This window comes from Oryctolagus cuniculus, chromosome 6 (assembly GCF_051225735.1).
Source record: "Oryctolagus cuniculus isolate XC-2025 breed Fujian yellow rabbit chromosome 6, ASM5122573v1, whole genome shotgun sequence".
Classification (NCBI taxonomy): Eukaryota; Metazoa; Chordata; class Mammalia; order Lagomorpha; family Leporidae; genus Oryctolagus; species Oryctolagus cuniculus.
Window position 1 is genome coordinate 130,943,953 of NC_142872.1, and position 72,089 is coordinate 131,016,041.

Consider the following 72,089-nt stretch of genomic DNA (forward strand, 5'->3'; position numbering starts at 1 on the left):
GGTGAGGGCTGATCAAGTAACTGTTTCTCATAGTGTTCATTTCACTTTAACAGGTTTCCTTTTTGGTGCTCAGTTAGTTGTCACCTATCAAGGAGAACAAGTGGTATTTGTCCCTTTGGGATTGGCTTATTTCACTCAGCATAATGTTTTCCAAATTCCTACAGGGATCACTTTTCAGTTAAAATTTAAACACCTAAGAATAATTGTGTGTTAATTACAGAGATCAACCAATGGTACTAGAACAACAACAACAAAAAAACTAAAATGGATAAAGTATTACATTGTACATCAACCGTCAGGACAAGAGCTGATCAAGTCACTGTTTCTCATAGTGTCCATTTCACTTCAACAAGTTTCCCCTTTGGTGCTCAGTTAGTTGTCGCCGACAAGGGAGAATATATGATATTTGTCCCTTTGGGACTGGCTTGATTCGCTCAGCATGATGTTTTCCAAATTCCTCCATCTTGTTGCAAATGACTGGGTTTCGTTGTTTTTGACTGCTGTATAGTATTCTATAGAGTACATGTCCCATAATTTCTTTATCCAGTCTACCGTTGATGGGCATTTGGGTTGGTTCCAGGTCTTAGCTATTGTGAATTGAGCTGCAATAAACATTAATGTGCAGACTGCTTTTTTGTTTGCCAATTTAATTTCCTTTGGGTAAATTCCAAGGAGTGGGATGGCTGGGTTGAATGGTAGGGTTATATTCAGGTTTCTGAGGAATCTCCAGACTGACTTCCATAGTGGCTTAACCAGTTTGCATTCCCACTTTATTTAATGAATATAAATTTCCAAAGTACAGCTTATGGATTGCAATGGCTTCCCCCCCATAACATCCCTCCCACCCGCAACCCTACCCTTTCCTGCTCCGTCTCCCCTTCCATTAACATCAAGATTCATTTTTTTTTACTTTTATTTAATGAATATAAATTTCCAAAGTACAGCTTATGGATTACAATGGCTTCCCCCCCATACCGTCCCTCCCACCCACAACCCTCCCCTTTCCCACTCCCTCTCCCCTTCCATTCACATCAAGATTCATTTTCGATTATCTTAATATACAGAAGATCAGCTTAGTATACATTAAATAAGGATTTCAACAGTTTGCTCCCACACAGAAACATAAAGTGAAAAATAATAGATGATTTTTTAAATGATGATGAAATCAGATCAGACCTATTGTCATGTTTAATCCCAGTGAGAGTCAAGTTGGGAGTTGATAATTTCTTCTTTTTTTTTTTTTTACAGAAGATCAGTTTAGTATACATTAAGTAAAGCTTTCAACAGTTTGCACCCCCATAGAAACACAAAGTGAAATATACTGTTTGAGTACTCGTTATAGCATTAAATCTCAATGCACAGCACATTAAGGACAGAGATCCTACATGAGGAGTAAGTGCACCGTGACTCCTGTTGTTGACTTTACAAATTGACACTCCTGTTTATGGCATCAGTAATCTCCCTATGCGCCAGTCATGAGTTTCCAAGGCTATGGAAGCCCCTTGAGTTCTCCGACTCTTATCTTGTTTAGACAAGGTCATAATCAAAGTGGAGGTTCTCTCCTCCATTCAGAGAAAGATACCTCCTTCTTTGAAGACCTGTTCTTTCCACTGGGATCTCACTCACAGAGATCTTTTGCCAGAGTGTCTTGGCTTTCCATGCCTGAAATACTCTCATGGGCTTTTCAGCCAGATCCGAATGCCTTTAGGGCTGATTCTGAGGCCAGAGTGCTATTTAGGACATCTGCCATTCTATGAGTCTGCTGAGTATCTCACTTCCCATATTGGATCACCCTCCCCTTTATTTATTCTATCGGTTAGTGTTAGCAGGTACTAGACTTGTTTATGTGCTCCCTTTGACTCTTAGTCCTTTCATTATGATCAATTGTGAACTGAAATGGATCACTTGGAATAGTGAGATGGCATTGGTACATGCCACCTTGATGGGATTGAATTTGAATCCCCTGGTATGTTTCTAACTCTACCATTTGGGGCAAGTCAGCTTGAGCATGTCCCAAATTATACATCTCTTCCCTCTCTTATTCCCACTCTTATGTTTAACAGGGATCACATTTCAGTTAATTTTCAACACTTAAGAATAACTGTGTGATAATTACAGAATTAAACCAGTCATATTAAGTAGAACAGACAAAAAAAATACTAAGAGGGATAATGTATTAAGTTGTTCATTAACAGTCAGGGCTATGCTGATCAAGTCACCGTTTCTCATAGTGTCCATTTCACTTCAGGAGGTTTCCTTTTTGGTGTTCAGTCAGTTGTCACCAATCAGGGAGAACATATGGTATTTGTCCCTTTGGGACTGGCTTACTTCACTCAGCATGATGTGTTCCAGATTCCTCCATTTTGTTGCAAATGACTGGATTTCGTTGTTTCTTACTGCGGTATAGTATTCTAAAGAGTACATATCCCATAATTTCTTTATCCAGTCTACCGTTGATGGGCATTTAGGTTGGTTCCAGGTCTTGGCTATTGTGAATTGTGCTGCAATAAACATTAGGGTGCAGACCGCTTTTTTGTTTGTCAATTTAAACTCCTTTGGGTAAATTCCAAGGAGTGGGATGGCTGGGTCAAATGGTAGGGTTATCTTCAGGTTTCTGAGGAATCTCCAGACTGACTTCCATAGTGGCTTGACCAGTTTGCATTCCCACCAACAGTGGGTTAGTGTCCCTTTTTCCCCACATCCTCACCAGCATCTGTTGTTGGTAGATTTCTGTATGTGAGCCATTCTAACAGGGGTGAGGTGAAACCTCATTGTGGTTTTGATTTGCATTTCCCTGATTGCTAGCGACCTTGAACAATTTTTCATGTGCCTGTTGGCCATTTGGATTTCCTCTTTTGAAAAATGTCTATTGAGGTCCTTGGCCCATCTCTTAAGTGGGTTGTTGGTTTTGTTTTTGTGGAGTTTCTTGATCTCTTTGTAGATTCTGGTTATTAACCCTTTATCTGTTGCATAGTTTGCAAATATTTTTTCCCATTCTGTCTGTTGTCTCTTCACTCTCCTGACTGTTTCTTTTGCAGTACAGAAACTTCTCAATTTGATGCAATCCCAATAGTTGATTTTGGCTTTGACTGCCTGTGCCTCCCGGGTCTTTTCCAGAAATTCTTTGCCTGTGCCAATATCTTGAAGGGTTTCTCCAATGTTCTCTAATAACTTAATGGTGTCAGGACATATATTTAGGTCTTTAATCCACGTTGAGTGGATTTTTGTGTAAGGTGTAAGGTAGGGGTCTTGCTTCATGCTTCTGCACGTGCAAATCCAGTTTTCCCAGCACCATTTATTGAATAGACTGTCCTTGCTCCAGGAATTGGTTTTAGATCCTTGGTCAAATATAAGTTGGCTGTAGATGTTTGGGTTGATTTCTGGTGTTTCAATTCTGTTCCATTGGTCTATCCATCTGTTTCTGTACCAGTACCATGCTGTTTTGATTACAACTGCCCTGTAGTATGTCCAGAAATCTGGTATTGTGATGCCTCCAGCTTTGTTTTTGTTGTACAAGATTGCTTTAGCTATTCGAGGTCTCTTGTGCCTCCATATGAATTTCAGCATCATTTTTTCCAGATCTGAGAAGAAGGTCTTTGGTATCTTGATTGGGATTGCATTGAATCTATAAATTGCTTTTGCAAGAATGGACATTTTGATGATGTTGATTCTTCCAATCCATGAGCATGGAAGATTTTTCCATTTTTTGGTATCCTCGTCTATTTCTTTCTTTAAGATTTTGTAATTCTCATCATAGAGATCTTTTACGTCCTTGGTTAAGTTTATTCCAAGGTATTTGATTGTTTTTGTAGCTATTGTGAATGGGATTGTACTTAGCAGTTCTTTCTCAGTCATGGCATTGTCTGTGTATACAAAGGCTGTTGATTTTTGTGCATTGATTTTATATTCTGCCACTTTGCCAAACTCCTCTATGAGTTCCAATAGTCTCTTAGTAGAGTTCTTTGGATCCTCTAAGTACAGAATCATATGATCTGCAAAGAGGGATAGTTTGACTTCTTCCTTCTCGATTTGTATTCCTTTGATTTCTTTTTCTTGTCTGATGGCTCTGGCTAAAACTTCCAGAACTATGTTAAATAGCAGTGGTGAGAGTGGGCATCCCTGCCTGGTGCCAGATCTCAGTGGAAATGCTTCCAACTTTCCCCCATTCAATGGGATGCTGGCTGTGGGTTTTTTATAAATGGCTTTGATTATATTGAGGAATGTTTCTTCCAAACCCAGTTTGCTTAGAGTTTTCATCATGAAAGGGTGTTGAATTTTATCAAATGCTTTCTCTGCATCAATTGAGATAATCATATGGTTTTTCTTTTGCAGTCTGTTAATGTGGTGAATCACATTGATTGATTTGCGAATGTTGAACCATCCCTGCATACCAGGGATGAATCCCACTTGGTGTGGGTGGATGATTTTCCTGATGTGTTGTTGTACTCTATTGGCCAGAATTTTATTGAGGATTTTTGAGTCTATGTTCATCAGGGATATTGGTCTGTAATTTTCTTTCAGTGCTGCATCTTTCTCTGGCTTAGGGATTAATGTGATGCTGGCTTCATAGAAAGAATTTGGGAGGATTCCCTCTTCTTTGATTGTTCTGAATAGTTTGAGAAGAAATGGGATTAGTTCTTCTTTAAATGTCTGGTAGAATTCAGCAGTGAATCCATCTGGTCCTGGGCTTTTCTTTGTTGGAAGGGCCTTAAGTACTGTTTCAATTTCTGTTTCAGTTATGGGTCTATTTAGGTTTTCTATGTCTCCATGGTTCAATTTTGGTAGATTGCATGTGTCCAGGAATCTATCCATTTCTGATAGATTTTCTTGTTTGCTGGCATACAGGTCCTTGTAGTAATTTCTGATGATTCTTTTTATTTCTGTGGTGTCTGTTGTTACTGTTCCTTTTTCATCTCTGATTTTATTGATTTGGGTCTTTTCTCTTCTTTTTTTAGTTAGTTGGGCCAATGGGGTGTCAATTTTGTTTATTTTTTCAAAAAACCAACTTCTCGCTTGGCTGATTTTTTGTAGTGTTTTTTTTGGATTCAATCCTGTTAATTTCTTCTCTGATTTTAATGATTTCTCTTCTCCTACTAGATTTGGGTTTGGTTTGCTGCAGTTTTTCTAGGTCCTTGAGATGCGCTGAAATCTCATTTACTTGGTACCTTTCCAATTTCTTGATATAGGCACTTATTGCTATAAATTTGCCTCTCAATACTGCTTTTGCTGTATCCCATAAGTTCTGATATGTTGTGTTGTTGTCTTCATTTACTTCCAGAAAGTTTTTGATTTCTCTTTTGATTTCTTGAATGACCCAGTGTTCATTCAGGAGCATGTTGTTCAGTCTCCATGTGTTTGCATACTTTCTGGGGTTTCCTGAGTTGCTAATTTCCAGCTTCATTCCGCTGTGGTCTGAGAAGCTGCATGGTATGATTCTAATTCTTTTAAATTTGCTGAGACTTGCTTTATGGCCTAGTATGTGATCAATCCTAGAGAAGGTTCCATGCACTGCTGAGAAGAATGTGAAGTCTGTAGATGTAGGGTTGAAAGTTCTGTAGATATCTGTTAGATCCATTTGGGCAATAGTGTCAATTAAATCTGCTGTTTCCTTGTTGATCTTCTGTCCGGATGATCTGTCTATTTCTGAGAGTGGAGTATTGAAGGCCCGCAGTACTATTGTATTGGAATCTAAGTTTCCCTTTAAGTCCCTTAACATATCTTTTAAATAGACCGGTTCCCTGTAATTAGGTGCATATACATTTATAATAGTTACATCTTCCTGTTGAATTGAACCCTTAATCATTATATAGTGCCCTCTTTTTCTCTCTTAACAGTTTTTGTATTAAAGTTTATTTTGTCTGATATTAATATGGCTACACCTGCTTTTTTTTGGTTTCTGTTGGCGTGGAATATCTTTTTCCAACCTTTCACTTTCAGTCTGCATGCCTCTTTGTTAGAGAGATGTGCTTCTTGTAGGCAACAAATAGTTGCGTTGTGTTCTTTGAGCCAGTCAGCCAAACGGTGTCTTTTAACTGAAGAATTCAGACCATTAATGTTCAATGTGACTATTGATACGTAGTGACTTTGCCCTGCCATTTTCTCGGAAATATTTTCTAGTATATGCTTTGAGCTTCCCATGCTCTTTTACTGGTAGGTGTTCTTCCTTTCCCTTCTTTCATATTGATGGCCGTGTTTCTGTGTTTCTGAGTGTAGCACATCTTTAAGTATCTTTTGCAGGGCCGGATGAGTGGCCACAAAGTCTTTCAATTTCTGTTTGCTATGAAAGGTCTTTATTTCACCTTCATTCACAAATGAGAGCTTGGCAGGATATAATATTCTGGGCTGGCATTTTTTCTCTCTTAGCACCTGTGCTATGTCTCACCATTCCCTCCTAGCCTGTAGTGTTTCTGATGAGAAGTCTGCTGTGAGTCTGATTGGAGATCCTCTGAGAGTAATCTGACGTTTCTCTCTTGCACATTTTAGGATCTTTTCTTTATGTTTCACTGTGGTAAGTTTAATTACCACGTGTAGTGGTGAGGATCTCTTTTGGTCATGTTTATTGGGGGTTCTATGAGCTTCCTGTACTAAGATGTCTCTGTCCTTCTCCAAACCTGGAAAGTTCTCTGCTCGTATCTCACTAAAAAGGCCTTCTAATCCTTTCTCTCTCTCCATGCCTTCAGGAACTCCTAGAACTCGAATGTTGGTTTTTTTAATAGTATCCTGTAGATTCCCAACAATATTTTTTAGATTTCTAATTTCCTCTTCTTTTCTTTGGTTTGACTGTATGTTTTCCTGTGCTCTATCTTCTAAGTCCGATATTCTCTCTTCTGCTTCACCCATTCTGTTTTTAAGGCTTTCTAATGTGTTTGCCATTTGATCTATTGAGCTCTTCATTTCATTTTGATTTCTCTTCACTATCAAACTTTCCTGTTCTACTAGTTTCTGAGTTTCATTTTGATTCTTCCTTAAAATTTCATTTTCACGAGAGAGATTTTCAATCTTGTCCAATAAGGATTTCTGTAGTTCAAGGATTTGCTTTTGAAAACTTCTAAATGTTCTTATCATAAATTTTTTGAAATCCGTATCTTGCATTTCTTCTATCTCATCATCTTCATAATCTTGGTTTGGGGTGTTTTGTTTATTTGGAGGCATCATAGTGTCATCGTTGATCTTGTTCCCTCGATTTCTGTGTTTGTTACTTGGCATAGTTAATTCTTCTTGCGTCACTGTGCGTTTTTTTTTTTTTTATTATTATTTTATACTATGTCCGTGTTAAGTGGACTGCCTGCTGTTGGAGGAGCCTTGGAGGCTTGAGATGGGTGCGGCCTGAGAGCTCTGCTTGGTTCTTCCTGGTTAAGGGTGTGCAAAGGTGACACCCTCAGGTTATGCGTGGTAAATCTCTCTTTTTATTTATTTATTTATTTTATTTATTTATTCAGGAGGTAAGTAATACCTCACCGCAAGGCTGTGCAGAATTGATGGTATTTAGCTTCCAGTCTCTGGCTTCTACCCACAGAGTTCTTTTAGGCTCCTCTGGACTCCCACTGGGTTGCCTAGGCTACTGAATTGTAGTGACTCAGTTCCTTAGCTCTCCGCTGTTGATATGTAAATCCAGAGAGGAGGCCTGCTCTTTGTCTCTTGTGAATTCTTCAAGCCTTGCAGCCTTGCAACCTTTGCAAGGTTAGGGGGAAGAGAAACCCCTAAGCTTTTTTTTCCTTCTTTCTGGTAGTGAGTTTGCTGCACTTTCCGGCCCCCCTCTAGATTATTACCCCCGTTTCCCCACCAATGTCTCGGGTTATTGAGCTCACCTCCCCTTCCAGCACCGATGTGTGGACTCGGAGCCCTGGACGTCCCAAGTCTCCCTGCTGTTGTCTGTGTGGCATGCACTCCCTTTCAAGCGCTGGCGCGCAGACTCTGTGGCTCCCGCGGCTCGGTCCCGCGGCTCAGCTTCCGCGCGGTGGGCGACCTTGTTCTCCCAGTAGGTCCTCTGATTCACAGCCACTCGATCTAGAAGAGTTTCCTCTGCAATATTTTCCTGGTTCTTTTTTCTGAGGCTACCGTAACTCCCCTTTTATTAAACTGAATTTTCCCGGACTATCGGTGCACGCCCTCACTATTCCGCCATCTTGGCTCCGCCCTCAAGATTCATTTTCAATTCTCTTTATATACAGAAGATCAGTTTAGCATACATTAAGTGAAGATTTCAACAGTTTGCTCCCACACAGAAACATAAAGTGAAAAATACTGTTTGAGTACTAGTTATAGCATTAAATCTCAATGTACAGCACACTAAGGACAAAGATCCTACATGAGGAGTAAGTGCACAGTGACTCCTGTTGTTGACTTAACAATATGACACTCTTGTTTATGGCCTCAGTAATCACCCTAGGCTCTTGTCATGAGCTGTCAAGGCTATGGAAGCCCCCTGAGTTCACTGACTCTGATAATTTTTAGACAAGGCCATGGTCAAAGTGGAAGTTCTTTCCTCCCTTCAGAGAAAGGTACCTCCTTCTTTGATGACCCGTTCTTTCCACTGGGATCTCACTCACGGAGATCTTTCATTGAGGTTTGGTTGTTTTTTTTTTGTTGTTTGTTTTGTTTTGTTTGTTTGTTTGTTTGTTCCAGAGTGTGTTGGCTTTCCATGCCTGAAATACTCTCATGGGCTTTTCAGCCAGATCCGCATGCCTTAAGGGCTGATTCTGAGGCCAGAGTGCTGTTTAGGACATCTGCCATTCTATGGGTCTGCTGTGTATCTCACTTCCCATGTTGGATCATTCTCTCCCTTTTTTACTCTATCAGCTAGTATTTGCAGACACTATTCTTGTTTATGTGATCCCTTTGGTTCTGAGTCCTATCATTATGATCAATTGTAAACAGAAATTGATCACTGGGACTAGTGAGATGGCATTGGTACATGCCACCTTGATGGGATTGAATTCGAATCCTCTGGTATGTTTCTTTTTTTTTTTTTTCACAGTTTTCATAAAGGTCTATTTCATTATTGGTGGGTAGTGCATTTAACAGTTAAATACATTTAAATAATGTGCAGGTGGCTGCACGACTGCAGTGTTGGTAACTAGAGAGAGAACCAATTCAACTAGAAACCAGCAAACAAGTGACTGTCTAAATACTTAAAATACAGCTCTTGTCTAGATCATCCTCTGTTTTGATCACCTTCATGGGGGAGAAGCCTGCTGGTCACAATGGAATATATTAAGGCCAAATCTTCAGATATCCATTCCCTGAGGTTTCTTTCAGCTGGATTAAGCCTCCAACTCCAGGGCAAGCTCAAGTTTGTGGCCTCCAGCATTAATGCTCTTCCCATCTACCAGAGCAGACAGCGTGAGCTTCACTCCAGGCCTCAGAGTCTGAGTGTAGCCCACTCCAATTAAACTAGAGTTGTTGACTTTTGCAGAAATGGAAGCAGTGGGATCCAGCTGATATTTCGCTGCAATGCCAAAACGAGTGCAGTTGGTACCTGATGTCCAAGCAAGATTTACTGAAGTGTCAAGATCTTCACATACTTTCTGATAAATTGATCCTCCAAATTCTGTCCCATCATTGACATTAGTGTGTAGCTGGAAGTCCCCAGTCCTGTAGCCTACTGCAAAGTTATTCCTTGTCAGCTTTGATTTGGCACTGTCAAAGGTCATCTGGTACCCAGCAAGCCAGCCCTCATAACCAAAGACAGCTGAACCATGGATTGCAGGCCCAGCAAAATCAAAGTCAACGTCACAACCAAGGTTTATACACTCCCTCTTGTAAGAGGACTTGATTTTACCACTTTTCTTTCCTGTATTTGGTGAAAAGGTAGTATCAAACATCAGCTTCAAACCTTGACAAATCTGGTCTTCAATTGCAATTTCTGTTCCCAGAGTGTTATCAGTGTTCCATTTTTCTGTGAAAGTCAGACCATACTCACACCATTTATATTTGGTCTCCAAGGTCCCAGTAACTTTACCAGTATCTGTATTAGATGAACCAGATGTTGAGAATTCCACACCACTGCAGGACTTTGTTTTCACATCCAGTTTCACCAACCCAAAACCAAATCCTTTGTTGAAAATATCTCTGGCAGCTTTGCCAAGGTCGGCGTATGATGGAGGAATACACATTGGCCGCGCGCAGGGCTGTCCGTAGGTCGCCATGGTGAGGCCGCGGGGAGAGGTGATCTGGTGGTTTGAGGTGGGCTGCTGCCGCCACTAGGCTCACAGCTGAGGCGACTCGGCTCACTCGGGATCAAGATGCAGCTCCCGCGGCTGGAGGGCGAAGTGAAGGACTCCTCTGGTATGTTTCTAACTCTACCATTTGAGGTACGTCAGCTTGAGCATGTCCCGAATTGCACATCTCTTCCCTCTCTTATTCTCACTCTTATATTTAACAGTGATCACTTTTCAGTTAAGTTCCAGCACTTAAGAAGAATTGTGTATTGATTACAGTATTCAACCAAAACTATTAAGTAGAACAAACAAAGAAAATACTAAGAGGGATAACATATCAAGTTGCTCATCAACTGTCAGGGTGAGGGCTGATCAAGTCACTGTTTCTCATAGTGTTCATTTCACTTTAACAGGTTTCCTTTTTGGTGCTCAGTTAGTTGTCACCTATCAAGGAGAACAAGTGGTATTTGTCCCTTTGGGATTGGCTTATTTCACTCAGCATAATGTTTTCCAAATTCCTACAGGGATCACTTTTCAGTTAAAATTTAAACACCTAAGAATAATTGTGTGTTAATTACAGAGTTCAACCAATGGTACTAGAACAAAAAAAAATACTAAAATGGATAAAGTATTACATTGCACATCAACAGTCAGGACAAGAGCTGATCAAGTCACTGTTAGTGAAATGAAATGGACACTATAAATAAGTAAATCTTTAAAAAAATTTTCCATTGAAACTCAGAAAGTCTCAGATTTGATTTGTAAAAATCCAATAACATATAATTCTGTAATTATATGCTATTGTGCATATGCATTGCTATATGTATTGTAATAACTATGTAATTACAAAAGATACATTGGGTATGTATTGAGAAAAGGGTCAGTGAAAAAGATAGAAAAACATGTACAAGGAAAATAACCAAAATACAGCTAAACTACAATCTTGATAACAAGCACAAAAGGGTTATAGAACTCCACTCTACCTGCTGTTGGAAGGATAACAGCTGACAGAGTCAGGAGACAGGAAGAAGGGAAATAAGGAAGTTCAGAAGCAAACCAGGAAGAAGGAAATGCTGCAACACACTTGGGCAGCAGTAGCCTGGTCAGTGTGTTATCACAGCTGCCACTCTGTCATCACCTCTGGGGCTGCTGCTACTGTGAGAATTCTGACCCTCGAAATTCCTCGATTTCTTGTCTTGCTCACTTGAAGTTGAGAGTCCTGGCCGTATGCATCTTACAGCCTGAGCTTGTGTTTCATGCTTTGCCAGGCTGTTAGAAAAGGCTCATAGGAAGGCTTGGATTTTGTGGTAGAGGCAGAAACTAGAAGTCAGTTTCTGACCAACATGGTTAATAGAGGAGGAATAGATGTTTGCCAAAATTCACTGGGAGAATTCCATTATTTCCATTATTTATGGAAAATAATATATGAGGTTTTTAAAATGTTACAATATAAGCAATTAAAAGCAATTACCAATGAGGAAGAAAATGGATACACTATACAGGTTTTAAACTTTCTATATTCATGTATATTTTGCATATTTTATGATTAAATTGCACTCACACATGGCCCTTATATTTAAAAAATAAATTTCAAATTGTATTTTAAAAAAAGAACTTTTGCCTTTAAGAATGAGAATTATATACTTACAGCACTTTTAAACTTTCATGGGAATAATTGATGAAAATCCTGCTTCAGCAAAACTCAAGGGAGGAGAAATCTTCCTAGGACTGTAGAGATTTCACCGTTGGCTAATCTACTTTTTTTTTTCCTTGAAATGCATTGGATTCATCTACCTTTAGAAGTTTCTTCTGTTGAAAACTCTGGATGATTTTTTCCTCCTTCTGAAGCCTGCCAGATACTTTGTAGTCAAATAAATTGTCATAAAAATTGCTGTATCTAGAGATTTTGCTATGGTAAAATTGTGGCCACTGCCTTCTTGTAGTGTACCATTCGAGGCTATACAGAGAAACTCATGAAAAATAGCAGCTTCATTATATAAGTCTTGAATTAAACATGCATCTTGGGAAGTTTAGTTTTATATATGGGTAGAGGTGTTGTGTGTTTGTGAGAGGCAGAGACAAAGACCCTCACTCAACTCTGTAAGACCAATGTAGCTATTTATATTCCAAGAGAAACAACCTGGAGCATGAAACCCCCTGAAATTTGCACTTGTACTAACAGTGTTTATCTCACACTGCAACTGACAATGTCTAGACCATAACCCAAGAAGGGAACATTAGGTATTTATTCACTGCCATTTGACATCTTCATTTATTCCTTTAGCAAACCTCTACTAGATGATTATTTGTGGCAGTTTTTTTAAAGATTTATTTATTTATTTGAAAGGCAGGGAGAGAGAGAGAGAGAGAGTCCTTCCATCCACAATTTCACTGACAAAATGCCTGCAGTGGCTGGAACTGGACCAGGACAAAGCCAGGACCCTGGAGCTTCATCCAGTTCTCCCACCTGGGTGCAGGGGCCCAAGCGCTTGGGCCATCTTCCGCTGCTTTCTCAGGTGCATCAGCAGGAAGATGGATCCGAAGTGGGGCAGCTGGGATTCAAAACGGTACCTGTATGGGAAGCCATCCAGGTGAGGGAAGCTCTGATATCTCAGAGGGAAGACAATTTTCAGAGTGGCATAAAGATTTGGTAGAGGAGAATTAGGGTCAGCCAAAATATAAACCTGAACTGGGTCTAAATGTTAGAAACTACAGTAGGAGATGAAAAGAGATTTTAGATAAGTAATTGATACAGCAAGAGTTCTTGTAGATTATGGGGTAATAACGTGCAAATTATTGTAAAGACATCATTGTTTGAATGGGGAGAGAAGTTGCCCACCTACAGTATGCATGACTGGATTGACAGGAGGGGATTTATAGTGCACATCAGCTGTTATTACTGCCCAGTTTCTATTCACTTGTTTCTGAGAACTGTAACCTCAGTTCCAGCTATTTTGGGGATATAGATCTTCCTCACTTCCAGTCCATTCGGTTTTTAAGAACCTGACACATAATTCATACAGAAATATAAACCTACATCCACCCACCTCCCCTACACACACACATACACACACACACACACACAGCATTCATGAGGTGGAAGCACAGGACCCTGCACCAGTCACCTGTGCCCATTCCTTCAGCAACAGGAAATGGTCAGGACAGGCATACACATCCATCCAAATGAAAGCAAAATTTAGTTGACAATTTCCAGCAAAGACATGTTCATTTTCGTTCCTGTTAGGACTGAAACCTGAGAGAATGTTGGGGTTGGAGCTCCAGGCAACCTCTTGCTACCATGTGATGCTAAATACCGAAGCCAATATGACAGAAGGCAGAGTAAAGAGATGGAGAGAAACCAACTCCTAATTATATTTTCTGGGCCCTGAATCGAGTCTCGTCATTTTATGGGCGCCAATAAATTCTCTTTTTGCCTAAGTGAATTTGATTGTATTTTCTTTTACTCGCAACCAAGAGACCAATTAAAGCAGTATAAAAGAAGAAACCGTGGAGTGAGGAATGGAAGAATGCAAACTATTACTTATTAAGCAACTATTTTCCTCTTACCATGTAAAGCTAAGCACTGCTTTTGTTGTTGTTGTTTTGAAATAAGGTTCATAATATTCCAGGAAACCAAATGAGTGAAACTGTCAGTCCGGAAGTCTGCCTAATTTCGAATCCAATTTATTTTCCATCATGCTATTTGGGCTTTATTTTACACCAACATTACAGAAATGTGTTTCAAGGAACATTAATGTTCTTTGAGATATTAATAAAGTGTATATTTCTGCTTTACAAATTCTTAGTATTAAAAAAATATTAAGTCCACTTATTGTATTTCCTTGACAAGTGGCTGAGGAATTCTGATAAGAGATCACCCACAGCATGAATTAAGGATTCACGCATTGGTGCATAGGCAATTTTTTTGAGCTACACAATGTATTGATCTACATTGTGATCTACAGTTTTTATCTAAGGATTTAAGATTGTGCACCCAACTTGTTTGGGTAATATTTTTCTATGTATTGCTATTAAAGGTTAATATCACACATGACTAGGTGGCTGACAGAAGGAATAAAAACACACTCTAAGAATTCTCAAAGAAAACAGCACAGAAAATCAGAATGATTCCAAGTGAACATGACTAACAGCAATTGTAGGCTCCCAAACACAATTGTGAGATGAATTATTTTAGACTAAATAATTAAATATTTTGGAAACTGCCATATATGAGAGTTAATAATTTTTATCATTCTATTTCTTTTTAAAAATGAGAATTTTGTAATATCCTAGAGTTAAACAAAATTTTGGAACATATTTGATGATGCTGTGCTTAAAATGAAAACCTGACTCAGAAACATAATTCTTACTTTTTTACAAGTATGAGATAAAAAACACAGACATACTGTTCTCATGCAAAGAATGGATAATTTTGTACCCAATGATACTACAAAAAATCTATAATAAATATGGTTTATTTCAGATATTTTAAGTATTTTTATTCTTAATTTTATAACATGCTCTAATTTCTTTAAAGAAACATGGGCTTTGTTATAAAATTGTTTCTTTTTATTTAGTATTTATTTTTGCTCTTTATTTAAAAAGCAGAAAGACAGAGACAGACAAAGATCCATCTGCTTGTTCACCTCCCAGGTACCCAGGTACTCACAACATTCAGGACTAGATCAGGTCAAATACAGGAACCTGGAATTCAATCCAGATCTCCTACATAGATGGCAGGGGACACATCTACTTGAGCCATCATCTTCTGCCTCTCAGGACACACATTAGCAGGAAGCTGGAGTCAGAAACAGAGCCAGGATTAAACTCTGGCAACCCATTGTGGTATTCAGGTATCCCAAATCAGTGTTTCAACTGCTATACCAAACACCTACTCTGAGTCATAAAAATTTAAAGACATAAATAAATTAAAATTTTCTTACAGAAGTGATTTAATCTAAGACCATTTCTGCTGTCTTCTATAAATCCAAGAAGACTTTTATTTTTTGTTGCTATTAGTTTTGCATGTGTAATGATGAATGCTTTTTTATTTTTATTAATGTAAAGACAACAGATTTTATGCTTTCCCTAGGTACAGCTCCAAGAAGACAGCCACACTTCCCCCATTTCCCTCCTCCCCCCTCTCAATCCACATTTCTCTCTTCCCTCTCTTCATTAGTTTTTGCAAAGACATAATTTTTAAAAATTTATTTGACAGGTAGATTTATAGACAGTGAGAGAGAGGGACAGAGAGAAAAGTCTTCCTTCTGTTGGTTCACTCCCCAAATGGCTGCTACAGCTGGCACTGTGCTGATCCGAAGCCAGGAACCAGGTGCTTCTTCCTGGTCTCCCATGCAGGTACAAGGGCCCAAGGACTTGGGCCATCCTCCACTGCCCTCCCGGGCCACAGCAGAGAGGCTGGACTGGAAGAGGAGCAACTGGGACTAGAATCCGGAGCCCATATGGGATGCCGGTGCCGCAGGTGGAGGATTAACCAAGTGAACCATGGCGCTGGCCCCTGCAAAGACATAATTTTAATTCATTCAATATTCACAGGCATACTTTGCCATTAATGTTAGTATTTCAACAAGCAAAAAGTAGGAAGATCACAGCTCCATAGGAGGATAAGCAAGGGCAAAAAATGACAATCATATCCCAAAATGTCCATTTCATTCCTATGCTTTTTTTGTTTTTTTATATTAACTGTTACACATCATAGAAAACATGATGTTTGTCTTTATGAGACTGGCTTATATCATTAAGCTTAATGATTTCCAGTTGCATCCATTCTACAGGACTTCATTTTTTTATGGCTGAGTAGTATTCCATTATATATACATATATATACACACATATATATCACATTTTCTTTATCTAATCATCAGTTGATGGACATCTGGGTTGACTCCATATCTAGCAATTGTGAATTCAGTTGCTATAAATGTGGGGGTATACATAACTCTTTCATATGACGATTTAATTTCATTTGCTTATATGACCACATTCAGTAGCAATACCAATTGTTCTGTTTTTTAATCATATAAACTTGGAAGCAATGGTAGAGAAGTTATGGATACATGATGTAATATAATTATTGTAGATACAATTTTGCTAGAGGTTAACTTTGCTTATGTTGTGTTATCACTATTCTTGGATTTGATTGTTTAGTAAATCACACAAAGCATGAACTTAGGTTACATTTTAATATTTGTTATGTGAGCTATTTTTATTTTACTATTTGTTATTCAACTTCAAGGAACTAATTTATTGTATACTTGCAAACTAAAAGTGCTAGCAGTGACTCTTGAAGAGGAGTTTAAATACATATTTTAAACATTTCTTATAGCAATTAATTACTAAAAAATTCTTATCCAAGAAACAAGATAAATAGTTTCTTTCAGAGAAGTTTCCATCTCTGGGTAATAAATTCAGTATTCTGTTTGGTTTTTTTTTTTTTTTTTTTTTTTTTTTTTGGACAGGCAGAGTGGACAGTGAGAGAGAGAGACAGAGAGAAAGGTCTTCCTTTGCCATTGGTTCACCCTCCAATGGCCGCCGCGGCCTGTGCGCTGTGGCCAGCGCACCACGCTGATCCGATGGCAGGAGCCAGGTACTTATCCTGGTCTCCCATGGGGTGCAGGGCCCAAGCACTTAGGCCATCCTCCACTGCACTCCCTGGCCACAGGAGAGACCTGGCCTGGAAGAGGGGCAACCGGGACAGAATCCGGCGTCCCAACCGGGACTAGAACCCGGTGTGCCAGCGCCGCAAGGTGGAGGATTAGCCTATTGACCCGCGGCGCTGGCCTTGTTCAGTATTCTTAAATTCAGTATTCTTAAATAAAGGGCTGCAATGACAATCTGAATCACACCATATCAAAGGCACTAAAGAAACTTTATTTTCTTCCCTGTGAATATTTAGTTCATGCTTATTTACATTTGCTAGAACATATATGAAATTATCAATACTGCCTTAGCAGTATAAAAACACAAAGGGGACAAAGAGATAGTTGCATTCCAATGTTTACTGCAGTTAACAATAGCCAAGATGTTGAATGAATGTAAGTGCCACAACAGATTTTTAACAGAAACATATACATAATGAGACATTACTCAACCATAAAATATGACATCTTAGCATTTAGAACAACCTGGAGGACATTATGTTAACTGTATTAAGTCAAGCTCAGAGAGACAAATACTACTTGATGTCATTCATATGTGGTATCTAAAATAGTTGATCTTATAGAAGTAGAGAGTGGAATAAAAGTCACCAGAGGCTGGAGAGGGTACAGGAAAGAGGAAAATGAAGTATACAAAGTTCGGGTGAAAGAGGAGGAGTACAGAAAAATCTCAATTTGATGTAATCCCAATTGTTAATCTTGGATTTGACTGCCTGTGTCTCTGGGGTCTTTTCCAAGAAGTCTTTCCTGTGTCTATATCTTGCAGGGTTTCTCCAGTGTTCTCTAATAGTTTGATGGTGTCCGGTCATAGATTTAGATCTTTAATCCATGTTGAGTGGATTTTTGTGTAAGCTGTAAGGTGGGGTCTTGCTTCATGCATCTGCATGTGGAAATCCAGTTTTCCCAGCACCATTTGTTGTCCTTGCTCCAGAAATTGATTTTAGATCCTTGATCAAATATAAGTTGGCTGTAGATGTTTGGATTGCTAGGAAACTGAAGAGGCAACTGACAGAATGGGAAAAAATATTTGCAAACTATGAAACTGATAAAGGTTTAATAACCAGAATATAAAAAGAGATCAAGAAACTCCACAACAACAAAACAAACAGCCCAATTAAGTGATGGACCAAAGACCTAAATAGACATTTTTAAAAGAGGAAATACAAATAGCCAACAGACACATTTTCAAAAGAGGAAATCCAAATGGCCAACAGACACATGAAAACATGTTCAAGATTACTAGCAATCAGGGAAATGCAAATCAAAACCACAATGAGGTTTCACCTCACCCCAGAAAGAATGGCTCACATACAGAAATCTACCAACAACAGATGCTGGAGAGGATGTGCGGAAAAAGGGACACTAACCCACTGTTGGTGGGAATGCAAACTGGTTAAGCCACTATGGAAGTCAGTCTGGAGATTCCTCAAAAACCTGAATATAACCCTACCATACAACCCAGCCATCCCACTCCTTGGAATTTACCCAAAGGAAATGAAATTGGCAAACAAACAAGCTGTCTGCACATTAATGTTTATTGCAGCTCAATGCACAATAGCTAAGACCTGGAACCAACCCAAATGCCCATCAACAGTAGACTGGATAAAGAAATTATGGGATATGTACTCTTTAGAATACTATACAGCAGTCAAAAACAATGAAATCCAGTCATTTGCAACAAGATGGAGGAATCTGGAAAACATTATGCTGAGTGAATTAAGCCAGTCCCAAAGGGACAAATATCATATATTCTCCCTTGTCGGCAACAACTAACTGAGCAGCAAAGGGGAAACCTGTTGAAGTGAAATGGACACTATGAGAAAAAATGACTTGATCAGCCCTTGTCCTGACTGTCGAGGAACAACTTAATACTTTTTCCCTTTTAGTATTTTTTTTCTTTTGTTCTACTAAATACCATTGGTTGAACTCTGTAATTAACACACAATTATTCTTATGTGTTGAAACTTAACTGAAAAGTAAAAGTGATCCCTGTTAAATATAAAAGTGGGAATAAGAGAGGGAGGAGATGTACATTTCAGCACATGCTCAATCAAACTTGCCCCAAACGATAGAGTTAGAAACTTGCCAGAGGATTCCAATTCAATCCCATCAAGGTGGCATGTACCAATGCCATCTCACTAGTCCAAGTGGTCAGTTTCAGTTCATAATTGATCATAATGATAGGATTAAGAGTAAAAGGGATCACATAAACAAGACTAGTGTCTGCTAATACTAACTGACAGAATTAAAAAGAGAGAACAATCCAACATGGGAAGCGGGATACACAGCAGACTCATAGAATGGTGGATGTTCTAAACAGGACTCTGGCCTCAGAATCAGCCCTTAAGGCATTCAGATCTGGCTAAAAATGCCACAAGAGTTACACAGGCATGGAAAGCCAAGACACTGTGCCAAAAACATGACCTAAATGAAAGATCTCTGTGAGTGAGATCCCAGTGGAAAGAACGGGCCATCAAAGAAGGAGGTACATTTCTCTGAAGGGAGGAGAGAACTTCCACTTTGTGCCCTTTTCTAAATAAAATTGGAGTTTAACTCAGAAGGCTTCCATAGCCTTGGCAGGTCCTGACAAGAGCCTTGGGTGATTACTGATATCATAAATAAGCGTGTCAATTTGTTAAGTCAACGACAGGAGTGACTGCGCACCTACTCCCCATGTATGATTTCTGTACTTAATGTGTTGTACTATGCAAATTAACGGTAATACTACTACTCAAACATTACTCTATACTTTGTGTGTCTTTGTGAGTGCAGTCTGATGCAATCTTTACTTAGTATATACTAAGTTTATCTTCTGTATATAAAGATAATTGAAAATGAAACTTGAGCCCGCACCACAGCTCAATAGGCTAATCCTCTGCCTGTGGCGCTGGCACATCGGGTTCTAGTCCCAGTTGGGGTGCCGGTTTCTGTTCCGGTTGCCCCTCTTCCAGGCCAGCTCTTTACTGTGGCCTCGGAATGCAGTGGAGGATGGCCCAAGTGCTTGGGCCCTGCACCCCATGGGAGACCAGGAGAAGCACCTGGCTCCTGGCTTCAGATCAGCGTGGTGTGCCAGCCACAGCGTGCCGGCCACAGCGGCCATTGGAGGATGAACCAACAGTAAAGGAAGACCGTTCTCTCTGTCTCTCTCACTGTCCACTCTGCCTGTCAAAAAAAAAAAAAAAAGGAAGAAAATGAATCTTGATGAAGAATGGGATGGGGTAAGGAGTGGGAGACGGGATGGTTGCATGTGGGAGGGAGGCTATGGGGGGAAAAGCCACTATAATCCAAAAGTTGTATTTTGGAAATTTATATTTTTTAAATAAAAGTTGAAAAAAAAGAAAGAGGAGGAGTAAGTCCTGGTGTTTTTTTTTTGTTTGTTTGTTTGTTTTGCACAGGAGGATGAGTACAGCCCTAATCACGTACTGTATATTTAAAAATGGCTTAAATTATAAGCTCTTTGATGTTTCATAAAGAAGCAAAAACTGATGGATATAATAATGACTATTACACAATGTAAACACCTATCAAAATGACATTGTAGGGGGCCGGCACCATGGTTCACTAAGTTAATCCTCCACTTGTGGTGCCCACATCTCATATGGGCGCTGGGTTCTAATCCCAGTTGCTCCTCTTCCAGTCTTTGCTGTGGCCCGGGAGGGCAATGGAGGATGGTCCACGTGCTTGGGCCCTGCACCCGCATGGGAAACCAGGAAGAAGCACCTGGCTCCTGGCTTCGGATTGGCACAGCACCAGCCATGGCAGCCATTTGGGGGCTGAACCAACGGAAGGAAGACCTTTCTCTCTGTCTCTCTCTGTCTGTAACTCTACCTCTCAAATAAAAAAAAAATGTAGCCCATAAATTTGCAGAATGTTATGTCAATTAAAAATAGAACAAACTAAAAAAACCCTTTAAAAAAGAAAAACAAAGGAAATGTTCCATAAAATCATAGACAAATATTTAGAAAACATGTACTGTTTAAAATTTTATTTTTCATAAATTTTATTTTTAAGGCTTTTCATGTTAATTTTTTAGGATTTATTTTAGGGATATGGGGAAATACTCTTATTTATCTGAGCTTTACTTTGTTGCAAATATCACTGTATACTTAAAATTGCTTTATAATGATGCTCTTACTAAGCATTTCAGATATCTATTATTGCAGAGAAACTGACCTAAAACTAAGACCACTAAAATTAGAAATACCTTTTACCCACAGTTTCTTTTGGTCAGAAATGTAGTACAGATTAGCAACTTGCCTCTGACTAAGGCTATCTCATAGGCTGGCAATCAAGGTGTCAGATAGGGCTATAGTGTCATCTCAAGGTTTGAATGGAGTTAGATCTGCTTCCAAGCTCAGTCATGCGGTGGATGAAATGATTCATCCTCTGTTGGGTTGTTAGTCTGAGGGACTCAAATCCTCACTGATAGATGGCAAGAAGCGTTCCTTAGTTACTAGTCATATGGACCTCTCCTTTGGGAAGTTCACAACATAGCAGTTGGCTTACATATGAGCTAAGGTTCTGAAAGAGGTAGAGAGAGGAAGAAACAGAGAGAAGGAAACACACAAAGAGAAAGTAAACAGAGTCTTTTTTTAACATGGAAAAGTTAATTTTATTTATTTTTAAGCTTTCACTTAATGAATGCAAATTTCATAGGTACAACTTTAGGAATATAGTAGTTCTTCCCCCCCATCCCCACCCTCCCATCCCCACTTCTGTCCCACCTCCTACTCCCTCTCCCATCCCATTCTTCATTAAGATTCATTTTTAATTTAATTTTATATATAGAAGAAAGACTCTATACTAAAGATTTCAACAGTTTTCACCCACACACACCGACAACATATAAAGTACTGCTTGAGAACAAGCTTTTCTGTTAATTCTCATAGTACAACTCATTACAGACCGAGGTTCTACATGAGGAGTAAGTGCACAGTGACTTCTGTTGTTAATTTAACAATTAGCACTCATATTTATAATGTCAGTGATCACATGAGGCTCTTGCCATGAGCTGTCAAGGATATGGAAGCCTTTTGTAGCTGCAAACTCCATCAGTACTTGGACAAGGCCATAAGCAAAGTGGAAGTTCTCTACCCTCTTTAGAGAAAAGTACATCCTTCTTTGACGGTCCCTTCTTTCCACTGGTGTCTAACTCATAGAGATCCTTCATGTAGGATAATTTTGCTATATTATCTTGGCTTTCCATGCTTGAAATGCTCTCATGGGCTATTCAGCCACATCTGAATGCCTTAAGGGCTGATTCTGAGGTCAGAGTGTTACTTAAAGCTATTGTCACTCTATGAGTCTGCTGTATGGACTGCTTCTCATGGTGGACATTTCCTCCTTTTTAATTCTATTATTGGTACCAAGCACTTAATGCTATATATGATCTTTTAAACACTTTATCCTATCTATATGTTCACTTTAACACTTAATGTGATCACTTTAACATTTAAGATGGAATTTTTACCACAAATTTTAATGGGATTTGGAGTCACATGATACATTTCTAAACTGTACCCTTGGAAGTAAGTCTGTAGGAATGTATGCAGAACTATACAGCTTTACAGTTATAAACTTCCTCCTCCCTCTCAAATTCTCCCTCTTATTTTTTTTTACTGGGATCTATTTTCAATTGACTTTATATACATATGATTAACTCTATGTTAAGTAAAGAGTTCAATATATAGTACTAAGAAGAGAAAAGAAATAAAAATAAAAAACTGTTTCTCAACAGTCAAGAGGAGGGCTGTTCAAATCAGTTTCTCAAAGCGTCAATTTCACTTTTACAGCTTTTGTTCTCACAGATCAGGGAGAACATACAGTGTTTGTCCCTTTAGGACTGGCTTATTTCACTAAGTATGAAGTTTTCCAGATTGATCCATTTTGTTGCAAGCGACTAAGCTTCATTTTTTTCCTGCTATGTAGTATTCCATAGTGTACATGTCCCATAATTTCTTTATTCAGTTTTCGTTGATAGCTGTTTAGGTTGATCCCATGTCTTAGCTAATGTGAATTGAGCTGCAATAAACATGGAGGTACAGATAGCTCTTTTGTTTTACGGATTTCATTTCCCTTGGGTAAATTCCCAGGAGTGGGATAGCTGGGTCATATGGTAGGTGTATATTCAGATTTTTGAGGTATCTCCATACTGTCTTCCATAGTGGCTTTACCAGTTTACATTCCCACCAACAGTGGATTAGGGTACCACTTCCCCAACATCTTCTCCAGCATTTATTCGTTTATTTCTGTAGATGAGAGCCATTATAACAGGTAAGGTGAAATCTCATTGTGATTTTGATTTACATCTCCCTGACAGCTAGTGACCCTGAACATTTTTTTTTTTTTTTGACAGGCAGAGTAGACAGTGAGAGAGAGAGAGACAGAGAGAAAGGGCTTCCTTTGCCGTTGGTTCACCCTCCAATGGCCGCCGCGGCCAGTGCGATGCGGCTGGCGCACCGCACTGATCCGATGGCAGGAGCCAGGAGCCAGGTGCTTTTCCTGGTCTCCCATGGGGTGCAGGGCCCAAGCACCTGGGCCATCCTCCACTGCAATCCCGGGCCACAGCAGAGGGCTGGCCTGGAAGAGGGGCAACCGGGACAGAATCCGGCACCCCGACCGGGACTAGAACCTGGTGTGCCGGCGCCGCTAGGCGGAGGATTAGCCTAGTGAGCCGCGGCGCCGGCCTACCCTGAACATTTTTTTCATGTACCTGAGGCCATTTGGATTTCCTCTTTTGAACAACGTCTGTTTAAGTCTTTGGCCCATCTCTTAAGTGGGCTGTTTGTTTTGTTGTTGTGGAATTTCTTGATCAACAGAGTCTTTTTAAGTAATTTCAGTAGTGGCAAATCATCACTTTTGCTATATTGTATTAATTGGAATGAGTTCACTAGAGAAAAGTGCAAATATTGACAGGCAAGTATCATACATAATCATTTTAGAGGCTGCCTACCACACTAATAATTTTAACAGTCAATTTTGTGGGGGCTTCAATTGAAGTATAAATGAGTGAAAACATATCTGTGGTAGCACAGCTTTGCTGTGGAAGTCAGGAGCCCTGGGTTCTCAAACTAACTTTGTCACCTGTGACCTTCTTTTAAAAAAATCTAATAATAGAGAAGATGATAATATGACTGCATCAGCAGATAAGAGAAGCCAATATCTTTCTATAAGAGAGGAAGGGAGGAATAAAGAACACCGTAATATTTAACATTTTCAACAGCATATTTCACTTTGTGTTTCTATGGGGGTGCAAACTGTTGAAAGCTTTACTTAATGTATACTAAACTGATCCTCTGTAAAAAAAAAAAAAGAAGAAGAAGAAGAAGAAGAAATTATCAACTCCCAACTTGACTCTCACTGGGATTAAACATAACAATAGGTCTGATCTGATTTCATCATCATTTAAAAAATCATCTATTATTTTTCACTTTATGTTTCTGTGTGGGAGCAAACTGTTGAAATCTTTACTTAATGTATGCTAAACTGATCTTCTGTATATAAAGAGAATCGAAAATAAATCTTGATGTGAATGGAAGGGGAGAGGGAGTGGGAGAGGGGAGGGTTGCGGGTGGGAGGGACGTTATGGAGGGGAAGCCATTGTAATCCATAAACTGTACTTTGGAAATTTATATTCATTAAATAAAAGTTAAAAAAAAGGGAGACAATAACAGAATATTAATTATGAAAACAGAAGATTGAAACACACCATATACCTAATGGTCCAAATAAATATATATATAGAATATTCCATCCAATGGGAGTAGAACACATTTTCTTCTCAAGAGCATCAAGAACATTACCGAAAACAGATCACATACTTTTAAAGTCTTGATAACTTTATGAAGAGTGAAATCAAGATGTGTATCTTTTTTGAGAACAGTGGAATGAAATTATAGGTCGGTGCCACGGCTCACTTGGCTAAATCATCCGCCTGCGGCGCCAGCACCCCGGGTTCCTGTCCCATTTGGGGCACCGGATTCTGTCCTGGTTGCTCCTCTTCCAGTCCAGCTCTCTGCTGTGGCCCGGGGAAGACAGTGGAGGATGGCCCAGGTCCTTGGGCCCTGCACCCACATGGGAGACCAGGAGGAAGCACCTGGCTCCTGGTTTCAGATTGGTGCAGCACACCGGCCACAGCAAGCTGGCTGTAGCAGCCATTTGGGGGGTGAACCAACGGAAAAGGAAGACCTTTCTCTCTGTCTCTCTGTCTCTCTCTCACTGTCTAACTCTGCCTGTCAAAAAAAAAAAAAAGAAATTATAAAGAAATGGCAGAAATAAAAAGGTAAATTGCACACATATGTGGAAATTTAACATCCCACTTGTGAACAATAGGTCAAAGAAGAAATAAAGAAGTGACAGGAATTTGGCATGTTGGTTAAGTTACTGATTAAGATGCCCATGTCCCCATAACAGAGTACCTAGATTAGATACTCAGTTCTGGTTCATGATTCCAGATTCCTGCCAATGAAGACAATGGAAGGCAAAAGGTGATGATCTAAATAATTGGGTCCCTGCCCCTATGTGTGAGATATGGTTTGAGTTCCCAGCTTCCAACTTCAGCCCTGTGCAATCTCAACCATTGCAGGCATTTGGGATGTGAACCCACAGGTGGGAATGCACTCTCGCTCTTGCTCTCTCATACAGAAATAAACAAATAGAAATTGTAGAATATCTCAAGATAAATAAAAATTCAAGACACCCAAACTTATTAAATATAATTAAAACAGTCTTTACATGGGTAATTATAGTAACAAATGCCCACATTAAAAATGAAGACACATGCCAAATAAAAACTCCAAATTTAAACCTCAAGGAATTAAAGAAAAGTGAATTAAGGCCAAAGCTAGAAGAAGGGAGAAAATAAGAAAGATTAGAGGAGAAATAAGTATAGACTAGAAAAATGAGAGAAAGATCAACAAAATTAAATTGTATTTTTTAAAGATAAAATTTGGGCCAGCATTGTGATAGACCAGGTTAAGATGTTGCTTGCCGTTGCTGGCATCCAATATTGGAGCCAATATTGGAGTTCAAGTCCCAGATGCTCTGCTTATAATCCACATTTCTGCTAATGTACCTGGAAAATCAGTGAAGATGGCCCAAGTGCTTGGGTCCATGTCACACTTATGGGACATCTGGATCAAATTCATAGTTCTTGTCTTCAGCCTGGCCTGGCCATGGCTATGGTAGCCATTTGCTAAGTGAACCAGTGGATGGAAATATCTTTCTTTGCCTTTCAAAAAAATAAATGAATCTTTTAAAAAAAGATAAAATTGGCACTTTTAGCTAGGCTAAGTAAGAAAAAAGAGAGAAGACTCAAAGTCACAAATGCAACTGGATACATTACAACTTATTAAGAGACTATTTTGAATAGGAGAGGGAGGAGGAAGAAGGGTGGGAGTACATATGGGAGTAGGGGTAGGATGGGAAGAATCATTATGTTCCTAAATTTGTATTTATAAAATGCATGAAGTTTGTATACCTTAAATAAAAGGTTAAGATATAAAAATAGACTATGTTGAGCAATTACACACCAACAAATTGGATAATCCAGAAGGACTGGGCAAATACTTGTAAACATATACTCTATCAAGACCGAATCATGGCCGGCGCCGCGGCTCACTAGGCTAATCCTCCACCTTGCAGCACCGGCACACCGGGTTCTAGTCCCGGTCAGGGCGCCGGATTCTGTCCCAGTTGCCCCTCTTCCAGGCCAGCTCTCTGCTGTGGCCAGGGAGTGCAGTGGAGGATGGCCCAGGTGCTTGGGCCCTGCACCCCATGGGAGACCAGGAGAAGCACCTGGCTCCTGCCATCGGGTCAGCGTGGTGCGCTGGCCGCAGCGCACCAGCTGCTGCGGCCATTGGAGGGTGAACCAATGGCAAAGGAAGACCTTTCTTTCTCTCTCTCTCTCTCTCTCTCACTGTCCACTCTGCCTGGAAAAAAAAAAAAAAAAAACGAATCATGAAAACACAGACATCTAAAAAGACACATGAAAAGCAAAGACATTGGATAAGTAATAAACAAAAATCCTCCCATCAAAGAAAAGCTTAGGGCCAGGTGACTTCAGTGGAGAAATGCACCCAACACTTAAATAATTAATGCTAGTTCTTGTAAATATCTTTTAAAAAACTTGTAGTGGACAGTACACTTCTAATCTCATTTATGATACCAACATCACTCTGATCCTAAAGCAAGAAAAGAAAACTACAGGCCAATATCCCCGAAACAAGATGCAAAAATTCTCAACAATTTACTTGCAAATCAAATTCAATTGCATACTAAAAGGATCATGTGCCATGACTAAGTGGAATTTATCTCTGTATTGAAAGGATGGTTCATCATATGGAAATCAATCAAAATGACAAACTTTATGAATAAAACTAAGGATTAAAGATCACATGATCATTTCAATAGACAGAAAAAAAAACAACTGACAAAGTTCAACACTCAGGATAAAACATTCAATAAACTAGGAATAGAAGGAAACGATCTCAACATAATAAAGGCCACATATTACAATTACACAACTAGAAAGTACTCAATGAATAGTGAGAAAGTGAAATAGTTTCCTCTAAAATCAGGAACAAGGAAAGGATGCCCACTTTCATCACTTCCATTCAACATAGTACTTGAATCCCTACAAAGAGCAAATAAGCAAGAAAACAAAGGACAATTTAATTGGAATCTGTCAGCAGATGATATGTATATATAGAAAAAACTCAAGATTCCACAAAAATATGTGCTAGAATGAATATACAAGTTAAGCAAATTTACATGATACAAAATCACCCTAAAAATTAGTTATGTGTCTATGCAGTCACAAAGACTAACACAAAAAATAATAAAGCAATCCCACTGACTGTAGCGTCAAAAAGAATAAAATACTTAGGGATAATTGCAACTGAGGAGATGGAATATTAGTGCACTTAAAACTACAAAAACATCATTGAAATAAACTAAAGAAAACATGTAAATAAATGGAAGGGCATCCCATGGTCACTCATGGATTAGGAAACAGTATTTTTAAAATGATCATATTATCCCAAAATATCTACAGATTAAATATAATCTCTATCCAAACCTCAATGATAGGTTATTGAAGAAATAGAAAAAGAAATCCTTAAATTGATATGAAACCACAAAACAACCTGAATAGCTAAAACAAGTTTAAAGAAAAATAACAAGGCAGACCTTACACTTCCTGACTTCAAAACGTATTTTAAGACTACAGTAATCAAAAGAACATGGTATTGGCCTAAACAGCTTTATAGACCAAGGCAAAAGAATAGAGAGCCTAGAAATAGGTCCTCATGTATATGGTCAAATGATCTTCCATGAGGATATCAAGACTACTCTATAGGAGAAAGATAGTCCTTTTCAACAAATGATATTGGGAAACATAGATAACCACATGCAAACAATTGAAATCGGTTCCTTATCTCATACCATACACAAAATTCAACTCAAAATTGATTAAAAATTTAAATGTAAGATGCAAAAATATACTCTGAGAAGAAAACACAGCAAGAAATCCTTACAATATGATTATGATTCTTGGCAATATTTTATTGAACATGACTCAAAAATCACAGGCAAAAAAAGCAAAGATATATAAGCAGGAACAAGTATGACTACATGAAACTAAAAAGCTTCTGGTCAGCAGAGATATAGTCAAGAGTGAAAAGATGTCTTATAAAATGAGAGAAAATTTTGCAAATCATATATACATAAAAGGCTAATACCCAAAACATATAAGTCACTCTTAAAATTCAATAGTATGAAGCACAATTAACATATGAATATATGAAAAGACACATAGAATCATTAACCATCAGGAAATGCAACTCAAAAACACAATGAGGTATCATCTCACACTTGTTGAGATGATCATTACTAAACAAGCAAACAAAATAATAAATGTTGGTAAGGATGTGAAACAATGAGCCTTTTCACATCATTGGTCAGATATGAAATGCAAAAGCTGCTATGACAAACAATATGGGGGTTTGACAATCAATTAAAATAGAACTCTCATGCAATCCAGCAACCCCACTTCTAATATTTATTCAAAATAATTGAAAACCAAATCTTGAATAGATATTTGCACTCCCACGTTCAACTGCAGAATTATTCACTATAACCAAGAGGTTAACACTATAAAAATCCATGAAAAAATGAATGCATCGAGAAAGCATAATAAACACATACAATGGAATATTAGTAGCCATTAGAAAACAAATCCTGCCATTTGCTATAAAAGGAAATGTTAGGGACATTAAGTTAAATGACATAGTTAGTCTCAGAAGGATAAATGATGCATGATTTTACAAGGTACTTGAAATAGTCAAACTCACAGAAACCGAGAAAAAAGATAGTTGCCCCATGCTGATGGGCTAGGGAAATGGGTAGTAGCTGTTCAAAAGGTTTAGAATTGAGTCAGGCAAAATGAAAAAGTCCTAGATACCAATAACAGAGCATTGTATTGTAAAATTCAAAATTTTACAAATTTTAATTAGTAATTTTTAAATTTACTAATTTTACTAAATACATCTATTTTAATTAGTACTAATTACTAATGAGAAAATACAGGAATGAAGTAGATTCTAAATAAACTATAAATGGTTAAAATAATTCCTAAATTCTCTTCCAAACAATAACAAGCATAAAAGAAACAGCAAAAAATCCTATATACCAGGGAAAAATAAAAAAGTTTTAAGAATTCATTATTCAAATATCAAGCAAATGCAAATTAAAGTAGTACAAATTTTGAACAACTAGGGCAACTAGAGAGTGTAAGTAATTAAATCCATTTTACCTATACATTATGATCATTCCTTTTTTATTTTCTTGAGAACTTTGCTATTGAATCTATTATAAAGAAAATGAATCAGCACTAGAACATGTATAGTCATGATAATATAATTGTTGTTTTCAACTTATAGATTTCACTTATGGACAAACCCTACATGTTTGTAAAAAAAAAAAAAAGTCAGGGAGCAGAATGTAATATTTTTGAGTTGAATAATGTAAAACGCAAGGTCCAGTTGACACAGATTGGAAAATTGAAAGGGAAACGTGAGGTGGAGAGAGGAGCAGGAGCTTAATTTCTTCCTAATCCCCAATTTGAACAAAAGTGAATAGCTGCAGTTTAAAGTGGGTGAAACAAGGAAGGTTTAAGTGGTGGTGTCAACTGCAAAGTCTACAGAGTCTATTTATATAGAATTTTTTTAACTTTTATTTAATGAATATAAATTTCCAAAGTACAGCTTATGGATTGCAATGGCTTCCCCCACATACCATCCCTCCCACCCACAACCCTCCCCTTTCCCACTCCCTCTCCCCTTCCATTCACATCGATTCATTTTCGATTATCTTAATATACAGAAGATCAGCTTAGTATACATTAAGTAAGGATTTCAACAGTTTGCTCCCACACAGAAACATAAAGTGAAAAATAATAGATGATTTTTTTTAAATGATGATGAAATCAGATCAGACATATTGTCATGTTTAATCCCAGTGAGAGTCAAGTTGGGAGTTGATAATTTCTTTTTCTTTTTCTTTTTTCTTTTTTTTTTTTTTTACAGAGGATCAGTTTAGTATACATTAAGTAAAGATTTCAACAGTTTGCACCCCCATAGAAACACAAAATGAAATATATTGTTTGAGTACTCGTTATAGCATTAAATCTCAATGCACAGCACATTAAGGACAGAGATCCTACATGAGGAGTAAGTGCACAGTGACTCCTGTTATTGACTTTGCCAATTGACACTCCTGTCTATGGCATCAGTAATCTCCCTATGCTCCAGTCATGAGTTTCCAAGGCTATGGAAGCCCTCTGAGTTCTCCGAGTCTTATCTTGTTTAGACAAGGTCATAGTCAAAGTGGAGGTTCTCTCCTCCCTTCAGAGAAAGGTACCTCCTTCTTTGAAGACCTGTTCTTTCCACTGGGATCTCACTCACAGAGATCTTTTGCCAGAGTGTCTTGGCTTTCCATGCCTGAAATACTCTCATGGGCTTTTCAGCCAGATCCGAATGCCTTTAGGGCTGATTCTGAGGCCAGAGTGCTATTTAGGACATCTGCCATTCTATGAGTCTGCTGAGTATCTCACTTCCCATGTTGGATCACTCTCCCCTTTATTTATTCTATCGGTTAGTGTTAGCAGGTACTAGACTTGCTTATGTGCTCCCTTTGACTCTTAGTCCTTTCATTATGATCAATTGTGAACTGAAATGGATCACTTGGAATAGTGAGATGGCATTGGTACATGCCACCTTGATGGGATTGAATTTGAATCCCCTGGTATGTTTCTAACTCTACCATTTGGGGCAAGTCAGCTTGAGCATATCCCAAATTATACATCTCTCCCCTCTCTTATTCCCACTCTTCTGTTTAACAGGGATCACATTTCAGTTAATTTTCAACACTTAAGAATAACTGTGCATTAATTACAGAATTAAACCAGTCATATTAAGTAGAACAGACAAAAAAACTACTAAGAGGGATAATGTATTAAGTTGTTCATTAACAGTCAGGGCTATGCTGATCAAGTCACCATTTCCCATAGTGTCCATTTCACTTCAGGAGGTTTCCTTTTTGGTGTTCAGTCAGTTGTCACCAATCAGGGAGAACATATGGTATTTGTCCCTTTGGGACTGGCTTAGTTCACTCAGCATGATGTGTTCCAGATTCCTCCATTTTGTTGCAAATGACTGGATTTCGTTGTTTCTTACTGCGGTATAGTATTCTAAAGAATACATATCCCATAATTTCTTTATCCAGTCTACCGTTGTTGGGCATTTAGGTCGGTTCCAGGTCTTAGCTATTGTGCATTGAGCTGCAATAAACATTAGGCTGCAGACCGCTTTTTTGTTTGCCAATTTAAATTCCTTTGGGTAAATTCCAAGGAGTGGGATGGCTGGGTCGAACGGTAGGGTTATCTTCAGGTTTCTGAGGAATCTCCAGACTGACTTCCATAGTGGCTTTACTAGTTTACATTCCCACCAACAGTGGGTTAGTGTCCCTTTTTCCCCACATCCTCACCAGCATCTGTTGTTGGTAGATTTCTGCATGTGAGCCATTCTAACCGGGGTGAGGTGAAACCTCATTGTGGTTCTGATTTGCATTTCCCTGATTGCTAGTGATCTTGAACATTTTTTCATGTGCCTGTTGGCCATTCGGATTTCCTCTTTTGAAAAATGTCTATTGAGGTCCTTGGCCCATCTCTTAAGTGGGTTGTTGGTTTTGTTTTTGTGGAGTTTCTTGATCTCTTTGTAGATTCTGGTTATTAACCCTTTATCTGTTGCATAGTTTGCAAATATTTTGTTTGTTTGTTTTTTTGTTTTGTTTTTGAGAAAGTGGATCTGTTGATAGCAATTTTTTTTAAAATTTTTGTAAGTTATACAAATTTCATGTATTCCACTAAGTATAATGGTTTCCAGTTGTATCCATTTTGTTGCAAAATGCAATATCTCAGTTTTTTAACTGCTGAGTAGTATTAAATAGTGTAAATATATTGTAATTTCTTTATTCAGTCATCAATTGATGGACATCTTGATTGACTCCATATTTTAGCTATTATGAATTAAGCTGCAATAATAAATGCAGATCATTCTTTCATATGCTCATTTCATTTTGTCTGGTAAATTCCCAGGAATGGTATGGCTGGGTCATGTGGTAGATCTATATTCAGATTTCTGAGATTTCTCCATACTTTCTTCCATGATGATTGCACCAGTTTACATTCCCACCTATAGTGGATTATGGTACATTTTCCTCCACATCCTTTTTTTTTTTTTTTTTTTTTTACTATTTTTTTTTTTTTTTGACAGGCAGAGTGGACAGTGAGAGAGAGAGAGACAGAGAGAGAAAGGTCTTCCTTTGCCGCTGGTTCACCCTCCAATGGCCGCCGCTGCAGCCGGCGCACTGCGCTGATCCTGGCAGGAGCCAGGAGCCAGGTGCTTTTCCTGGTCTCCCATGGGGTGCAGGGCCCAAGCACCTGGGCCATCCTCCACTGCACTCCCTGGCCATAGCAGAGAGCTGGCCTGGAAGAGGGGCAACCGGGACAGAATCCGGCGCCCCAACCGGGACTAGAACCCGGTGTGCCGGCGCCGCAAGGTGGAGGATTAGCCTATTGAGCCACGGCGCCGGCTTCTCCACATCCTTGAGAGTATTTATGGCTTGTTGATTTCTGTATGACAACAATTCTAACAGGGGTGAGGTGAAACCTCATTTATGATTTTGATTTGCATTTCTCTAATGTTTGGGGATTCTGAGAATTTTCACATGTGTCTGTTGGCCATTTGAAGTTACGCTTTTGAAAAATGCCTGTTCAAGTCCTTTACCCATTTCTTAACTGGATTGTTTGTTTTGTTGTTGTTGAGTTTCTTGAGCTCTTTATAGATTATGGATATTAACTTTTATCAGTTTCAGAATTTGCAAATATTTTCTTATGGTATAGGATGTAGACTTTGACATGCAAATTCTTTTTTGCTTCTCCTTTTCCTCTCTTCCTTCTCCTTTATCCTCTTCCTCCTCCTTTTCCTTCTCTAATTTTCCTTCTCTCCTCTTTTTCTCCTCCTCTGTCTCTCTCTTTCTCCTCTTCCTTCTTCCACACACTTGACTTTCAGGCAAAGTAAACTTTGTCCCTACTCTGGTGGTTTGTATCCCCTGGTTAAAGTATAATGACGCTTTTTGTTTGAATCTGTTTTTATATCAAAGAGGTGCTGGAGTGATTAGCTTTTTCTAATCTATATGTGTAAAAATCAATCCTCTGTTTCTTTTAATATTTCTGTCTTTGAGTTCCAAAACCCATAGCTTTTGCCAGTTAAAAGCTCTAGTTGTATTGGTTATGATGGAACTCAAAGCCAAAAATTTGTCTCTTTTGTTCTCTTTGTGTCCTTCTGTATTTTTCCTTATGGGAAGAATATTCCAGAGACAATGAATTTCCTTGACTCAGTAGCAAGATGGGTGGAGTGTCCAAGAAAAGACTGTGAGAAAAGCACAGTGGATAGCATTTTTAAATATTATGCCACTGTTTATTATAGAAAGATAAACAATAGATAAAAAGTAGCAAAAACAAAAAAGGAAAATAAAGATAGAAAGATAAGTAGGTTTTGTAAACAAATTCATGTCTTTAAAGTTCAACTGCTGATGTATTTAATTAACTGATGATTAGTGTTTAATGTAAAGAAGGTAGTCATTAGAAAATATTTCTTAATGAAATGATGTTTATAAGCTTTTGCTTGATGGACATGAGAGTGAGAAGGGGAGGAGTGATTTATTGCCTTTCATTATAAACTTGTATTATTTTATGTCCTTTTACTATGTACATGTAATACTTGACAAAATTTAAACACTTGGGACAATGGATAAAAGCTACTGGAATTTTGAATAAATTCTTCAAGGGTGATGCAGTCAAATTCTCTTTGGAAAGAACATCATCTCTTTTTGGATAAAAGAGACTAAGAATGTTTTGGTTTTGCAAAAGATAGCAAAGCCAACAAAAGAATAAAGACATGAAAAGAAAGGAAAGTTAAGCTGCTCTGTAAAATCAGGGAACGAATGCTTATTAGGAGGAAAACTTTTTTTATCCCCAGGAGAGTAGATGGGATACAGAGAAGACTCAAAGGGAGAAAAGGATAAAATATGTAAGATTTGTTCTAAATGTAATGGTAGTATGATTGGATCAAGAAAAGAAAAGCCAGTAGGGAATTCTCCAAATTAAAGTGAACTTGATGAAAACTAATAACTGATTTCAAAATTTAAATGTTCCTTTTCATTAGATCATGTTCGCAGTCTGCGGCAAGTCTGTTACATAAGACAGCTTTCTTGTGGTGATGCCTAATGGTGAACAAAGGAATTCATGGGCCAATCTCTGTTCAGAGCCGTGAATAGAATATTGGCTCCCAACGTGCTGCGCTTACTTCTGTGCTTGCCTGGCTCCAGGAAGTGACCAGCCCAAAGTGAATGCAGCCTTGGTGAAGAGGAGAGTTGTAGAAGGATTATCTGAGTATAGTGAATGCATAAGAAGGAAAAATAATAATACTTTCCCCAATACACTGAAGGAAAGACATTCGTGAAGGTAATAGGGTCATGACTTTATTCCCAGGGGGCATTTGCTTACAGAATTAAAACAAGTAACTAAATTATTTTCTTGAGTACACATCAAGACTATCAATTTGAAGCACCACAGAATGCTTCCTTTTTTGGTCCTATATTCATAGAACTCGTAGCTCCTTAAGTTTGGCTTTTCATTCTTTCCTTCTTTGAGTCTTTCATGAATCTGTGGTTTCTCTAAAGATTTGCACGATGACTTTCCACACAATACTCCTTTTGGACTTGTCAGAATCTCAAGATATGTTTTCTTTTTCTGAACTTGGCCACTACCCCGCTACTGAGTTTCCTCCCAGCTTTGATCTGCTTCTGTTCCTTGGCACTTTTGGCTTCTATACGACTCCTTAAGGACACAATTTTCTCTCTCTGATGCAGTACTCAAACATGAGATTCAATTGTCATTTTATAACAGAGGTATACTTTTCTTAACGTCAACCATTTCTTCTGCTTTTATTGTATAAGTTACTATTTTTAATTGATTCAATTTCTTCACTGTATTTTCAGGGTAATCTTCTCATCTGACTAGCATACAGTCCTGTTCTATATCCTATATTATCTTTATTATTCTATGTAATGTGAATCCTATTACTAGCATAGCACTTGCTTTGAGGCAAAACTACTAAAATAATATAACTGTCAACAGAGGATAGTGTTTTGTTTTGATGATAAGGATAATTTTGTAGAAATTGAACACAAAAGATGTTGAATCAAGAGACCTTGGCTTAGGCATGGCATTAATTCTGACATTGTTATATTGAATAAAATCAGTATTACACTGTCTAATAGCTGGAGATCCAATTTCACATCTTTAAAATCTCTGTATTTAGTGAGGAAAGTCATTTTCCTTTTGGTATATTATATTGTACATAGTCTTTATAACATTATATAATTCAACAATTTATGAATCCAATGTATAATTATTTATTTAAATATATATTGGCAATATACTTTTTGCTAGGTTCAAATTTTAGTTCTAGCTCCCAGATCCAGTTTTCTGCTAAAGCAGACCCTGGGAGGCTGTGGTGATTGCTTGAGTAATTGTGTTCATGCCAATTAAATGGGAGACTGGAATTGAGTTCTTGGCTCTCATTTTTGGTCTGCCCAGCCTCAGCCATTTTGGTTTTTGGAGAGTGAAGAAGTAGATGGGAGCTCTCTCTGTCTTTGTGTGTTTGTGTATGTGTGTGTCACTATCTCTCAAATTAAAAAAATAGAATTTGTTTAATTAACATTATTAATATCTCTGCAATTTATTATCTTCATTTCTACACGTGATTTTGGACCATGCAACATAATTCTTTTTTTTGTTTGTTTATTTTTTTTATTTTTCTCTATTTTTTAACTTTTATTTAATGAATATAAATTTCCAAAGTACAGAATATTGATTACAATGGCTTCCCCCCCATAACGTCCCTCCAACCCGCAACCCTCCCCTTATCAACCCCTCTCCCCTTCCATTCATATCAAGATTCATTTTCGATTCTCTTTATATACAGAAGATCAGTTTAGCATACATTAAGTAAAGATTTCAACAGTTTGCTCCCACACAGAAACATAAAGTGAAAAATACTATTTGAGTACTAGTTATAGCATTAAATCTCAATATACAGTACAGTAAGGACAAAGATCCTACATGAGGAGTAAGTGCACAGTGACTCCTGCTGTTGACTTAACAAATTGACACTCTTGTTTATGGCCTCAGTAATCACCGTAGGCTCTTGTCATGAGCTGCCAAGGCTATGGAAGCCCCCTGAGTTAACTGACTCTGATCATTTTTAGACAAGGCCATGGTGAAAGTGGAAGTTCTTTCCTCCCTTCAGAGAAAGGTACCTCCTTCTTTGATGACCCATTCTTTCCACTGGGATCTCACTCGTGGAGGTCTTTCATTTAGGTTTTTTTTTCCCCCAGAGTGTCTTGGCTTTCCATGCCTGAAATACTCTCATGGGCATTTCAGCTGGATCTGCAAGCCTTAAGGGCTGATTCTGAGGCCAGAGTGCTGTTAGGACATTTGCCATTCTATGGGTCTGCTGAGTATCTCACTTCCCATGTTGGATCATTCTCTCCCTTTTTTATTCTATCAGCTAGTATTTGCAGACACTATTCTTGTTTATGTGATCCCTTTGGTTCTTAGTCCTATCATTATGATCAATTGTGAACAGAAATGGATCACTGGGACTAGTGAGATGGCATTGGTACATGCCACCTTGATGGGATTGAATTGGAATCCCCTGGTATGTTTCTAACTCTACTGTTTGAGGTAAGTCAGCTTGAGCATGTCCCGAATTGCACATCTCTTCCCTCTCTTATTCCCACTCTTATATTTAACAGCAATCACTTTTCAGTTAATTTTCAGCACTTAAGAGGAATTGTGTATTGATTACAATATTCAACCAAAACTATTAAGTAGAACAAACAAAAAAATACTAAGAGGGATAACATATCAAGTTGCTCATCAACAGTCAGGGTGAGGGCTGATCAAGTCACCGTTTCTCATAGTGTTCATTTCACTTTAACAGGTTTCCTTTTTGGTGCTCAGTTAGTTGTCACCTATCAAGGAGAACAAGTGGTATTTGTCCCTTTGGGATTGGCTTATTTCACTCAACATAATGTTTTCCAAATACCTAACAGGGATCACTTTTCAGTTAAAAATTAAACACCTAAGAATAATTGTGTGTTAATTACAGAGTTCAACCAATGGTACTAGAACAAAAAAAAAATACTAAAATGGATAAAGTATTACATTGTACATCAACCGTCAGGACAAGAGCTGATCAAGTCACTGTTTCTCACAGTGTCCATTTCATTTCAACAAGTTTCCCCTTTGGTGCTCAGTTAGTTGTCGCCAATCAGGGAGAACATATGATATTTGTCCCTTTGGGACTGGCTTAATTCACTCAGCATGATGTTTTCCAAATTCCTCCATCTTGTTGCAAATGACTGGGTTTCATTGTTTTTGACTGCTGTATAGTATTCTATAGGGTACATGTCCCATAATTTCTTTATCCAGTCTACTGTTGATGGGCATTTGGGTTGGTTCCAGGTCTTAGCTATTGTGAATTGAGCTGCAATAAACATTAATGTGCAGACAGCTTGCTTGTTTGCCAATTTCATTTCCTTTGGGTAAATTCCAAGGAATGGGATGGCTGGGTTGAATGGTAAGGTTTTATTCAGGTTTCTGAGGAATCTCCAGACTGACTTCCATAGTGGCTTTACTAGTTTGCATTCCCACCAACAGTGGGTTAGTGTCCCTTTTTCCGCACGTCCTCTCCAGCATCTATTGTTGGTAGATTTCTGAATGTGAGCTATTCTAACTGGGGTGAGGTGAAACCTCATTGTGGTTCTGATTTGCATTTCCCTGATTGCTAGTGATCTTGAACATTTTTTCATGTGTCTGTTGGCCATTTGGATTTCCTCTTTTGAAAAATGTCTATTGAGTTCCTTGGCCCAGCTCTTAAGTGGGTTGTTTGTTTTGATGTTGTGGAGTTTCTTGATTTCTTTGTAGATTCTGGTTATCAACCCTTTATCAGTTGCATAGTTTGCAAATATATTTTCCCATTCTGTAGGTTGTCTCTTCACTTTCCTGACTGTTTCTTTTGCAGTACAGAAACTTCTCAATTTGATGCAATCCCAAATGTTAATTTTGGCTTTGACTGCCTGTGCTTCTGGGGTCTTTTCCAAGAAGTCATTGCCGGTACCTATATCTTGCAGGGTTTTTCCAATGCTCTCTAATAATTTGATGGTGTCAGGTCGTAGATTTAAGTCTTTAATCCATGTTGAGTGGATTTTTGTGTAAGGTGAAAGGTAGGGGTCTTGCTTCATGGTTCTGCACGTGGAAATCCAGTTTTCCCAGCACCATTTATTGAATAGACTGTCCTTACTCCAGAGATTGGTTTTGGATCCTTGATCAAAGATGAGTTGTCTGTAGATGTTTGGATTGATTTCTGGTGTTTCAATCTGTTCCATTGGTCTATCCATCTGTTTCTGTACCAGTACCATGCTGTTTTGATTACAACTGCTCTGTAGTATGTCCTGAAATCTGGTATTGTGATGGCTCCAGCTTTGTTTTTGTTGTACAAGATTGCTTTAGCTATTCGAGGTCTCTTGTGCCTCCATATGAATTTCAGCATCATTTTTTTCTAGATCTGAGAAGAAGGTCTTCGGTATCTTGATTGGTATTGCATTGAATCTATAAATTGCTTTTGGGAGAATGTACATTTTGATGATATTGATTCTTCCAATCCATGAGCATGGAAGATTTTTCCATTTTTTGGTATCCTCTTCTATTTCTTTCTTTAAGGTTTTGTAATTTTCATCATAGAGATCTGTAAAGTCCCTGGTTAAGTTTATTCCAAGGTATTTGATTGTTTTTGTAGCTATTGTGAATGGGATTGATCTTTGAAGTTCTTCCTCAGCCATGGCATTGTCTGTGTATACAAAGGCTGTTGATTTTTGTGCATTGATTTTATACCCTGCTACTTTGCCAAAATCTTCTATGAGTTCCAATAGTCTCTTAGTAGAGTTCTTTGGGTCCCCTAAATAAAGAATCAGATCATCTGCAAAGAGGGATAGTTTGAGTTCTTCCTTCCCAATTTGTATCCCTTTAATTTCTTTTTCTTGTCTGATGGCTCTGGCTAAAACTTCCAGAACTATATTGAATAGCAGTGGTGAGAGTGGACTTCCCTGTCTGGTAACAGATCTCAGTGGAAATGCTTCCAACTTTTCCCCATTCAATAGGATGTTGGCTGTGGGTTTTTCATAGATTGCTTTGATTATATTGAGGAATGTTTCTTCCAAACCCAGTTTGATTAGAGTTTTCATCATGAAAGGGTGTTGTATTTTATCAAATGCTTTCTCGGCGTCTATTGAGATAATCATATGGTTTTTCTTCTGCAGTCTGTTAATGTGGTGAATCACATTGATTGTCTTGCACACATTAAACCATCCCTGCATACCAGGGATAAATCCCACTTGGTCTGGGTGGATGATCTTTCTGATGTGTTGTTGCATTCTATTGGCCAGAATTTTATTGAGGATTTTTGCATCTATGTTCATCAGGGATATTGGTCTGTAATTCTCTTTCAATGCTGCATCTTTTTCTGGCTTAGGAATTAAGGTGATGCTGGCTTCATAGAAAGAATTTGGGAGGATTCCCTCTTCTTCGATTGTTCTGAATAGTTTGAGAAGAATTGGAGTTAGTTCTTCTTTAAATGTCTGGTAGAATTCAGCAGTGAATCCATCTGGTCCTGGGCTTTTCTTTGTTGGGAGGGCCTTTATTACTGTTTCAATTTCTGTCTCAGTTATGGGTCTGTTTAGGTTTTCGATGTCTTCCTGGTTCAATTTAGGTAGGTTGCATGTGTCCAGGAATCTATCCATTTCTGATAGGTTTCCCTGTTTGCTGGCATACAAGTCCTTGTAGTAATTTCTGATGATTCTTTTTATTTCTGTGGTGTCTGTTGTTACGTTTCCTTTTTCATCTCTGATTTTATTGATTTGGGTCTTTTCTTTTTTTAGTTAGTTGGGCCAATGGGGTGTCAATTTTGTTTATTTTTTCAAAAAACCAGCTCCTCGTTTGGCTGATTTTTTGTAATGTTTTTTTGGATTCAATCCTGTTGATTTCTTCTCTGATTTTAATGATTTCTCTTCTCCTACTAGATTTGGGTCTGGTTTGCTGTAGATTTTCTAGATCCTTGAGATGCACTGAAAGCTCATCTATTTGGTGCCTTTCCAATTTCTTGATGTAGGCACCTATTGATATAAACTTTCCTCTTAACACTTCTTTTGCTGCATCCCATAAGTTTTGGTATGTTGTGCTGTTATCCTCATTTACTTCCAGAAAATTTTTTATTTCTCTTTTAATTTCTTCTATGACCCACTGTTCATAAAGGAGCATGTTGTTCAATCTCCATGTGTTTGCGTATGCTCTAGGGATTCCTGAGTTGCTAATTTCCAACTTCATTCCTTTATGGTCTGAGAAGCTGTATGGTATGATTCTAATTCTTTTGAATTTGCTGAGACTTGCTTTATGGCCTAGTATGTGGTCAATCCTAGAGAAGGTTCCATGTACTGCTCAGAAGAATGTAAAATCTTTAGCTGTAGGATTGATAGTTCTGTATATATCTGTTAGATCCATTTGGGCTATAGTGTCGTTGAAATCTACTGTCTCCTTGGTGATCTTCTGTCCTGTTGATCTGTCTATTTCTGAGAGTGGAGTATTGAAGTCCCCCAGTACTATTGTATTGGGGTCTAAGTCTCCCTTTAAGTCCCTTAACAAATCTTTTAGATAAACTGGTGCCCTGTAGTTAGGTACATATACATTGATAATCGTTATATCTTCTTGTTGTATTGATCCCTTAATCATTATATAGTGTCCCTCTTTGTCTTTCTTAACAGTTTTTGTGGTAAAATTTATGTTGTCCTATATTAAGATGGCTACGCCTGCTCTTTTTTCATTTCTGTTGGCATGGTATATCTTTTTCCAGCCTTTCACTTTCAGTCTGTATGGATCTTTGTTGGAAAGATGTGTTTCTTGTAAGCAGCAAATAGATGGGTTTTGTTCCTTAACTCAATCAGCCAATCTGTGTCTTTTAACTGGACAGTTCAGGCCATTAACGTTCAATGTGACTAATGATAAGTGGTAACTTTGCCCTGCCATTTGCCAAAGATAAGTTCTAATATATGCTTTGAATTCCCTGTGATCTTTTTCTGTGAGGTTTCCTTCCTTTACCTTCTTTCATATTGATGACCGTGTTTCTGTGTTTCTGTGTGTAACACATCTTTAACCATCTTTTGCAGGGCTGGACGAGTGGTGACAAATTCTTTCAATTTCTGTTTGCTATGAAAAGTCTTTATTTCACCTTCATTCACAAATGAGAGCTTTGCAGGATATAGTATTATGGGCTGGCAGTTTTTCTCTCTTAGTACCTGGGCTATATCTCGCCATTCCCTCCTAGCTTGTAGGGTTTCTGATGAGAAGTCAGCTGTGAGTCTGATTGGAGATCCTCTGAGAGTAATCCGACGTTTCTCTCTTGCACATTTTAGGATCTTTTCTTTATGTTTCACTGTGGAGAGTTTAATTACAACGTGTCGTGGTGAGGATCTCTTTTGGTCATGTTTATTAGGGGTTCTGTGAGCTTCCTGTACTAGGATTTCTCTGTCCTTCTCCAAACCTGGGAAATTTTCTGCTAATATCTCACTAAAAAGGCCTTCTAATCCTTTCTCCCTCTCCATGCCTTCAGGAACTCCTAGAACCTGAAGATTCCCAACAATATGTTTTAGATTTCTAATTTCATCTTCTTTTCTTTGGTCTGACTGTATTCTTTCCTGTTCTCTGTCTTCTAAGTCTGATATTCTCTCTTCTGCTTCACCCATTCTGTTCGTAAGGCTCTCTATTGTGTTTTTCATTTAATCTATTGAATCTTCACTTCATTATGATTTCTCGTCACTATCACAGTTTCCTGTTGTACTAGTTGTTTTGTTTCATTTTGATTCCTCCTTAATATTTCATTTTCACGAGAGATTTTCTATCTTGTCCATTAAGGATTTATGTAGTTCAAGAATTTGTTTTTGAGAACTTCTTAATGTTCTTATTAATTTTTTGAGATCTGCTTCTTGCATTTCTTCTAACTCATCATCTTCATAATCTTGAATTGGGGTGTCTTTTTCATTTGGGGGCGTCATGATGACTTCCTTGTTTTTATTACCTTGGTTTTTGCGTTTGTTATTTGGCATATTGGAGATATTTGGTTTCTTCACTGTGGTGCTTTTTCTTGTTATACTATGACTCTAGATTAAGTGGACTGTCTGTTTTTGATGGAGCCTTAGAGGCTTGAGATGGGTGTGGCCTGAGAGCTCTGTTTGGTGTGCCAAAGGTGACACTCCCAGGTTAGGCGTGGTAGATCTCTCTCTCTCTCTTTCTTTCTTTTTTTGATTCAAAAGGGAAGTAATTCCACACAGCTGAACGAAGTTGGAGGTAGTTATCAGGCAAATGATATACCCACAGGAGCCAGAGATCGGAAGCTCTTTCCCAAGGACCACACAGGGAATCTGTTCTGCCCTCAGGGTGGGCTCAGATTCTCCTTCAGTCTCCCACTGGGTTGCCAAAGTTATGGAATTGTAGCGTCTCTGGAGAGTACTCACGTGAATTCTGTGAGTTCTCTCCCCCACCGTCTCTTTTTTCACAGTCTCAGTTCAGTAGCACCACAAATTTACTAGGTTCTAATCTCCTGTTAATTCACCCCGCCCAGAGTCAGGTTTTTCTGCTAGGCTCAGGGCCAGTGCAGACCTGAGGTCGCTCTGCTTATGACGCATGTCCAAGATGGCGCCTGCTCTTTGTCTTGCTCGACCTTGAGAGGTGAGCGGAGAGAGAGAAACCCGTGTCCGTACCAGTCACTTTTTTTTTCTTTCTCTCTCTCTCTCTTTGCCGGTGTCTCGGGCTATTGAGGTTCGGCTCACCTTGCGTTCCAGCGCTGGTGTGTTGAGTCTGCTGCTGGTGTCCCGAACTGTGAGCTCCCATGCTCTCCACGCAGGTCCACTGTGAATCAAGCGTTCTGGAAGAGTTTCTTCTGCTGTTTCCTCCCCTACTCTTCCTTGAATCTGCAGTATCCCCACTTTTATTAAACTGTCTCTCCCCGGACTATCAGTGTGCTCCCTTCCTGTTCCGCCATCTTGCCTCCTCCGCAACATAATTCTTAACATATGATCAGGGAAGAATGTGAAACAGGCATGGTGCACATTCCATAATATCCTTCAATTTAATAGAGTCAAACAATGTATACAAATTTATAGTCGAGTCTATTCCATATTCACCTTACCATCTTTTCTCTCTTCAAGATTTAGCCAACAACAGTTTTGTGTTAGTACTTGGCTGTTCTCCATACATTTGGGCTCAAAATATAAGGAAAGATATCAAAAAAATTATGAAATAGTAAACATGCATACGTATGTCTGAATTCTCCACAGTTTGGTTAAAAATAATCCAACCTCTAAGGAACAAGAGAACAAAGGAGTTAATGTCTACACATGAAAGATGATAAAGTTCTAGATGACTCACAGCATAAAGGTGAGTGATAACTGACTTAACATACCATGGATAACCTGAAAACCAAGCACCTTGCCAAGAAGCAAGTTAATTCTCAGGGAAAACTCTGGACAAACTTATGAAATCAAAGGTAAGAGGGCCTCTGAAGATAGATGGTGTGAGGTAGATCTATAAACATAGGAATAGATTGAAAATGTTATAACTATACCTCTTGCTTCATCTCCCTTACTTCAAACACTTGGACGGTAATCCTTAACGCAGCTGAGCAAAGGATCACTGGTACACTGTGAGAAACATGACGACTTCTTTTTAATATTTATTAATTAATGTATTTATTTTTATTTATTTATTTATTTGAAAGACAGAGTTACAGAGATGCAGAAGCAGAGAGAGAGAGAGAGAGAGAGGAGAAGTCTTCCATATGCTGGTTCACTACACAAATGGTCACAATTGCTAGAGCTGAGCCAATCTGAAGCCAGGACCCAGGGTGCAGGGCCCCAAGCACTTGGGCCATCTTCCACTGCTTTTCCAGGCATATTAGCAGGTAGCTGGATTGGATGAGGAGCAGCTGGGACTCATGTGGGATGCTGGCACTGCAGGCAATGGCTTTACCTGCTATGCCACAGCACCCAGCCCCAGTGACTCTGATCTTAATGGCACTTGTCAAAGCTGAGAACAGCAGTTGTCTCAACAACAGGAGGGTTACATAGAAATCTGCATAATGATTAACGATATTCCACATCTCCCTCACCTACTCAGTTTAGGCATTCTAATAGCATGCTTCAAACACCCAAAAGAGGGTAGGCATTTAGCCTAGAAGTTAAAATGCTGGCTGAGATGCCTGTGTCAATATTGAAATTCTTGGATTCAATACTCAGCTCTGGCTCCTGACTCTAGATTCCTGCTGTTGTAGACTCTGGAAGACAGCAGCGATGGCCCAGTCTGGATATTGTGAACATTTGAGGAGTGAACCAGATGGAAGACTGTCTCTCTCTCTCTCTCTCTCTCTCTCTCTCTCTCTCTTATTGCTCTTTTGTTCTCAATATCGCTTTGTGTCACTGCCTTTCAACTAAAACATAAATCTTTAAAAAGTAAACAAAATTAAGAGGAAATTTGGAAATTTGGAGGATAAATTTGAGGGACTATCTCACAAGTAAAGCAAAAGGCAAAAACAGGGGGAATAATTTCAGAGACTCTGTAGAGGAAGGCAAACATCAAAAGAATTAATCTCAGAATGAAAGAATAGAGAAAATTGAAGAGGGGAAATTATCAAGAAACTATTACAATAAAATGTGCCAGTTCTGAATGGTACAACTTTGTAGATTTATAGGTCCCATCACATTGCACATCCATCCATTTATTGATGATTATAATGAACTAATTTATTCACTTAATACCTTACTATTGTTTCAGTTTTAGTTTTTATCAATAAACTTGATAGATTCATAGTAAAATTGGGCAAAACAATTGGTCAAAAAAAAGTTTTCATTTATGAGTACTTCCTATCCCATGATGAGCACATCTTCCCCTCTATGGTTATTTGTTACAATCAATGAACCCACACTGACACATCACTCAAAATCCATTCTTTACATTAGGCATCACTTTTAGTGTCACATATTTCAACAGGTTTAACATGTATATGGTGACAACTATTCATCATGATACAGTGCTGAATATACAGCTCTAAAATTTCTGTACGATTGTCTACTTATCTTTCACTTCCCCCAATTCCTGATAACAATTATTCTTTTTTGGTATGTGTTTATTGATTCATCTTTTCCAGAATGTGATACAATCGGAATCAGACAGTGTGTAGCCTTTTCAGACTGGCTTCTTTCTGTTAGTGATATGCATTTAAGGTCTCCTTACTCCATGTCTTTCATAGCTAATAGCTCATTAGTCATTTTAGCTCTGAATAATGCTTCATTTTGGGTAATGTCAGTTTATTTATCCAGTTACTCACTGAATGACATTGGGTCTTTCCAACTTCTGGAAATTATGAATAAGCTGCTACAAGCATTCATGTGCAGGTTTTTCTGTGTACATAAGTCTCCAATTTATTCTAGTAAATTGTGGACTTGTACCCCTAACTATGAACATTATACTTGTTTATTCAGTTTTTGTTTTGCTTAGTGTTTTTTTTTTTTTTTTTTTTTTTGCCTGGTAGGTGGTATGGGATTGCTAGAGGAAGATGGAATTGCTTATTTTCCATCCCCCATGTTGAAGGACAGAGTTGTTCATCTTTTTGTTTTTAAACATAGAAATCCCCATTCATGAGCAATTTTTCCACTTTATAATATGTATCCTTTAAATTTTCTTATTTTTCTCTAAAGCATTTTTATTTTATGTTCATTCTTGAATGAGTATTGATTATACAATTCTAGTTTGACAGTTTTTCTTTATCATCACTGTGAAGTGAAGCTATTGTTTGGTGTCCTGAGCTCTATATTGATTTTTAGATATTTATTACCCCTGATTCTTATTTTTCAAACGTTTCTTTCTTGTGTCTTAAGTTCTAATTAATTTGCACAGTGACAGAAAAATTATGATGTATCAGACCTTTGATACATGTAAATATTTACATATGCTATTTTGATAACTATTAATCATCCACTTGACAATGATGTATATTCTTCAGATACAGATGTATATTCTTCAGATATTTAAATATTTAATTGGGCCAGATTGGTTAACTGTATTATTCAAAACTTCTAAGTCCTTACTCCTTGTTATTGTTTGCCTGTTCTGTCAGTTATTGAGAGAGGTAGGTTTAAACCTCCAAGCAATATTTTTGATTATTTATCTTTATGATTTTCTCAATCTTTCATTTGTATATTTTGAGGCTAACTCCAAATCTATATAAGTTTAAAATGTTATGTATTCCTGATAACTCAAACCCTTCTTAAGTATTTAACTCGCCTTATTTTTGTTAATACCTCTTGCTTTAAATTCTAATTCAGCTGATACTAAAATACTTACAAGCTTTCTTTTTTGAATAATGCATTTATGTTATACTTTTTCCATCAGATACCTTTCAAGTTACCCATGTATATTCACATATGTTTTCATGTGTATATAAATATATTTTTAAAGATTTATTTAATTGAGAGACAAAGTTACACATGGGGGGAGAGAGAAAGAGAGAGCGATTGAGAGAGAGAGAGAGAGAGAGAGAGAGTCTTCCATCCACTGGTTCACTCCTGAAATGGCTGTAATACCCAGAGTAGGGCCAGAACGAAGCCAGGAGCCAGGAGTTTCTTCCAGGTCTCCCTCATGGGTGGCAGGAGCCCAAGCACTTGGGCCATCTTCAACTGCTTTCCCAAGACATTAGCGGGGAGCTGAATTGGAAATGGAGCAGCTGGTACTTGAACCAACGCCTATATGGGATGCCAGCACTCTGGAAGAGGCTTAACCTACTATGCCACAGTGCCGGCCCTGATATAAATATTTTTCTTAACTTGTATTTAATAAATATAAATTTCCAAAGTACAACTTTTGGATTATAGTGGTTTTTCCCCTCATAACCTCCCTCCCTCCCACAACCATCCCATCTCCTGCTCCCTCTCCCATCCCATTCTTCATCAAGATTCATTTTCAATTATCTTTATATTCAGAAGATCAATTTAGTATATATTAAGCAAAGATTTCAATAGTTTGCACCACATAGAAACACAAAATATAAAGTACTGTTTGAGTACTAGTTATACCGTTAATTCACATAGTACAACACATTAAGGACAGAGATCCTACATGGGGAGTAAGTGCACAGTGACTCCCATTGTTGATTTAACAATTGACACTCTTATTTATGGCATCATAATTACCCTAGGCTCTTGTCAGGAGCTGCCAAGGCTATGGAAGCCTCTTGAGTTTGCCAACTCCGATCTTATTTAGACAAGGTCATAGTCAAAGTGCCCATGTCTTTCCAACATGGTGTGATTGATTTAAAAATCATAAAAATGAGATTAAAAATTGAGCAATGTGCATGCTTTAAGATTGGAAGACTCAGTACTATAAAATATAAATATATACAAAATATAGATTCAATATAATCTCAATTGAATGCCAATTACTGAGGAGTGGAAAATTTTAAGTAGATTCAGAAGTTTATTAAAAGGAGAAAAGGACAATTTTAGCCTAGATACTCTTAGAAAGCAAAAATTTAGGAATAAGTAAAGCTTAGAGATAATATTCAACTTCCTAGTGTTGATCCTAGGAAGTAAAAGAAACCTAAGAGAAAAAATTATAGAACCCAGAAAGAAATCAATGTGTATATAGATAATTGATAAGTTTTTCAGTGTGTAAACAGTTAAATATATCAATAACCATGTCAATGTATAGATAATTAATAAGGTAGTTTTGAAGAGCAGAGAATAAAGGAAGGTCCTTCCCATTAAATGGTCCTGGAAAAAAGTGAAGAATTTTTAATTAAACTCAAAACTTAATTTCAGGTAGATTAAAATTTTAGCCTTGGCAGTGATAAAAAAAATTCTTAACTATGATTTAGAAAGCACTAACATAAAGGAAAAAGTTGATCAATTTTCTACATTAAAATGAAGATTTTGTGCTCATCAGTTATCAGTTACACATACTTCGCAGGAAGCAACATTTAAAATATTTTGAAGAAGTCATAAGAATTAAATTCAAATAAAAGATTTAAATGAACACAGCAAGTAAGAGGAAATATAAAGTTCTAATAAAAATATGAAACTAAACTTCAAATCAGTGAAATATAAATTAAACCATCATAAAATATCATTTCCAGTTTCACATAGAAAAGGAGGAACTAAAAAGTCTGAGAATACCACTATTGAAGAAAAGAGAAATAATAAATTTTCAGTGGAAATGTAAGTTTGTACAAAGCCTTTGGAGAATAATTTGTCAATAACCATTAATCATATCATGATTTAGCAGTTAAGTACTCTCCTTGAGAAATTCATTTACATGTGGCCTTGGAAATATGAAAAAGAATGTTTATAGCAGCCTTGTTCATAACTACTGCAAATAAAAAAACAACTCAAATTTCAAGCGTAGATTTGATTAACAGATTGATTGAATAGATTATTCAAATAGAATAGCATATAGTAGTAAACAGGATTGGGACACAGCAGATGCAAGTACATAAATTCACTTCTCAAGCCTAAGATGAAGTAAAAAGAAAAAGACTACAAAAATTCATAAATAATTTTAAAACAGTAAAATTAAAATATATTAATTGAATTTCAAATTTAGATAGCAAAATTATAAGGAAGATCAAAGAAAGTACTTCGACAAAAGTCAGGATATAGTTATCTTTGGTTGCAAAAAGGAGAAGGTATTTAGGAAAAGGTGCAAAGAGCCTGAAAAATAATTGAATTATCTATATTTTAAGTATGATCAATGCATGTTTATTCCTTTTATTTTTATTATTTTATTATTTCATTTTATATGGATTTTCATACTTTTATCTGCTTGTGAATAATTATATAATTCAAAATAAAAAGCTTATGCAGCCAAATAAAAAGATGTTAATTTATCTCCATACAACAAATAAGTTATATTTGTCTCCTTTTTTTTTTTTTTTTTTTGACAGGCAGAGTTAGACAGTGAGAGAGAGAGAGACAGAGACAGAGACAAAGGTCTTCCTTTCCGTTGATTCATCCCTCAAGTGGCCTATATGGCCGGCGTGCTGTGGCTGGTGCTCTGTGCCGATCCAAAGCCAGGAACCAGTTGCTTCTCCTGGTCTCCCATGCAGGTGCAGGGCCCAAGCACTTGGGCCATCCTCCACTGCACTCCTAGGCCACAGCAGAGAGCTAGCCTGGAAGAGGGGCAACCGGGACAGAATCCGGCGCCCCGACTAGGACTAGAACCCGGTGTGCCGGCGCCACAGGCAGAGGATTAGCCTAGTGAGCCATGGTGCCGGCCTATTTATCTCCTTTTAAAACATGTTTTTAAAATATTCTAAGTTTTTCAGTGAAATAATAAAAAAAACTGAAAAGAATGGGTCTGGCACTCTCGTTCACCTGGTTAATCCTCCACCTATGGCACTGGCATCCCATATGGGCGCCAGGTTCTAGTGTTTATTTAACACGTAAACATCTTAAAATTCTCTATTTAGGCCGGCGCCGCGGCTCACTAGGCTAATCCTCCGCCTGCGGCGCTGGCACACCGTGTTCTAGTCCCGGTCAGGGCGCCGGATTCTGTCCCGGTTGCCCCTCTTCCAGGCCAGCTCTCTGCTGTGGCCAGGGAGTGCAGTGGAGGATGGCCCAAGTGCTTGGGCCCTGCACCCCATGGGCCAAAGCCAGGCCAAAGCCAGGAGCCAGTAGTTTCATTCAGGTCTCCCATGTGGGTGCAAGGGGCCAAGCACTCGGGCTATCCTCTGCTGCTTTCCTAGGTGCATTAGCAGGGAGCTGGATCTGAAGCAGAGCAGCTGGGACTCAAACTGGTGCCCATATGGCATGATGGCATTGCAGGCAGCAGCCTTTCTGGTTATGCACAGTGCCAGCTCCAATATAAATATTTCTAACTAGTGAATAAATATTACTATATCCTGGCTAGCGCCACGGCTCACTAGGCTAGTCCTCCACCTGCAGCGCCGGCACCCCGAGTTCTAGTCCCATTTGGGGCGCTGATTCTGTCCGGGTTGCTCCTCTTCCAGTCCACCTCTCTGCTCTGACCCGGGAGGACAGGGGAGGATGGCCCAAGTGCGTGGGCCCTGCACCCGCATGGGAGACTGGGAGGAAGCACCTGGCTTCTGGCTTTGGATCGGTGCAGCACGCCGGCCATATAGACCACTTGGGGGGTGAACCAACGGAAGGAAGACCTTTCTCTCTGTCTCTCTCTCTCACTGTCTAACTCTGCCTGTCAAAATAATAATAATAATACTATATCCTGTGATCTGTCCAAATAAAGAGTAACCCAAAGTGTAAGGGAAAATTCTTCAAGGACAAAGAAATTAATCATTGCTCTATTTGTAAGGATATGATTTGGAATCTAAATCAATATCCAGTAATAGGAATGAAGTGCATTCTGTTGATGCAACGCTATTCGAAAAGCAAATGATGATTAAAACACTGTGTAGAAGAGTAAACACTGTCCATGTTTTGATGTTAAATGTCTAAGAACAAGTATGACTTTATAGATATGCTGATAAACAGATAATGCACCTCAAACAAAATACTGGAAGAAAATTTCACCAGTATGTTAATAAAAATACATTAACCTGAGAATATTCTTGGAATCCTTTTCACTTTCCAATCACTTGTGTTAGGGTTCTATGACCTTCTTACTTTGAAAATATGTAGATAGAAAGGTACTACTGATATCTGAAATCAATTACCTATGTCTGTATACACTATGCAGATGTACTTGCATGAGTAGCACTCTCCATGGAATACTTTGTTACGACCATAAGAAATAAATCTCATTGAGGTATTTGCATTTTCTGAATAACCTTGAAGTGACAAGTATGAGAATTTTTAAATGATGATAACGTATTTGAACATATCCCTTAAATCTTAGCATGTCAAATGATCACCGTTTAATGATCATCAAAAAGCCATTTTCTAAGAGCTTGGGAGAAACAGAACTACACAATAAATGTTGCAGAAAGACAATATTGTAGCAGCTTATATGAACTGCCAGAGAAATGAAGTAAACATTCTGCAATAAGTACAGGGAATTGATGGAAATATTTTGAGTATTAGTGCTCTCCTCTGTGAGAACAGACTCCAGTCTTTGTCCCTGAAACGTGAAACTGTAAATGATGAAGTTTGTATCCCCAGAGAAGTGAGACTAGGGAGGAATGGGACAAATGCAGTGAAATCTGGGCTTCTGAGCCTTCTTTGAAGTATGATGGACATTGCTGTCTTTATCAGGCCAACTGCATATCAGTAATAATAACTTCCTCCACCATATGAGGTGCTGATGGTTCCACATCTTCCACACACGAGTCAGGGTCAGATTCAAGCTGGAACATATCACTAATTATCTCTGTCACAGGTGAGAAAACATTTCAAGACTTCTAAAGAATTTAGAACATTAATTTGCAGAAATGTTTTAAAATGATATTTATTTCTAAACTAAAGGGTCCTTGTTTGTTGTATTAGACATTAATATTTTTCCTAGTTATTAGAATTTGATACAAAACAGATTCCTTTGTACTTCATCCAATAATTTCTCATTTTTTTCCACAAAAGCTAGAGTGGATGTACAACCAGCATTATGGGAACTATTTAGAGTGTTTGTGTGACCTCATATATACAAATGTTTTTTATCTTACATTCACAATTCATGATCATGTCTTTTATTTTAATTTTAATTCATGTATTTGAGAGCCAAAGAGACAAAAGGACCAAGTTCCTACCTAGTGGCCTACTTCTAAAATGACTACTTAGCCAGATGCTAAAGCCTTAGGAGGAGGGACTCAACCTGAGTCTCCCATGTGAGTGGCAGGAACTAATCCACCTGAGCTATCACTGCTGTCTCCTACAGCCACATTAATAGGAAGCAGAGTCAGGAATTGTAGCTGAGCACCTGACCCAGGCACTCTGATATGGAACATGTATCTCTCAACTGCCCACCCCAATATATACATATTTTATACATGGTATGCATATCCAGTTGATTGCTAATAATGCATATTCATTCATTATTCATTTTTTTGACAGGCAGAGTAGATAGAGAGAGAGAGACAGAGAGAAAGTTATTATTCATTTTTATTTACATATATAGCTCCAAATTTAGTTCCTCTCTCTTCTAACAGTAAGCATTCATTTGACAGTAATTTATGAACAAACTACAGGTTGTTTAGGTGGTAGAGTAATAGGTAAAATAGACTGTTTCTGCCCTCATGGAACTACATTTTAGTGGAAGTGGAAGAAAAAAGTTTTGAATATACTCAAAGCTACAACAAATACTTTGAAGACAAATAAACAGTGACAGGGATAGAGAACGACGATGTCAGAGCAGAGCAAAATGGTGACATTTGAACAGAGACCTGAATGATGCAATGTGGAAAAGACTCTAGGCAGAAAAAATAGCCATGTGCAAGAGTCCTGAGGTGACAATGAACAGAGCAAATAGGAGAGAGCACAGGAAGTGATAAGCATAGAGTGTACACAAGGTGTATTATTATAGTTTAAATACAACTTCAAATTTTTAATATGGGCTCATTATTCAAGAAAAAAGAAAACTGTTTCTGTGGAATTAGATCTGGGGAAGGAGGCAATTAGCACATAAATAATGTTAATTTGGTTTTCATCGGGGTCAAATATTGCCCAAAATGGTTAATGGAATGTACATTTTGATGACAATGTGAACACATTTTGCATGCACCAGCTCAAATGATTTTGCTGGACAAGGAGGCAACAGTGCATGCCTCAGTGTGTATCGTGACATGTCTGAAGAAGGGATTTTTCGATAGCAGTTGGAAATACAAAGACCTCAGCATTAGAAAAGTCAGAACTGTATTTCTAAATAAGTCAGGATTTATTTAGCATTTATTTTTATCAGAGCTGCAGTCTGTCATTTGCCGGAGAATTGGACCCTGCCAAACAAGCCTCTCCAGGATCGCTTGGAAAGGCTTGTGTACTGCCTTCCATGCCCACCAACCAGGCTCAGGATGAAGCACAGCTCTAGGAACTGCCAATATTTATACATCTGATTCAATGATTTTTTCTGAAAGTGTGACCAGTAAGGCATAGAAAGGCAGATTTTTAACTTCATTTTTTCTCAACTATGTGGTAAAATGGCAGGTCTACATGCATTTCATTGACTTCCATCTAAACTGAATGTTAAATGTTCTCAACAAGATGGAAACATTTCTCACTGTGTGTTGGGGATTTTTGTAAAACATATATAACTTTTAGAGCTCTGGTTTATAAATCGGCCATAAACAATAGGACACCCTTGGGCATCATTTGGAGTGTAGCTTCTTGCATCATTTGTGAAGATATTAAAGGAGTATTATTGATTTTTAAGTTATTTCAAACTCCTTGGGTTACAGCATAACGAGCACATCATAAAATACATCAAGAAAACTGTTCATGTTTCTCTATTTTAAAAAGTACCACGCACTTCATGTTCGGTCCTGCTGATCCAGAAAACTTGAAATTGAAAAGCACATTCTCTTTTTTGTGTGTCCTAATATTAGTAGCCGTCCAAGCCAACATGACCTGCTATGGAAGCTTGAGACTCACATAAGCATATTTCCATAAACCACATCAGTTAATTTATTTCTTGACCAGCAATGCATTAAAAATGGTGGAGCAGGTTAAAGCCACATTTTGAATGCCTATATGCCATCTTGAAGTGTCTAAGATAAAGCACTACCTCTCCTTTTGATCCGGCTTTCTGATAATGTGTATTAGGGGAGACAACAGATGATGGGTCAAGTGTTTGGGTCCCTGCCACCCATGTGAGAGACCTGGATGGAGTTTCAGGCTCCTGGCTTCAACCTGGCCTATCCCAAGCTGTTGAGGGTGTTTGGGGAGTGAACCAAAGGATGGAAAATCTCTCTTTGTGTCTGCCTCTCTCTGCCATACTGCCTTCCAATAACTATAAATAAATATAAAAAATGAAAAGGATAAAAATATAAATATCACATAAACTAAATTGTTACATATATACAATCTTGTTTGCAAAAAATTACTGTTTCAAAGATCATGCTCATTTGCATCACTTTCTTTTTTCATGTTATAAACCATTTAATACATTTATATACCAATCAATTAACATTACTTCATTTTGCATATGTGTACAAAATATCTGTGAACACAGGAAAGACTAAAAAAACCCGACAAGTATGGTGAACTGGAAAGTAATCCAAGGAAGCATGAACTATAAAGAGAATTATTATACTTCATGTTATTACCCTAATAAGCCTAAACCATCCTAAAACTTTGTCCATTTTTTCCTCATGGACTCTTTGAGAAGTTCTTGGAAAAAGCATTATTATCTCCATTTGAGTAAGAATGAAATTCAATGTCACATTTACCGGCATTTTATTTTAAATTTGCTACTATTATTAGTAGAGGTTGAAATGAATTTGATGTATTTCAAAGTGGAAAGCGTTACGATCCATAAAGTGCATTTCTACACCAGAGATAAAAATAAAACAAGGAGTTAAAAATGTAAAAACTCGGTGGAGAAATCTACTTGAAAGAGGTGAACTTATTAATTTTTTTCTTCCCGTATGCTTGGTCTATCTTATTATGTCTTTTATTTAAATTCAACCTGCTTTCTTGTCTTTAAGAAAAGACCTCAGGCTTCCTTCTTTTAAAAGGTTTCAGAGAAGTTTTAAGGAGGGATTTGAGAGAGGAGATGATTTTGAATAATGGGCATGAAATGGGAGAGTGTTTTTAGAGTTAAGTACAGTATGGAAATTTCAATCTTAAAAGCAGGACTTTGAAACTATATACTATATGTTTAAATCCTTTCTGACAAGGATAATAGTTTTACATTTTAATGTGATTTCCTTTTTCTCTTCCCTCTTTCTGGGAATATGACCTTCAATCTCTTGGCCTAAGGCATCCATCTCTCTGGTTTGTGTGTTAAGATTGACATGGATAGAGAGATGTTAAAAATGTTGCAGAAAGGATTGAAAGAGAAAGACGAACGTGTATGGTATATCCAGCTCAAAACAGAATTAAGTGCAAGGTAGACTATTAGCATGAATCCAAATTTATTTCTCATTCTTTCATCAACAACCAAGCCTGCAGGACACATGCTCACAGAATTCTCCCACAATAGAGATGACATTGTTGGCTACAACTAAGGATTAGCTGAAATTCAGAAAAAGGAGAATAAGAAGAAAAGCACTTCCATTCTAATTTTAGATATTAGTGGAGTGAGAAAGAAGGAAATAGTAGGAATTCAAAGGAGTATCATTAAGGCACATTGTTTTTTTTCCTTCTTCACACCATATACAAAAGTAAGACTAATGTTTAGGGTAGATGGGAGACATTTGCTACCCAATCTCTTATTTGAGAGACTTAAAAGACTATCTTAGACCAAACTAAGGGAGATTTGTTTGAGCAGTGTAGTCAGTCAAAGGGAGACTCTGAATAGTTGTCTTTCTGAACAACCCTTCTCTCCAGAATTAGCTAAGTCAGGAATTTTCTGAGAGTGAGAACAATGCATCCTCCTATCAAAGATGAACAGCTGGAACCAATGAAAACTCAGCCAAATTCCAAGATCTATACTGTCAACAAGAACTGGGAGAGTCCAAGTCAGCTAGCAGGGTTATTGTGTCCAAATGGGTATCAAGTATCCAGGTCACCAGACAGTATCTTAGGGAGAGAATAGAGGAGTTGATGGAGGACCTGGGTATTCTTATGCAACAAAATGATAGTATTATTTGAAAGGACTGTTTAAGTTATTTGGTGATATTTTTAGTTGATTTTCTCCCTTATTAATCTGTGGATAGTTGGACCTTAAGACAAAGTCCATAATAGATTCATGTTCAGATACTCATTTATATAAATTTAGATTTAATATGTAATTGAAGGGGCCAGCACTGTGGCATAACAGGGTAAGCCTTCGCCTATATTTCTAGCATCTGATCCAGCTTTCTGCTAATGGCCTAGGAAAGCAGTAGAAGATGGCCCAAGGGCTTGGGCCCCTGCACCCACGTGGTAGACCTGGAGGAAGCTCCTGGATCCTGGCTTTGAATCGGCCCAGCTCTAGCCTTTACAGCTACTGGGGGAGTGAGCCAGTGGATGGAATACTGTTCTCTCTGTCTGTAACTCTACCTCTCAGATAAATAATTAAAATATTTTAGAAAAACTAATTGATAATATTAGTTTTCTTTCAAATATATTTTATAAACTCTTTTATTGATATTATCTTTTAGTAAAAGATGTATGTATCACAGAAAAATTCCTTCCATTCCCCCCATGGTACAGTATAAGCCTGTCAGGTATGATCTCTGCTGTTTTCAAACTTACATGGCCTTAATGAGTGAAAATGCAGAGCCTGGACGATAAAAAGACCAAGAATAGGATGCCATCATCAAGGATACATGATTCTGAGAATAGATTGAGGACTTTGGTTGAAAGGCCACATTGTAGAAAGATATAAAGAACAACAACCACTGGGAATTTTTCTTCAATGTAAACAATAAAGTATAATCATTAAAATAAGAACAAATAGGGAGAACTTGAAGTGATATACATGAAACTATTCCTAATTGTACAGAAAATAAAAGATGTGTTCTTGAGTTGGGTATCCAAGTAATGATACCATGGTAGCAAGATTCACGGATTTAGGATATCAAGCTAAGAACTCATTGAGAATCTATTTAAGCAATTCAGGTTGAACTAAGAATTCCTTACTATAATGCATAGCTGGAAAACAATCAAAGGCTATATTGAAGAGCAGTTAACAGAATGAATCAGGAATTGGGATGACAAATTGAACAAAAGGGGGTGGGCAGTAAGAATGCATCATTCGGCCTGTGTAAGGAAATAAGCATGGTCCAGGATTAGTGGACACTGATAAAATTAAATTGGAGGTGCTTAATGTTTAAAAGAAATAAACTGGGCTTAGATTTCTATAATCAGTTCTACTAACATCTGGCCTTAAATAAGATTTATATTTGAGTACTGTGTCTACTGTTTACAGTATTTTTTCTTTTTTTTTTCCTTTTATTTATTTGAAAGGAACAGTTAGAGAGAGAGAGAGACAGAGAGACAGAGAGAGACAGAGAGTCAGAGAGACAGAGACAGAGAGAGAAGGATCTATCTTCCATCCATTTGGTTCTCTCCCCAAATAGCTGCAATGGCTGGAACTGTGCCAATCTGAAGCCAGGAGCCAGGAGCTTCTTCCAGGTCTCCCATGTGGGTCCAGGAGCCGAAACATTTGGGCCATCTTCCACTGCTTTTCCAATAGCATTAGCAGGGTGCTGGATCAGAAGTGGAACAGCCGGAACTGGAACCGGTGTCCATATGGGATGTCAGAGCCACAGGCAGTGGGTTTACTCAGTATGCCACAGGGCCAAACTCTATAGTAGCTTGAGAAGCATTATTCTTTTAACTTCACTTTCCTTTTCTATTAATGAAAGAATTTTTAATTGAATTTTTGAGACTCATTTGGAAACATAAAATTATATTATGAAACATCACAAAATATTTTATTATCATTTTCCTTCCCATGAATTGGTTAGTCAGATACACTTCAAGATGACATTTTGTAAAACAGAGAGATAAAAAAGAATTTGGACACAATCCAAGTATTTGAAAGTACTGTGTTTTGTTTTATTCTCAAGGATCATCATAAGATAATAAAGTTAAAATAGATTAAAATTAGAATAATGGAATTCAAAATGGTAGCTTTTAATCATTAGCATGGAAATAAAATTATCTTCCTGAGTATTTTAGTCTGCAGACTATTGTTTTTTCTCTTCTGTTAGTTACACAGTTTTCATCTCCTTGGCTTTTTTTTTTTTTTTTTTTTTTTTTTTTTTTTTTTTTGGACAGGCAGAGTTAGTGGGAGAGAGAGACAGAGAGAAAGTTATAGACAGTGAGAGAGAGACACCGAGAAAGGTCTTCCTACCATTGGTTCACTCCCCTAATGGCTGCCATGGCCGGCGCTGCGCTGATCCTAAGCCAGGAGCCAGGTGCTTCTCCTGGTCTCCCATGTGGGTGCAGGGCCCAAGCACTTGGACCATCTTCCACTGCACTCCCGGGCCACAGCAGAGAGCTGGACTGGAAGAGGAGCAACCGGGACAGAATCCGGCGCCCCAACCGGGACTAGAACCCTGGGTGCCGGCGCCGCAGGTGGAGGATTAGCCAAGTGAGCCATGGCGCCGGCCCCCATCTCCTTGGCTTTTCTCTGAAAGTTTAAAGACCACACTTTTTAAAAAAGACAAAATTCTTTGTTCTGCACATAAGTATCCATTACTGAATTCAAACCTTGTTTGAAAAAAAGATATTCTACTTAATATGAAAATAATTGGCCGGCGCCACGGCTCAATAGGCTAATCCTCCACCTAGCGGCATCGGCACACCAGGTTCTAGTCTTGGTCGGGGCGCTGGATTCTGTCCCGGTTGCCCCTCTTCCAGGCCAGCTCTCTGCTGTGGCCTGGGAAGGCAGTGGAGGATGGCCCAAGTGCTTGGGCCCTGCACCCCATGGGAGACCAGGAGAAGCACCTGGCTCCTGCCTTTGGATCAGCACAGTGCGCCGGCCGCAGCCTGCCAGCCGTGGCGGCCACGGAGGGTGAACCAATGGCAAAAGGAAGACCTGTCTCTCTGTCACTCTCTCTCACTATCCACTCTGCCTGTCAAAAAAATAAATAAATAAAAATAGAGTTCATAAAAATCACTTGAAATTCCACCAGTGAGGCCAGCGCCGCGGCTCACTAGGCTAATCCTCTGTCTTGTGGCGCTGGCACACTGGGTTCTAGTCCTGGTCGGGTGCCGGATTCTGTCCCAGTTGCCCCTCTTCCAGGCCAGCTCTCTGCTATGGCCAGGGAGTGCAGTGGAGGATGGCCCAAGTGCTTGGGCCCTGCACCTGCATGGGAGACCAGGAGAAACACCTGGCTCCTGCCATCAAATCAGCACGGTGCACCGGCCGCAGCGGCCATTGGAGGGTGAACCAACGGCAAAGGAAGACCTTTCTCTTTGTTCTCTCTCTCACTGTCCACTCTGCCTGTCAAAAAAAAAAAAAAAAAAAAAAAAAAAAGAAAAAAAAGAAAGAAAGAAATTCCACCAGTAGATCTCCAAGATGTTCTATATCAACTGCATCCACTTTTAAAATTCTTCATGTAGAAAAATACTATGCATAGTCTGTTGCACATTTTAAATATGAATAACACTTCTAATTCATTCTTTATATGATTCATAATTATCCTAGAACACACATTCAACCATTAAACTTACTTCTTTAAAATACTTAAAAAACTGGTCTATTTCCATAAAATTCTTGGTAGCATAGCACTCAAATTCTTCCATGACTTATATCTTTAAACATACTCAACTCATCTAAGCAATAGACCAAAGCTGTATGATAAAAGCAAATCTCAGCCAATGTCCAATGAACTGCCTGGACCTAACCGTCTATAAAGAATCAACTGGTGTAGATGAACAGTTACCTTACTCTCTATTTTCACAACATAAAATGAAAATTTTTGAATTTATATGTAAAATTTATGTTTGACACATTTTTAGGAATGCACATCAAGGGTGCATAAAACTGGCAGCCATTCACTCATAAACAAATATTAATGAATTCCTACTAGGCACCAGGAAATGTGCTAGGATATGAAGATACAGAAGATTTTAGAGATGAATGGGGAAAACAAAATATGGTATACATGTACATTAGGGAATTATTCAAAAAGTGAGTAAGTTTCCAATATATGCTATAATATGGGTGAACCTTGAAAACACCATCCTAAATAAAGTAAGCCAGACACTGAAGGATGACTATTATACAGTTCCACTTATATGGAATATGTGCAACAGGTAGATTCATAGAGAGCAGATTAAAGCTTAGAAGGGTTTAGGGGTAGGCATAAATGGAAGGCTATTGTTAAATGGTATTGTTTCTATTGGAATGATGGAAACATTTTGGAAATAGTGGTGATGTACACAATTTTAAATGCAGTTGGTGCCTCATAATTTTACAATTAAAATGTTTAAAAGTTTAAGGTTTATATCATATATGCTTTAACAAAATTTTTAAAAATGAAATTACTCTTAACTTTGAGGGATTTGAACTTCCCTAGGAGGGAAATAGAATTACCTCGATGTTTACAGTGCTATAAGAAAGCAGAAATAAGGAGGCCCAATTCAACTGGAAGTTCCAGGAAACTTATTTACTATCAGGGAATGGCAATGGGTTGAGCAGGAGTTATCCAGACAAAGAGCAGTGAAGATGAAGAGAATACTGCAAGGCAAAGGTAATAACAAGTGCAAAGGTAGCCATGCTTCCAGGAACCTCAAATATTTAAGTATGAGTGGGACAGAAGGCACACACTATGGAGGAGGGTGAATTGCTGGGGGAAGATTACAAGAAGGAATTGGTTGCCCAGTCAATTTCCAACACCTTATTCCTTGCCTGCCTCTACCATGAGAACTGGAATGCTAAAGAGGGATTTCACCAAGATTTCTTCTAACTAGGAATGGCCATGTAACCCAGTTACAGCCAAGGCAAAGCAAGGGAAAATATTCTAAGTGCTTCTAGAAGGACATTTCTTTTACTGGTAAAGTGGACAGGTACAGCTAGCACCTTCCTCTCCATTTTCTTTCAGCCTGAATTCAAATGTGACACCTGAACGTAAAGCAGCCTGCTTGTGGCCATAGACAAAAAACCAGCATTCTTTAAGTGGAGAAGAACGATAAAAGGATCGTGGATGCTAAATGACATTCTTGAATGAATTCAACATTCCTTACTTCCAGACTTCTTTATCCTTACTAATTGAGGATTTCTGTTACTTACAGTCAAAAGTGGTCCCAACTGGTCCAAGAAGTAAGCGAGAGAGAAACACAAAGGTTCTGGCATGGCTTAATTATGAAATAATTTGCATTTTACATTAAAGCATATGATGATTTAAGAATTCAAAGTAAGAAATTGATTTGGTCAAGGTTCCATTTTAGAAACATGACAAAGTGAACTCTGTGAGGTAAGACCATTTGAAAATGGTAGGACTACCCCAAGGAAGCAAGAACTAAACTATAAGAAAGGAATGATAGCTTATATGAAGAGATTAATGTTGGAGATGAACAAATGAGACCCCAAAAACATTAAGCAGCTTGTATCTATTGGGTTTGATGGCAACAGAGAAAAGAATAATATTTTCTTAAGATGTTTGGCAGGAGCAGAGACATGAATGTGTAATACAATAAAATAAGTTGTTTTGAGGCTGATGAATTTACTTGAGGAATTTTGAAGTTGAGATTCTCAAGAAACAACAGAACAGTATATAGCTGTATGAATCAAGACACATCTGTTCTGAAGAGATAAATTTGAGAACCATTAGCCGAGGTGAAGGCCTAAGGCTTTGGGGTGGGTGAAACAAGGATGTCAAATTTGGAGAACAAGAAAATTGTATCATAGATAATCTAGAAAACACCCATATTTCAAAGAATAAAATGACGAGATGCCTCTGAAGGATACAGAGAAAGAACAGACCAAAGAGTGTGGAGGAAAACCAGGAGGGGAAGGGATTACATACACCAAGGGGAGAGAATTTACAGACAGAGACTATGGTCAACAGGTCAAATTCTGCTGTTAAGTAAGTGTTAAATGTTAAGGAAGATAAGAATGGAGAGTTGGATTTAGCAACCAAGAGATTACAGGTGACCTTGGTGGCAACCGTTACACTGGAGTGTTGGGAGGCAGAAAACAGACATCAGTGGGTTAAAGAGTTAATTTAAAGTGAGCAAAGTGTGACAATGAAAGTAGATCATTCTCTTAAGGGATTTGACTGAAAAGAGACGGAAAGAGGGAGTAACTGGGGGAGGGTACAAAATTTAGAGAGAGGTTTCAAATGTATAGGTTGTAGGTTAAAAGCTATTACAGAAGGAGAAATTAAAAATAACAGAGATAGTGGGTAATTGATGGAGTGAAGTTCCTGAAAAGACAGAAAGGGCTAACCTAAGCTCTAGCATTGCTAGAGAGCTTAACTCTGGGAAGGATACTTTTTTTTTTTTTTTTTTGGTTGTGATACCAGGGAATAAGTTAGAAAGACTTATGACTTATTTGAAGGGTTTTAGTGGTGCTAAAATACCCGTGAATTAATTAGGCTTATTGATGGAAATGGGGTGAGGTTGCTACTCATTTTAAAATTACACTGACTGGCAAAGTCTCATCTAATGTGGATCTTGAACATTTGAACTGTTTCCTTCACTGGATTCTCTTGGTACCATTTTCCATTCCTATCAGTGACACTTGAGAAATTAATCTCTCTATATCATTGATGGCAGTTGATGGTGTGATTATTCTTTTTCTTTTTGTCATTCTTATAAGCAGGAAGTAATATCTCACTGTGGTTTTATTTATATTTGCCTAACACCTAATTATATTGAGTATCTTTAGCTGTACTTGTTTGAATCAGTGAAGTATCTGTTAAGGTCTTTTGCCAATTCTCTCTACTTTTTTTTAACTGTTGAGGGTGAAGAATTCTTTATATGTTTTAGATATAAGATCTTTGTCAGATATATGGTTTACAAATATCCCTTCAAGTCTATAACTTGTATTTTCATCCTTTTAGCAGTCTTCATAGTACAAATGTTTTAAATTTTAAAGAAATATAAGTGTGCTTTTAAAGTCAAACCTAATATTTCTTTGTTTTTTCATTGATCTCAAACATTTCCCTTCTTTTATAAAAAGTTTTATGATTTTACATTGTATATTATGTCCATGATTTATTTTGAGCTTATTTTTAAAACATATAAGGTTTAGGTCAAGGATCTCTTTTTATTTCTGTCTAGAGATGCCCAGTTATTTCTGCTATATCATTGCTTTAGCTACATCCCATATATTTTGATATGCAAACTTTTCATTTTTATTCTTTTTGTGCAATTTCTTTTACTTTGACTTTTTCTCATGTCATCGATTATATTGTTTAGTTTTCGAATGTCTACAAACTCTTTTGTTATTTTTCTATTATTGATGTTGTAGTTTAATGCCAAAAGGTCAAAGAACATACTCTACATTATCATTTTTTTGTTTCTGGAAGCATAGGCTTATAATGGTGAATAGTCACTGCACACTTGAAAAATAATGTGTATTCTTCTGGTGGTTACATCACGTTTTATATGTAGATATCAATTAGGTACTATTGGTTGATTGTGCTCTTCAGTGTTGTTATTTTTTCTTGGGTAATTATATTGATTGCTAATTCTCCAACAATAATTTTGAGTCTATTTTTTCTTTCAGATATATTAATTTTTGCCTCAAATACCTTTGAGACTCTAGTGTTTCATCAGAAACATTTAGGATTGTCTTTCTGGTGAACTGATCATTTGATCATTATTTAACATTCCTTTTAGCTTCTAATAAATTTATTCATTCTAAAGATTATATTAATTGATATTAATATAGCCATTCCTGATTTTTCTTAAAGTTTGCATAGTGCATCATTTCTATCATTTTACTTTTAATTTACTTATGACATTTGTAGTAAATTTATTATAGACAGTATGTTATTATATAATGAACTTTTTGCAGTGCCTTTGTATTTCTTCAAATTTCTGTTTTTTCACTAATTTCAAGAGAATTTATAATTTTATAGCTGATTCTTTTAGATTATTTATTTATTTATTTGACATGTAGAGTTACAGACAGTGAGAGAGACAGAGAGAAAGGTCTTCCTTCCGTTGGTTCATTCTCCAAATGGCTGCGACGGCTGGAACTGCGCCAATCTGAAGCCAGGAGCCAGGAGTTTCTTCCTGGTCTCCCATGCTGGTGCAGGGGCCCAAGCACTTGGGCCATCCTCCACCGCTTTATCTCAGGCCACAGCAGAGAGCTGGACTGGAAGATGAGCAACTGGGACTAGAACTGGCACCCATATGGAATGCCAGTGCCGCAGGCGGAGGAGTAACCTAGTGTGCCACGGCGCAGGCCCCTATAGCTGCTTTTAAATTCTTAAAATCTCAACATTGGAATCATCTCAGTGTTGGCTTTTGTGCTTGCAGGTTTTGTGGTCTATTGTTGTTGGAGGTTTGGTTTGGAGGTGTCTGTAGCCCCTTGCCTGGCATATATGAGAAGCAACACAGAAATGCAGGGAACTCATTGCCCAGTGGATCTTCAGTGTTTCTTTCCAATCAGATACTTCCAATGTGTGTCTGCTTAATTATAATCACGACTTTTGGGTGAAAAGCGGAAAAATCATGAAGGAAGGGGGCTATTATATCTTGGCAACTAGAAGTTTCCAAGTTACTTTTTGGGAACATAAACTTTTTAAAATATTTATTTATTTACTTTCTCATTGATTGAAAGGCAGAGAGACAAAAAGAGAAATAGACATACAGATCAACAGAGATCTCTCATCCTCTGGTTCACTCCTCAAATGCCTGCAACATCTGGATCTGGCTGAAGGCACGGGTGGAAGCCAGGAACCTGGCACTCAGTCTAGTCTCCTATGTGGGCTTCAGGTAGCCAACTACTAGAGCCATCACTTACTGCCTCCCAGGCTGCACATAAGCAGGAAGATGCAATTAGAAGCAAAGCACTAGGGCCCACTGGTGTTGTGGCACAGTGGCTTAAGCTGCTGCCTACAATGCCAGCATCCTATATGGGCACCTGTTCAAGTCCCAGCTGCCCTGCTTCCTATCCAACTCCGTGATAATGACCTAGGAAAACCAGCAAAACATGGCCCAAGTGCTCGGGCCCCTGCTACACATGTGGAAGACCCAGATAAAGCTCCCAGCTCCTGAGCCCCAGATAAAGATCCTGGCTCCTGACTTTGGCCAGGCCCAGCCCTGGCTATTGCTGCCATCTGGAGACTGAACCGGTAGAAGGAAATAACCGGTAGAATAAAACTATGAGTGGCAGAAGTATGGTATTCTAAATCCAAGAAATGAAGTAACACAGTGGAAGAAAATATGTGCTTTCATAACAAATACCCTAATATTGGAAGTTATTATATTACCCTTTCTATGCACTCATTAGAATAGAGTACTCAACTTGTGATTTCCACAATGAATGTGAAATACAATACACAGAACTTCTAAGACTGAACAGGTTTTACTGATGACTTCATTTCCATAGCCTTGGAAACTCATGCCTAGAGCCTAGGGAGATTCCTGATGCCATAAACAAGAGTGTCAAATTGTTAAGTCAACAACAGGAGTCACTGTGTACTTACTCCTTATGTAGGATCTCTGTCCTTAATGTGTTGTCCAATGTGAAGTAATGCTATAACTAGTACTCACACAGTATTTTACACTTTATGTTCTGTGTAGGTGCAAACTGTTGAAATCTTTACTTAATGTATGCTAAACTGATCTTCTGTATATAAAGAGATTGAAAATGAGTCTTGCTGTGAATGGAATGGGAGAGGGAGTGGAAGATGGGAGGGGTGCAGGTGGGAGGGAAATTATGGGGGGGAAGCCACTGAAATCCATAAACTGTACTTTGGAAATTATATTTACTAAATAAAAGTTTAAAAAGACAAGAAATTCAAAGTACAGAATATTTTAAACATATTTGAGACCATTCAACTAACTAGTGTCAAACAATTCTAGATCAGGGTTTGTCAAACTGTATTTCATGGACAATCAGCAATTGTATCACCTGAGAACTTGTTAAATATGCAAATTCTAAAATTTGCATGTTCCTTTCCTGATCTACTGAAACAGAATTGGTCAGAGAATGTATCTAAGAATTTGTATTTTAATATGTCCTCCTAGTGATTTTGATACCTATTAAAAATTCAGACCCACTGGGCTAGACAATGATCTACCTTCCAGGACATTTCCAATACATCTAATAGTGACTTGCTTTCTATTAACTGAGTAGCTTTCCTCAGCTAATTTATGATATTTATACTATGTTCGGATCCCCACAGCATAATGTGTACATAACATATTACAGTCTTACACTTCAGAATTCGTGTCCTCTGCCAGCTTGAGGGGAAAAGAAATCTTCCTGGAGTCCTTTGAGCTCCTTTCCCTGCCAATGGAGCAAAACTCATACTTCAGTACTGCCATGGGGGCAACACTGATTGTTTCTGCTAAGCTTATTCTGATCACCGTGACCTGCAGCTGAACAAGCACAAGTCACTACATGTCTTATTCTGTTTCTGCAGTACCACGTAGGTGCCCCGAGGGAAAACCCTGAGGCTTTCAGCTGCAGCCCTTGATCCTGTCCCTATATGACTTCTTTCAGCTCATGATCAGAGTGTTGTGCCTCCCTCTACTTCAACTCCCAATTGAGGGAGCGACAAATTGCCATGGTAACACCACTGGTAGCTATAATAGGCTCAGCTTGGGAGACATCCCTAAACTATCATCCATCCCTCCCCTAGAGTAGATACTTCTCTCTTGAGAAGCTTCAAATGACTATGACCAGATACCTGGAGATAATATCAGTGACCTTGGGAAGGGGCCGAGAGAAAAGCACATCTGCATAGCTGTTGCTTCAACTGAACAGTAATTAGTGCCAAAATCTTAGTGAGCTATTATGGCCACCCAAGCTTTTCCCATATTATCTGGTCCGAGCACAAATGTAATTTGATTGTTGTCAACCTACACTTCTAAAAACACTTGATATACATACTCCCTAAACTTATCAGTGCCTATCCATTTTAGGACCAGGAGATCTATTTTGTGTATAGAGGACTGTATCATCCCTAGACACACTCCAGCTGGCAACAGATATCACCCTGCACGCCCTCTCCTTATTTTGACAGACTACTGCCCCTAGACAATCAAAGGTGACAGCTTTGTAGATAATGAAAAGCAAGAATCAGTAAGGGATGCAAGGGTTATGTAATCCACCAAAACACCAACAGGTTATAGGCCTCCTGCACATTTCCAAAAGCTAAAGAGGACAGGGGTGCAGGAACACTGAATTATCCTGTGAGGTTCTTCAACTTTCCTTGCAGTGCCCAACTCCTAAATTAGCACTGGTCATTGAATGTCTCAGCAATCTAGGAATAGAGCTCTATAAAACTCCTTTAGCAACCATAAAATCTCAAAAAGATGTTCTATTTTCTATAATTTTGGGACAGACAATGAAAGCAGAAATCCTCTCAGGAACTATCTTTATTTGTAATGGGTACTTTGGCCTTATAGGTGTAGTCTTATAAAATCAGTTCTTACCTTTAGCGACAAGAATGTATTTAATATATTCTCATTGGCATAGGTATTTGATAAATTCTACTTTCTAAAATCTGTCCAAAATGTGCATACACTTAAAATAATCTTAAATAATATGAATTTCATTATTTAAAAATAATTGCTTTGTGTATATAGTTCTGTATGGAAACAGAATGTTGCTTTTTGCCTGATAACTGGGGAAGTGGGAATTATTCCATTAGTCTGAAATTCTCTAGTATGTTCTCATAAGTCCTTGAATTGAGACAATGAAACTTCTCCAGACTTCTTTTTTCCTTAAAGGTCAACAATACTTTGATTGCTTTTATGTTGCTCATCTCTAACCACAACCTCACCTCATCCATGGCCTTATGCACGGAAAAGACAATGTGTCCCTAGATTTCCTTTCTCAGTTCTTTTATTCACTTCTGAAATCATCATTAAACTTAAAGCTCTTCACTAAATATTGAAGGTACAGTTTCAGAAGTATGAGGCACCGGTTATGGTCAGTGTTAGGTTCTCTCTCACCCCCTCTATCATCCCTCTATCATCAGCTCACAGATTAAATAAATGAGAAAAATATCCAATTTCTCTGTACTCTATTTTTAGTATTAAGACTTTCACTTTTTGGTGGAAATATCTTCTTTATTTTTAAAATTTATTTATTTATTTTCCAGTTACATTTCCTTCTATTTAGTTTTTAACAAATTAAATATAGTTTACTGATACAATTCTAAGAATATAATGATGCAGCCTTCCTCTCGCATTCTTTTCCCCTCCCTCCCTTCCCTCCCTCCTTTCCTCCTTCCCTCCCTCCCTCACTCCCTCCCTCCCTCCTTTCCTCTTTCTCTTTTTTAGTTTTTGAGATATCATATTTTTAATTTACATTACAGTCAAGGGCTTAATGCTTCACCAAAAAAATAAGTTTAACAAATAAAAAGTAAAAAGCTCCGCTCCTAGTCTAGCAGGAATACAGGTCAGTGCTATAAACAAAGATCAAGTGCGTAGATGAACATTTCACCCATATACAGCAAATTTTAAAGTAACTGCAGATTATCACATCCATAGTAGCATGTAATTCTTAATCACTATTTTGAGGAAATTATAAAACAAATATAGACAGCACATTATTTACAACAACACTGATACACACAGGAATTTCTTTTTTTTTCTTTTTTAAATTTTCACTCCCACATATAAGGGAAAGCATGCAGTATTTGTTTTTCATTTTGATACAAATAGTAGAATCTCATTTTTTATAGCTGAGAAATATTCCATTGTATATTTATTCTTTTTTAAAATTTTATTTAAGGTATACAAATTTCATGTATTTTCCATTGTGTATAAATATCATATTTTCTTTATTCATTCATCTGATGATAAACACCATTGTTGAATCCATATTTTGGCTGTTATTAACAGTGCTGCTATAAGCATGGTGGTGCAGGTATCTCTTTGATACATGTTCATGTCTTTTGGGTATATAGCCAGTAGTGGGATCTCTGGATCATATGAAGTCTACTTCTAGATTTTTTTTTTTTTAGTTTTTTATTTTTTGTAACATTTTAATTTTTTCTTTTTTTTTTTGCTTTCAAACTTTTATTTAATGAATATAAATTTCCAAAGTACAGAATATTGATTGCAATGGCTTCCCTCCCATAACGTCCCTCCCACCCGCAACCCTCCCCTTTCCCACTCCCTCTCCCCTTCCATTCACATCAAGATTCATTTTCAATTCTCTTTATATACAGAAGATCAGTTTAGCATACATTAAGTAAAGATTTCAACAGTTTGCTCCCACACAGAAACATAAAGTGAAAAATACTGTTTGAGTACTAGTTATAGCATTAAATCTCAATGTACAGCACACTAAGGACAAAGATCCTACATGAGGAGTAAGTGCACAGTGACTCCTGTTGTTGACTTAACAAATTGACACTCTTGTTTATGGCATCAGTAATCACCCTAGGCTCTTGTCATGAGCTGCCAAGGCTATGGAAGCCCCCTGAGTTCACTGACTCTGATCATATTTAGACAAGGCCATGGTCAAAGTGGAAGTTCTCTCCTCCCTTCAGAGAAAGGTACCTCCTTCTTTGATGACCCATTCTTTCCACTGAGATCTCACTCACGGAGATCTTTAATTTAAGATTTTTTTTTTCCCCAGAGTGTCTTGGCTTTCCATGCCTGAAATAGTCTCATGGGCTTTTCAGCCGGATCCGAATGCCTTAAGGGCTGATTCTGAGGCCAGAGTGCTGTTTAGGACATCTGTCATTCTATGGGTCTGCTGTGTATCTCACTTCCCATGTTGGATCATTCTCTCCCTTTTTGATTCTATCAGCTAGTATTTGCAGACACTGTTTTTGTTTATGTGATCCCTTTGGTTCTTAGTCCTATCATTATGATCATTTGTGAACAGAAATTGATCACTGGGACTAGTGAGATGGCATTGGTACATGCCACCTTGATGGGATTGAATTGGAATCCCCTGGTATGTTTCTAACTCTGCCGTTTGAGGTAAGTCAGCTTGGGCATGTCCCGAATTACTTCTAGATTTTTAAGAACTCTCCATACTGTTTTCCACTGTGGCTGCACTAATTTTCATTTACATACCCAGCAACAGAGTATAAGTGTCTTCTTCCTCCATGTCCTTGCCAGCACTTGTTACTCTCAGTCTTTTGGATTTTAGCCATTCTGACAGGGGTGAAGTGATATCTCATTGTGGTTTTCATTTGAATTTCCCTGATGGCTAGTGATGTTGAGTATTTTTTCATATATTAGTTCGGCATTTGTATTTCTTCTTTTGATAACAATTTATTGAGTTCTTTTGCCAATTTCTTAACTGGAATTGTTGTTTTTTATTGTTGAAATTTTTAAAGTTGATAGATTCTGGATATTAATCCTTTGTCAGACTGGTAACTTGCAAATATTTATTCTCCCATTCTGTTGGATGTTTCCTCACTCCATTTATCATTCCCTTTCCTGTGCAGAAGCTTCTGAGTTTGTTCCCATTTGTTTAGGTTTGCTTTTGTTTCCTGGGTTTTGTGGGTCTTGTCCAAGTAATCATCCATCACACCAATGCCTTGAAGTACTTCCCCTCCTTTTTCCTCCAGCAATTTTATAGTCTCAGTTCTTAATTTTAGGTATTTGATCTATCTTGATTTGATTTTTGTAGATGATGAGAGGTTTGGATCTGATTTCATTCTTCTACATATATACCTCCAGTTTTGCCAGCACCATTTGTTGAGGAGATTATCCTTACTCCACTATATGGTCTTAGTACTTCTGTTGAATGTCAGTTGGCTGCATGTATGTTGATTAATTTAAGGGCTATCTATTCTGTTCCATTGATTTATGTGTTGGCTTTTATGCCAATACCATGCTGTTTTATTTACTCTAGCTTTGTAGTGCGCTTTGAAGTTAGATATCATTATACCTCGAACTTGAATTTTTTTGTTCTCAGGATTGCCCTGATTATTCTGGGTCTTCTGTGATTCTATGTTAATTTTAGGATTCCTTTTTCTAATTCTGTAAAGAATGTCTTTGATGTTTTGATAGTGATTGTATTGAATTTGTATATTGCTTTAGGTATTATATTATGCACATTTTAATGATGCTGATTAGTCCAATACGTGAGCAAGGAAAATCAGAGTTAGACTAGTACTTCAAATAGTTTTGAATGGTTTCTTTCAATATTCCTGTCTGCATGACTCATAGATCTGATTAGATGGAAGTGTTAATACGTAATTCTCCCATGTACCACCTTTTTTTAGGAAATGCCAATTAATAAGCAATTAATCAAAGTACATTTGGAATCAGGTACTCAAGCTGCACTTCCCACTCACCCTTAACCCTGCAAGCACAATGGATAAGATACTTGTTACTGGAGAATTTTAACACAGTTGTGCTTGAGGTCAGTGAAGCCAACTAGCTCCAAAGCCCATCTAATCTTTGTCATTTTACCTCCTACAGTAATCAGAGTTATAGAGCCAGTGTTCCATTCTTGGTTTTAAGTCATTTTAGACTTCTCTCTTCTCAACATTAAGTGAATATTTTCTAGTGTGACATTTTAATTCCTTTACTGATTTTTAATATTTTTAAAAGTTACTTTCTTATTGGCTATGGATTATAATATATATCTTAACTTTTCACACTATTGACTTCAAACATATGCTATCTTAATGCTAATGAGATTCAGAAATGTTATTGCTATTCTTCCATCCCCTTTCTGGGCTTTATCTCATATATATATATATATGGTATGGACCAAAAATACATTATTATACACAGTATTTTATATAATTTTCTGACTTTTTAAAAGTTGTGAACATAAAGAAAAGTAAGCATTAATTTACAGAATTTC

General features: G+C 37.9%; 1 pseudogene across 1 annotated transcript; it reads right to left on the reverse strand.

The window, feature by feature from the left end:
• Positions 1 to 8,954: 8,954 nt before the first annotated feature.
• Positions 8,955 to 10,277, reverse strand: LOC127490746 (non-selective voltage-gated ion channel VDAC2 pseudogene; annotated as a pseudogene). The gene has a single exon (XR_016235859.1). The product of XR_016235859.1 is annotated as a non-selective voltage-gated ion channel VDAC2 pseudogene (transcript).
• Between the last annotated feature and the right edge of the window lie 61,812 nt (positions 10,278 to 72,089).